The 72,089-nt window shown below is 37.3% G+C and overlaps 1 protein-coding gene and 1 pseudogene across 2 annotated transcripts in view; both read right to left on the bottom strand.

The window, feature by feature from the left end:
- Positions 1-4,618: 4,618 nt before the first annotated feature.
- On the bottom strand, positions 4,619-47,333 carry LOC125411772 (vomeronasal type-2 receptor 116-like). Its single transcript, XM_048452092.3, has 6 exons — positions 47,146-47,333; positions 41,088-41,379; positions 40,004-40,813; positions 24,696-24,923; positions 18,723-18,846; positions 4,619-5,650 (listed from the first exon to the last, which is right to left on the bottom strand). The coding sequence occupies exons 1-6, from the start codon at positions 47,331-47,333 to the stop codon at positions 4,731-4,733; spliced, it is 2,562 nt and encodes an 853-aa protein (XP_048308049.3). The 3' UTR covers positions 4,619-4,730.
- Positions 47,334-70,874: 23,541 nt separating this feature from the next.
- The window catches only part of LOC125411851 (large ribosomal subunit protein eL6 pseudogene), a 14,815-nt pseudogene continuing 13,600 nt past the window's right edge, over positions 70,875-72,089 (bottom strand). Inside the window, exon 3 of the transcript XR_015000573.2 lies at positions 70,875-71,539. The product of XR_015000573.2 is annotated as a large ribosomal subunit protein eL6 pseudogene (transcript). The remainder of the gene's footprint in view (positions 71,540-72,089) is intronic.

Genomic DNA, 72,089 nt, shown 5'->3' on the forward strand with positions numbered 1-72,089 from the left:
ACGAAGAGTCTCTGAATAAAACTACACAGTTTGATATAAGTGTAAGGATAATCTCCTCCTCACATTGTTCTTAGAATCTGCAAATAATATTAGCAGAGACATGATTTCTTTCAGTCTACCAAAATGGCGTTCACCTGCTGAGATTTGTAGAAGTCTACAACTGTCCAAAATATGACAGATGTTACACAGTAGAAATCTGTAAACATGACTATATAACTGGTATCTTCATTGCAGACATAATTAAGGGGAGTTTCATGATTTTGTCCACATAAATGAATCAAACACCCCAAGATCCACTCACAGTGCTATGGCAGATATCCTGTGTTGACCACTTTTCGATTTTTACCTTCATTTCTAAGGATAATAAATGAGTAGCTCCTGCTGGAACACTCTTCTCTCCACATCCAGTGAAACCATCAGATATTCTTTTCTACTCCCATTCCTATATGTCATGTCTTAATGCCCAGAAACACTTTAACTGGAATCCCCAGTGTCCACACCCCTCAGGCCAATAGAAAATGTGTTACCATGCAATACACATCCATCTCACCTTTCTAAAATCAGGAGAAGAAACAGAAATCAAGCTACTTAACACACATCTAACAACGAAAGAAAAAGATATCAACACCTAGAACTGCTATCATTTTCATCCTAGATGCCTAGATACAAGCATAAATAAAAACACAGTCATAATCATCATGGACATTATGTCTCAAGTAGAGCTCAGCAACCATACCACAGCAGTCCCTGGATATTCCAACGTAGTAGAAACATAAAGAAAAAAAAAGGCTTAAAACAGCATTTATGAATATGATAGAATTTCTATTTTTTAATTAAGTCACTGCTTGATCCATTAGCTCTAGCTTCTTATTGGCTAACTCTTACATCTTAATTTAACCCATTTCAAGTAATCTGTGTATTGCCACAAGGCTGTGACTTACTGGGCAAAGTTCTGCATCTGTCTCTCTCCGGTGGAGTTACTTTGTTTCTTATTGATTCGCCCTGCTTTCTCCCAGCATTCAGTTTAGTTTTCCCCACTAGCTCTCTTCTATCCTATTAGGCTAAGTCAGTTTCTTTATTTACCAATGGTAGTCACAGCATATAAAGGGGAATCCTATATCACCTCTCCTTTTCTGTTTAAATAAAAAGGAAAGTTTTAACTTTAACATGGTAAAATTATATATAACAGAACAGTTATCAAGTAAGAATTACAGTTACTATATTTATACATACTTTATCTTTTATCATAACTAAGTAAAACTATAATTATAATTATTCTACAACTCTGTCAAAAACTGAAGAGGGGTATAATATTACTTAAGTAAACAGGAAGTGCATTGTAAACACTCTAGAATTACAGAGACATTTCATTCCCTGGACAGTCACACAAAGTTCTTCTGTATGACAAAATTTCTTAAAGAGGAAATTAAATAAATCCCTTCAAAGCAATACAATGAAACACAAACAAACAAAGGAAGGAAATGAATAAAATAGTTCAAGACATAAATGTGGAAATTAAAACTAAAATAAAAACAAAATGACAGATTTCTAGAATTGAAAAAATTGAATTCAAACACAAACTATAGAGTCAAGTTTTACTATCAGAGTCCGCTATGCAACTCAAACCTTCATAGATCTTGGAAAAGCGATACTCAACTTCATATGAAAATCGGAAAAACAGAATAGTTCAAACAATAATGAACAATGAAAGAACTACAGTTTGTCTTACCCTTCACAATTTCATTAGTATTACAAAATTATAGTAATAAAAATAGTATGGCATTGGCCTAAAAATAGAGAAGCTTATCAATGGAATACACATGAAAGAATAGATATAAATGCGCAGCGCTTTGTATACCTGATCTTCCATTTAAAAAAAAAAACAGAAATACAAAGTGGAATGAGGACAGCATCTTCAACATATGGTAGCGGATAAATTTGAAGTCAACAGGTAGAAAAATGAAAATAAATCCATACTCATCACTCTTCACCAACCTTTTTCAAATTTATAAAAGGCCTCAACAAAAACCTTATACCCTGAATCAGATTGAAGAGAAAGTGGCAATAGCCTTCAACACACTGGAACAGGAGCAGAACTTCTGGGAAAAAAAACATTATTAGTGGAGGGAATAAAAGTAATAATTAATGAACAGGACCACGTGAAACTGAAAATCTCCTCTAAGGAAAGAACCCTATTCTTCAGAAAAAGCAGAAGGCTGCAAATAAGAAAAGACTATTACCAACTTCATTTCTGAAAAAAAGGATTTATTTAGAGTTTCTATTGTTGTGAAGACACACCAGGATTATGGCAACTCTTATAAAGGAAGACATTTAACTGGGGCTGACTTACAAGTTCAGAGGTTTAGTCTATTATCTTCATGGTAGCATGCAGGCAGATATGGTACTAGAGTAAGTAGACATGAGACAACTACATATTGATTTGAAGGCAGCACAACCAACTGTGTCACTGGGCATGCCTTGAACATATATGAAACTTCAAAGCCTAATTCCATTGTATCACATGACCTGAAATGCAAACCATACCTTCTAATAGTACAGCTCCCTATGACAAATCATTCAAACACATGAATTCACAGGAGTCATAACTATTCAAATCACCACATTTCACTGCATGCTGCACTAAACATGTAATCAAATCAAATTGAAAAAAATGTATTTTTCCACATCAAAACTCTCCATTACAGTCTCAGTAATATTTTAAAGTCCAAAGTTTGAAAACTCTTCAGATAGTAATGCACTCTTTTAACAGTAATTTCAAATAAAACCAAAATAGAAATCAAATCACATTCTTCTAGCATAAAACAACTCAGAATAAGCATTACCATTCCAAAGCTGAAAAATGGGTGTATATTGTAGGAATACTGGACTAAAACAAGTAAAAAAGTTAGGTGAGCAAACTCTAAACTCTGCATCTCTCAGCTCTTTCTTCAACACCATATCTGTTTGCATGCTACCATTCATAACATGAAGTGGAATTTCAATTGTATTTTAACAAATAAAGCTTGCCTGAAGATCGGAGAGTGAAATGACCCCACTGGTCAGCCTTAGAGACCAGGTAATGGTAACACACAACTTTAATCATATTAATCACATAGATAAAACAGAAACAGAATGGTTCATGTCTTTAATACCAGTGGTGCACATTTTCAATCTCAGACCATGGACTATAAAATGGGAGGAGACAGCTGTCAATCTCAATCTCTTTCTGTGATTTCTGGAAGCATGATTACCATTTTGGACTGAGATCAAGATAAGAACCATTGACTGGCTGTTTTGCTTTACATGACTTCAAGTTGAACCCCAATTTTTCTCTCTGAGTTTTTATTAATCTTGCTTCAGTGCCATGATGATAATAGACTAAACATCAGAAACTGACAGCTAGTGCCAACTAAATGTTTTACTTTTAAGGAGTAGCTGTGGTAATGGTGTCCCTTCCCAGAAATAGGAACCTTGACATACCTGGTTGGGAAAGAATTTTTCTGTGTACAATTCAGTGGGTGTAATAAATTGTTCTAACAGATAGGGGCAGACATTAAATAATCATCTCAAAATATGAAGAAATGTCTTCTGGAAATCTTCAGTACTTCTTAAACACTTAATATAGAAAAAACATAATGCAACCAATAAATAAAAGAACATATGAAAAATATATGTCCAGAACTAAATCAAAGGAGAAAAACTAAGAGCCTTTCCTCTGGAACACCAAAGAATGGAAGGTGCTTATTCCCATGTAACAAGATTAGGACTCCTTGAATTATTCTAGAGTTGTAAGTCGGTTGAAAAGAATGCATGTCAAATTATCTCTATATGATTTTAAACTTATACATGAAACTTTAAATGTTCCCTGTGAAAACTATTCAATCTGATGAATATGATAAGAAAAGTAGCAGATTGCAAAATCTGTACACAAAGTTAATTGTTCTTCCATAAACCAGAAAGGATCATACTGAGAAATATATGAAAAATTTATTTTCAATGAAAAAAAGAAAGCCAGTGTTCCACTATAGTGCTTTGCAAAATTCAATGTAAAAATTAATTTAATTTCAATTATGGTATTTGGGCTTTTGAGTATGTTATGAAGAGAACATCTGAGTGTAGGGTTTCTTGGAAGCAAGAAGAGAGCATCTGACTTATTGGAGCTATTGTTATAGGTGAGTAGGAATTTTAAGATATGGAGATTGGAACGCAAATTCTCTGACAAAGTTAAACACGGTTTTAAATACTGGGAAGCCTCTCCATCTTTCTGAATATTTATTTCTTTCTATTTATCAAAACATTCCTCTCTCTGCTAAGTTCTACTCCTCTAACTTTCAGTATGAACCAGGATTCTCTTTTCTTTCCCCTCAAGGGGAAAATTAATTTTATCATCTGTAAATATTCATTCACTCTACTACAAACTTTCTCTGTGTTATCTTATATTCAAAGTCACACATTCACACAGATATCTAAAGAATCATTATGAGTTTATTTCAATTTCTATTGTGCATTAAAGAAAGTAAGGAACACATCTCCTATGCACTAATGTTGAAGAATTAAGTCTTATAGGCTGGGTGGAAGATATTAGGTCACAGTGTGCAGAAAAATAGTATAGGTGACACTTCTGGTAATCATCATTACATGAAACAATGAGAGTCATTAGCTAATGGATACATCTTGCACTGTGTAGTAATAGGTGATTCTGAACCAACATTGCAGTTGTTGGTTAAAATTCATGAAATGTGTGCTGAAAATTGTGTCCTCTCCCTTAACTTTTGAACAGAATTTCTCTCTGGTCTTAACAAAATTATGTAGCACTTGGGGACAAAGATGCATCCCAATAGGCCTGCACTGGAAGCCAAGATGGATAAGACCTCCACAACCACCATGACCTTGCCCTTGGTGCTGTGGTAGACTGGGATAAAAGTGACCCAGACACTGCAAAACAAGAGCATACTGAAGGTCAGCAACTTGGCTTCATTGAATGTATCAGGGAGATTTCTAGCCAAGAAAGCCACAAAGAAGCTTGCTAAGGCAAGGGAGCCATGGTATCCCAAGACAGAGTAAAATGCATTCACTGAGCCTTTGTTGCACACAATGATGATTTGGCCATGCTCAGACTGTGCATCATTTTCAATAAAGGGAGGAGAAAATCGCAACCAGATTGCACAGAAAATAATTTGGATGAGGGTAAAGATGGCAATGATATAGTTGGGTGCCCCTGAAACCAGGAAGTACCTCATCCTTCTTCCAGGGACTGTGACTTTGAAAGCCAGCAGCACAGTCACTGTTTTGGCCAGCACAGTAGAAACAGCCACAGTGAATACAACTCCAAATGTGACTTGCTGCATGACATAGGTAGCTAAGTTGGGATGCCCAATGAAGAGTAAGGGACACAGGAAACTAAATATGAGTGAAATGAGCAAGATGTAGCTGAGATTCTGGTTGTTGGCCTTCACAATGGGAGTGTCATGGTGTTTCAGAAAGACCCCAAGAACCACAGTTGTGAATGCAGAGAAGAACAAGGCCGTTAAGGCAAGAACAATCCCCAAGGGTTCTTTGTAGTTCAGAAAGATCACAGCTTTTGGAATGCACTGGTTCTGCTCTCTGTTGGCATACTGGTCTTCTCGACACCTCACACATTTTTCCACATCTGATGGAGAAAGGAAAGCATGATTAGTGAAACTTCAACCATTTGTTGGCAGGATATTTCAATTAAATACGTTGAAGAAATGTTGCAATATTTGCATTTGTGACTGAGGTTGTAGTTGAGGGTTACTGATGGATACTTCAATGCTTCCATTTCATAATACACATTCATTATTATTTTGGTAAAATAAATGAAGCAATCATTATATTTTCTATTTAACTGTGTGTTGATGATGCCATTTGTTATGTATTAGAACATGAACATGTTTTCTATAAATTCTGAATGCTATGGTGAAATGATTTAAACTGGTGAATTGAGAGATATTACAATAATTAACCATCGTATTGTAAAAGTATATTTTTAAAGTATCAGATCCCAGAAATGGATGGAGACTGTGTCTTCTATTGGGACAACCCAGTTAATTAATTTTCTAGTTTGATTTCACCAGCTCAAATACACTGACATATAAAAAAATAAACAGAATCTGTAGCTCCCCTTGGAGTCATCACATGACATGCAAAGACCATGTTCTCAACAAGTAGAAGAATAATTTGCCACAAATAACAGTGGGTAGGGAATGAGAGGCAAAGACAGGAGACAGAGAATGAATGAGAAGGTAAAGCAACAAGAGAGAAGGAAAGGAGCTTTTTGGTCAAATAAGACATAGAACTGCCTCTGGATAGAGGGAGACACATGTGTTTTGGGGAAAATAGTAAATTAAAAAGATAAAGGGGGAACCCCATGTAAGAACGAATCATTTAATTTGTTTGTACAGCTTAATAGCTACATAGGAGATTTTGTTAGCTGGACTTCAATACTTTGATAGCCAGTCTCAGGAGGAGGAAAGTGGCCAAATAAGGGAATATGGCTTGGTGGCTATCTTTCAGAGAATAGTCACCTTGTTTGGGTTTCTGTTACTATGAAGAGAAATCATGACCATGTTAGCTCTTATAAAGGAAAACATTTAATTGTGTATCTTATAGTTTGGAGGTTCAGTCTATTATAATCATGCTGGGACATGCTGGTATACAAGCATTTATGGTGCTGGAGAAGAAACTAAATGTTCCATACCTTTGATCCACAGGTCATGGAAAATAAACTCTCAGTGAATAAGGTCTTTTCATAAGTGAGACCTCAAAGTCTGTCTCCACCATGGCACACCTCTAATAAGACCACACCTACTCCAACAAGGCCACACCTCCTCATAGAGCCAATTACCATTCCTTTTCAAACCATTACTGTAACCTAATGAATCTTAGCAAGGCAAAGGGAATGGGAGAGGAGGGCAGGGTTTGTGAGAGCCATGATTGCCATGTTCCAGTAGGCTTGAGTCACTTAATAATCAGTAAGTTGTATGTGTGCTGTGAATATGTAAATGTAGCAACAGAGTGAATATGTAAATGTAGCAATGAATGTCAAATATAAGAGTGATGGGGTTCATAAGAGGGATGTAGGAGGGTGAGAATGAGAGAAGAAAGTTATACAAATATATTTTTTAGGTTTTAAAATGCAAAATATAACCAAATAAAACAGAAAAATACATCTTCAGTTGGGTCCTCATCGGCAGTACAAATGTTTTATGCCTGAATCCTATTATTAAGAAGCAATAACCTTACCCTGAATGTAGAAACCTCTGAAAGTACTTAGCATTAAAAGGCCCTGACTCTTGGTTATATCACCTTTAAAAAAGGCAAATACCTTCCTCGCTCCCTAATTTCCATCTCTGTGAGACCCAGACTTTGTGAGTGTACTCAGGTGTGGAGAAGGTACTGATATAACATCATGAGCATAGGAAGGTTTATTTTGAGAAACAATATTCCACACAAATTGGGATGTCTACTATGGCAAATTTAAGAAAACATAAAAATATCAAATGTTTTAATTGTGGTACAATAGATCATCTGAAAGGCATTATAGACATGGCATTCCTAGAAATAATGTTTCTTCTGAGACTAACTCTAATAGAAAGCCCTAAACTTCTAGATTATGCATACGATGCATCAAAGGCATACATTGAACTAATAAATGTAGATTAAAAAAGAGACAAACAAGGCAAACAATTAACATTAGTAAACTCTTTGGGGTGCCTCTTGTAGACCCCTGGGTCAGAAATGATTCAGTCATTTCTAGTCACTGAGGAGGACATGCCTCCCCAGAAACTTGAAAATCCAAGGTCTATGGTCAAAAACCATACTGTTCTGAATGATAGAATAACCATGCAAAATACATCAAAAAATCCCAATGAAAAACACAACATGTATATTTTGGCAGACATCTATAAATGATTAAAGACCAAAGCTGAGGGTATGAATAAATAACATTATAATTGAAGGATTATTAGAAATAGATATGGATGTGAACATTAGGACACCAGAATACTGGCATAGGAAGTAGCCACATCAAGAGGCAGATTGTCAATATCTAGAAATTGTAACCCTATCTCAGGTAGAAAACAAAGCAAGAGACAGGTTAAATGCATAGTGTCAGATGGACAGAGAGGACTATTGAGGTTATATGTTACAAATATAGCAGTGAATCTATATGGTCATGATCTGTTACAACAATGGAATACCCAGATTAACATTCCTATAGTTCCACAAATGGACCACAAACCAACTCATGTTTTGGGAAACAATATAATAAGGTATTATAAAAAAAAACAGACACTTACCATTCAGGCACTACAAAAACACAGAACAACCATGATGGTCAATATGGGGGTAATGAAGCTGTAAAGCAAAAGTTATTGAGCCTACAGTTCATGATCCTAGAGAAGCTAAGTGACAAGGTGAACCCTAAGAAAAATATGCATAGATCCACCTGGAAAGGGGAAATAGACAAGACAAGATTGCCTGACAAAATTGGGAGCATAACGGTGTGGGGAGTATAGAGCATGGAAAGGAAAGATTAGAGGAGAAGGGGAGGGGAAAGGAGAAAAGGAGGGAACAGGATACTCAAGATGGAGGAAGGACAGAGACAAGAGCAAGGAAACAGATATTTTGATTGAGGGAGTTATTATGGGGCTAGCAACAAACCCGACACGAGAGAAATTTCCAAGAATCCACAGAGATGACTCCAGTTAAGAACCTAAGTAATAAGGGAGAAAGTGCCTGAACTCTACTTGCTCTATAGTCAGACTAATGAATATCTTAAATGTCACCATGCAACCTTCATCCAGCAACTCATGCAAACAGATAGAAACCACATCAGAGCACTGGACTGATCTCCCAAAGTACAACTGAAGAATGGAGGGAGTAAGAATATGAGCAAAGAGGTCTGAACCATGATGGTTACACGTACAGAAACAGTTTATCTGAGCTAATGAGAGCTCATCAACTCCAACTGGACAGTGAAGGAAACAGCAAAGGTCCAAACTAGTCTCTCGGAAAGTGGGTGACAGTTATATGGCTGTGACTGACTGCAGGGTCACTGGCAATGGCACCAGGATTCATCCCTACTGTTTGTACTGGCTCTTTGGAAACTATTCTCTTTGAATGGATACTTTTCTCAGGCTAGATATAGTGAGGAGGGCCTTGAATCTTCTCTAAAGCAATGTGTCCTACCCTCTCTAAAGAGTGGATGGGAGAGGGATGGAGGATAGGTGGAGGGAAAGGGAAGATGGAAGTGAGTGGGAACTGGGATTGGTGTTTAAAATGAAAAAAAGAGTTTGTTTTCTTTTAAAAATATGAATAAATAATAAAAATAAGTCTAGAAGATGGCAACAGATCTAAGAGCCATTAATAAGATGATTCAGCAAATAAGTTCTCTACAATCTGAAATTTCTTTGCCTTCCCTGGTCTCTTATAGTTGCTGATTTAAAAGATTGTTTCTTCAGTATATTTTTACAAGAAAAAGACAGAGAGACTTTTGCATTCACAGTGACTACTTATAATTATTCTAAACCTGTTAAAAGATATCAATAAAAGATTCGCCCACTGGAAAATTTTAATTGTCTCACCCTGTGAGAATATTTTGCAAGTCAGCCAATGGAAATGATGAGTAAGCAATTTCATGAAACTGTAGTTTACCATTACATGGTTGACATTTTAATATCTGATTAACATATAGATACTCTGGAAACAATGTTTAAAGAAGTAAGTAAAATTTTGCCTTTTGAGGATTACGAATTGGTCCTGAAAAAATACAGAGCCAATTTTATTAATTATTTAGTCTGTAAAATTAGACCCCAAAAGGTACAAATTAGTAGAGATCAACTGCAGACTCTTTTTAATTTTTTTTTGAGGCAGGGTTTCCCTGTGTAATTGCCCTACCTATTCTGGAAATAGCTCTTGTAGAACAGACTGGCCTCAAACTCACAGAAACCTGCCTACCTCTATTTCTTGAATGTGGGATTAGAGCCATGTACCACCACCCCCAACCATGATTGCAGACACTTAATTACATCCAAAATTTGCCAGGAGACAATGTCCACCCTAAGGCCCATTATTGGGATCAAACCTGATGAACTGATTAATTTAAGGAAATTCTTTGATAATGACAAGAACTTAAATAGTCCCAGTGAATTATCAGCTGAATATGAAAGAGAATTGGCTTTGATTGAAGTGAAATGACATGAGGCATCTGTGGACCGTTTGGAGTGAAATTTTATCTGCTTGGTGGTTGTATCACCCTCAAAATGCTCCTGTACAGGAATTTTAATGCATAGGAAAGCTATTATCTTAGAATGAAACATTTTACCACATAAACTGAGGGAAAAAATTAAAAATTTATGTGAAAAAGGTTTCTGAGTTCATTTTAAAGTGAAAACTGAGACTTCATCAATTAGCAGAAATAGACCCAGGAGAAATTGTAGTACCACTCAATAATGATGAAATTGACAATTTATGGAAAGAATGCAAACCCCAGAAAAGAGCTTTTAGAATTTGGGAGAAGGGGAGATTAACAATGACTATCCCAAAAGCAAGAGAATTTGAGATATAAATATAACTAATTGGATCCTTTTTCACATTGTATGGGATACACCAATAACTGGAACCCCTACATTCTATACTGATACAAATAAATCAGCAACAACAAGTTACAAATCAGAAAATTTAAGTAAAATGAAAGAACCCCCTTATTATTCTGTCCAAATCTGAAAATACATGCCACTCTCATGGTACTAAGGAATTTTAAAGTTATTGATTTGCAATATGCAGAAAAATTGTTTTGTATACTGAAACTTCTAAATATTTTGTAGATGATAGAAAATTGACTTCATTATGTATTCAGGTATAAAACATAATCAGGAATAGATATAATCCCGTACACATAACACACATCTGATCCCATATGGGTCTACTAGATCTTCTAGTGCAAGGTAATAGAGAAATCGATTAAATATTTACTGTAAATGTACTGAAGACCTCATAATTTCAAAAAACACTTTATGTATAGAGGAAAGGTTTTAAAAAGAACTTCTCCATCACATAAAAACAAGCCAAGGAAATTAGAAGGAGATGTCCTACTTGTTTATTATATAACCAAAAACCATTAGAAATTAATCCAAAGGGTACTCAACAGAATACAGTCTGGCAAATGGATATACTTCACTTGTAGAATTAGGAAAATTAAAGTTTTCCTCAACACCATTGATATCTCCTCAGATTTTCAATTGGCAACTGCTTTGAGTTAGGAAAAGGCTCATTCAGTGATAACACATTTACTAGAAGTTATGACCATCATGGGTATACCCAAACAAATAAAAGGCAGGAAATAAAAGGCATTAGCATATGACTCTACGAAAATGATTTTTTGCTTATTATAATATGAAGCATATTACCAGTGTAGCAAACAATCCTATTGGTTAGGCAGTTCTAGAAAGAGCAAGTCAAACTATAAAGTTTATGCTAAATAAACAGAAAGGGATAATAAATATACCCAGAAATAAATTGCATAATGCTTTATTAACCTTGAATTTTCTTAATGCTAATGAGACAGGAACAAGAGCTACAGAAAGACTTTCAACAATAGTAAAATCTTCTGAATTAAGCCAGCTAGTATATTTCAAAGGTGTGTTGGCCTCAGAATGGAAACCCAGAGATATACTACATTGGGGAAGAGAGTTTCACTCTTGTTTCTATGGGAGAAGAGAAGTTATGGATACCATCAAAATTAAACAACATTCAATTTAAAAAAGAGAATCCTCTTGATAAAGAGAAATGACAGCTCATCCACAAAGATGACAATCCTACAAGATGTATGAAATCCTCACAGAAATTGGGGCAATTTTTTTTTCTTTGCTTTGCTGAAAAATATAAATTACCTGTCTTTGAGAACTGAAAAAAACCTTGGATATCTAGATGGCTAAAGAAGAAAAGACAAGCTATTCACAGAAAAGCAAAGAAAAATCTGACTTCTTATACCAATATTATCAGCAGGGTAAAATACTCACTACCTAAACATGCATTTCTCCTTACTTCTCAATATAATGGTAGTCCCGACTCAAGAAAAAATTAAACCTGGATTTGGAGTTAGACTGTGACTCTCTCCTTCTCCAAATCCGACAACATTGTTAAAAGAAAAACTCAGACTTTCTGTCTCATATCAGGAGAGCCACTTTTTGAGGGATAGAAGGAAAATAAAAAGTTAGTGACTAAGGTCACCAAAACTCTGTTTTCAAAATTTTTGTTTCTCCACATACCTATTATTGTCTCTATGGTACCTTTTTTGAATATATTTCTATTGAAATTCAAACTTTGCATTTCAATATGAATAACACTTAAGTTTTCCACAGTGAACAATATTGTTTCCTAATCTCTGAAGTTTTCTTTCTGAAGAAGAATGGGGCCTCACAACAATGATTTCACCTGGTTCATATGATGTCATTCAGCTGATAACACCATATAAAGATAGGGTTTGAACTATGCATTGCTCAGAAAAATTTCGAGGTGGATAGCTGAGATAATCCAGAGTAACTGTGTTAACAGGATTTTGGATAAGTCCTCAACTTTCCCTTTATGCATAGACTGAACAAAAAATAATATATCTACCTTTCACAGGACTTGACAATTTACCCAAATTCTTTTCAGAAATCTCCTAAATTACATTTGCCCCCAAAGAGCAGGAAGTAATTTAAGAATACAACACCCACTTTACCAAAAGGTGGGATTTAATGATTTTAGATCATTAAATGGGATATGAATATTTGTCATTCTTTAAATGTTCAGAAATTATTATTGATAATGGTCAGGAAAAAAGCTAAAAAAATGAAAATTAGATTAAAGATTGTTGTTTTGAAAAACAGAGTGGGATATAGATAGGATAGGATAAAATAGTAGATCATTGAGTCTACTCTGAAAATAATGGGAGACTATAGATAATATAAAAAGGTAGATTGCTAAATCTACCTTTAGAAAGTGACTACTTGTTTTATCAGTTATACATTTGATTGAATATTTTATATTGAATACAAGTTTTTTATATTGATGCAAATTTGAGATTTTGTTAAAATATATGGTACATGCATTTTTAATCTTGTTCAAAGCATTGTACCTATACATCATATTTAACATTATAATGTAAATTTCTAGTCTTTGAAAGTTATTATTATCAACTGTTTAGGATAATATGGAGACACAGAGTAAGTAATTAGTCACCTATTATAGTTGAACTTGTAGTCACAGTAGATATGTTTTCATGGTTAAGCAAAGATATATTTTAGATAGACAGGTCATTTGAACACTTCAGAGATCTACGTAATATGGCATTTAAGGTGTTTTAATAACATAGAGTCTTTTAATGACAATGATGCATTTCTACTCCTAGTAGCATGATTCTACTTCAGGAAGATAATCGGCATCAAAGAAACAACACAAGGAGTTTACTTTCTTTGTGAGTAAGTAAGCTATTGGGCTAAAAAATGCCCTTGCCTCAACTGCCGACAGTATGATATCCTAATTGAACAAGTAGGTCCCAAAAGAATGTGATTGCCAAACATTGTTAAGACAAGGATGGACCATCCTTCAGAATGCCCTGCTTCACAGAAACATCTGTCACATATGCATGGCCTGTAGGCTGAAATTAGATGCTCCAACATTGAAGAGTAAATTTGGGAGACTGTCCAGGCAGCCAGCTGTTTCTGTCATTTCTCACATTTTTTGGAAGTCACTTGCTTGCACTTCTCATATCCATATAAAACCTAAGAAAGCTTAAAAAGTAATTCTAGACACAAAAGAACAGTGTTAAGCATGGCTTCTTATATTTTGGTTGTGAGACTATCCTTTAATGGCTGAGCCATCTCTCCATATTCAGACATAAAAAGACCACTAAACGAGATGCATTGTATTTTAAAAGTGTATGTAGGCTTGGGAGAGACAAGAAAAAGAGTAAAGAGATGGTAAATAAAATATAAAAGAGTAAAGAAGTCATAAATCAAAGGAGTAAAGATAATAAAGTAAATATTAAACTTGTAGAAAAAGTAATAGACTAAGAAAAATAAGCCACCTAAAGATGGAAAATACAATCTGGATTATGTATATTGTGGTTTCTTAATTTTTTTGACTGTGAAGGAGCTAAGTACAGAGAGCTATTTCATTGTATGGGCTGCTAAGTTAAAATGACAAGATATAAAGGTATCTTGACTTCCAAAATTGGGACTGAGGACTTGTTGTTTTGGAAAAGAGCGTCTTCTTTTGTTTCCACAGAAGATGAAAGCCTATGAATTTATTCCAGACTAATGTGGTTTGATGGACCAAGAGCCCCGGAAAAGTCACAGTGAACACCCCTAAAAATTACTTCACTCAAAAAAATAAGAAAGCATTTTGGAAAGAACTACACCCAAATTCCTGAAATGCTTGTTATAAATAATTGTTTACATTTCAAGGGGGATATGCTATAGATATTTTCATTGATATGAATCTTTGTCTATTGATGTAAATTTAAGACCAATTTTGTTATATTTATATTTCTGCTCTTGATTTAAGTATTGTTTGTGCAGCTCATTTTAAAATATAATGTATAATTAAGAAATATTGGTTAATATATAATCATCTATAATAGTCAATCTTGTAGTCATGTTAGTTACGTATTCTAGATATATAGAATAAATATATATATATATATTAGATAGGTATTTTTCAGAACTTTCAGAGATCTTCAGAATATGGCATTTAAAATGTTTTAAAAGCGTATGACTTTTCATAACAATGAGACACATCTGTTCCTGACAGCACCAATTAATTCAAGGGAAAGATGAGCATTGAAGAGGCTCCTTATGTAGTTTGCTAGTAATTTGGGCAATAAACTGCTCTTGCCTGAAATGTTTGACTAATAGAACTCACAAAAAATGACTGCTGAACGGCCTAAATGTGAGATAATTCTTCAGGGTTCCTGCATCATGAAAGAGTCTGTCAGACACTCTTTAGGACACAGAAGAAAGTGACTGGCAAACTGCCAATATAGGTGGAACTGTCTTTGAAATTTCCTGTGTCATGGAAAAGTCTTCTAGATATTATGGGCTTGTAGACTTCAGACAGATGCCTAGAAGAATATTGCAAAAAACTTTGTGTGACTGTCAAGGTAATGAGGTGTTTCTGTCATTTCTTTTTTTTTCACAATCTAGGAGTTTAATATAAAGTTAAAGGCACACCTTGTTTAGAAGTTTTAGGTTTTCTAAATAAGTGGAGAGTAAATGAAAAGAAAAATAAATAGATTATTGTTTTAAATTTTCCATGGAATATACACAGCACACACAAACATATCCCCATACCAACACTCTTTCAACACAAACATATACAAAGACACACATACTCATACTCGCTCTACTCACTCAAGACATGCACACACACACACACACACACACACACACACACACACACACACACACCTTACAGATATAGCAAGTTCAGATTATCCCGAAGAGAATTACAGCATCACAACATAAAAATTAAAGAGGAATTTCTGAAGACAATCCAAAAGAAAATAACAAAAAGCACATTACCATACATTGCAAACAAAAGATCAGGTGCACATTATATCAAACTTCTCAGTATGAACCATGGAAGTCAAAGTACAATTGATTTTCCTCTAAAGTTCTCTCCTCTATCACAATGATGCACAGTTTGAACATTGTGCTCTAGTTTAACTGGAAGCCATGAATTTCTTGGTTTTTGTCATTTTTATTTCTGTGTTGCTCAAATTGTTTGTCTTGTGTATTCACACCGTGTTTACTTCATTTTCACCCCACTCGCTTTTCTCCCCAATGACATTTATTGTTTATTCTTTGCCTTTCCCCATTCTAAAGTGTCTCGTTTTTACTTGTTCTATTTCTCTGCCTACACTTTTTCAACTGAATTCATTGTAACATAAGTTTTCTGTATTTTATTTGGAATAAATATGATACACATTAAGAATATCAGAAGAGTATTTTTCATCTACTTTGTTGTCAGATTTGGTAAACGTTTTCCCACACGAAAGCACACATTCAGTTTCCCTATTCTTCTTCAGATATTGAGGCTTTTAGGTTTCTGTATTGGACATTATTAAGTTGTGGAGATTGAAGATTTTAATATCTAACAAAATTGACTTCAAACTAAAATCAATCAGAAGAGATGGAGATGGACGTTTCTGTCATTTCTAGAGTTTTGAAAGTTGCTTAAAATGCACTTCTTGTTGACTTAGGTAATATTAAATCCTTCTGCAGTCTTTGAACAAGTTGACGAACAGATAGTTATAATTATAGTTATCCTTAGCTATGATAAAAGATAGAGTAGATATAAATATTATAACTATAATTTTTGCTTTATAACTATTTTGTTATATGTAGTTTTTCTATGTTAAAGTTAAAACCTTCCTTTTTATTTAAACAGAAAAGGGTAAATGATGTGGAAAGTCCTTCTGTACATGTGTTACATTTATTGATTAATGAATAAAGAATCTGTATTGCCTTGTGATAGGGCAAAGTAGAGCTAGGTGGAGACTTAAGAGAATGCTGGGAGAAAGATGGCAGAGTCAGAGAGACGCCATGTAGCCCCATTGGAGATAGACCCTGGGGGGGCAGAACTTTGCCCAGTAAGCCACAATCACGTGGTGATACACAGATTAATGGAAATGAATTATTTAAGATATGAGCTAGCTAAAAATATGTTTAAGCTATTGGCAAAACAGTATTGCAAATAATATAGTTTCTAAGGAATTATTTTGGGGGTCTGGGCAGCTGGGAATGAAAAAAGCGGCCTCTGCTTATATCACTCAGTTAATACTATTTTCTTCTTGGGTCTCTGAGGGAGTTGAAGACTAGACAGATACAGTTTTCCTTGTTTACCTGATGCAGAAAGCAAGTTATGATAGAAAGTAAATTAGGTACAATACTTTGGACTTGTCAAGATAGGATAGATATGGAGAATGTTTTATAAATTTGTCAAATGCAAATTGACTAGACATTGTTGGCGTATTTGTTATCTGTATATATTGTATATAGTCATTGTACTTATTGTATAAGGTTTTTCTTATATTAGTTATAGCCTTTTTGTTTTAGATAAAAAAGAAAATGCAATGTTACTTTGTTTTTTTTAATAAATAAAGCTTCCCTGAAGGTCAGAAGGGAAAAGATAAACCAGTAGAGGTCATGGAGATGTGGCAAACAACTTCAATTTTGGGATTTGAAAAACATGGGCATATGGATCTCTGCCAGTTCAAGGCCACACTTGGCCTACAAAGATCAAATCATAAACAAATTCAATCCAAGTTCCAAGGAATCACATGCCTTTAATTCCAGCAGTAGAAGGAATATAAAATTGGAGAAGAGAGAAGCTCAACTGCTTAGTCTGCAGTCACCCACACTTGATAGAGGTAAGACTTCTCTTATGGCTTAGCTACTTTGCTTTTCCAATTTTTAGGTTCAACCCCAATATCTATCTCTGTGTTTTTATTCTTTATGCTACAGGATGTCCCCCACATGCACCTGCAATAGTACACACATAACCAGCCATCTCACAAGTATCCATACATTTAAAGAAATAATAAAATATTTTTGTTTAATTTTTGTTGTAAGTACCCTTTACCCTTATATGTTTTTACATTTAAGACAATTTTATTACACTTTTTAAATTAATTTGGAATATGTAGTATGTGTGAGTGCATAGAGATCAGAACACAACATCTATAAGTTGGTAACCACTTCCTACTACATGGTTCATGAGGATGAGCTCATCATCAGTTTTAGTAAGGTTATAGCAAGGGATATAACCTTTGTGCCATCTTACCACCTATAAATGTTCTCTAAGTATTTCCATTATATGGGAGAGAAAAACTATCTATATGCAATTTTTATGTAACTGACTTTAAACAAATTATCATTTGACTAATATTGGCTTTGTAGAAGACAATACCATTTGGACAACTGTAGCTAGTTGCTTTTATGTGAAACATTTTAATCTTCTACTTTAAGACATTATTAACAGTGCTGTATATAAAAATATTGATTGTGTGACTCCATATTTCCTACATCATGTGCCAATATTCATTCACACTTTTCTAGACATTGATCCTTTGAAAATGGTATCTCTGGATATTGCTTGAAGTCTTCTGTCTAATAGGTAACAGTGTCTGATAATTTTCAAGTAATGATTTCCCTTCCTCATTTATCCTACAGAGGAATAAGGTTTGGTTCCTATCACATATATAACTGAGTTCAATGAAGCTGATGTCCTTTTCTGTTCTAAACTGACTCCTGCTTGTATATGGTCTCTGTAAATTTATATAGTGACACATACAGATATACAAATAGAAAGAAATAAATATCATTAAAAATTCACAACAGGAATCAAATCTAAATGTAGTTTCAGAGGAGATTAATCACTATTACAGACCTTATCTAGAATTCACTCCCACTATAGTTTATCAAAAGTGTCTCTCTGAGAAAAATCGCCTACCATGAATTTTCAATATGTCAAATATGTATGTCATGGCATAAGGTGATTACTTAAAATGACATTGCTAATGATTCCAGTCAAATAAAAGTTGGAAAAGTGAAATATTTTACTTCTGCAGTGGCCTTTTAGACCCTGTGATCATCCCAGTGTGTTTGGGAAAGAGTGATCTATATAAAAGATTTGCCTCAGAAGCAAATACTCACTTGTTTCATTAGAAACTTCATTTTGTGGGCAACGGTGGCAATCAAAACAACAGGCTGTCATTACCTCCTGCCAGAATTTTCTGAATCCAGGACCACAATCAGCACTGCACACAGAGAGTGGCATCTGAAGAAAATTAGACACATGTTCGTATCAGGAGTTTTACTTACTTCTTCTATAAGTATATTATATTATGTTCCTCTGTGGGAATATCAATAAGTTTATTTTGTACACAGCAAATGAGTAACCACATTCAACATAATTTGTTTTATAATGCCAAGAATGAAATTGTATGTAAACAAACTGATATAAAGTTGAGTAGCTTTCCAGTACTAGAAATTTAGGAAGAAAAAGGAGTTATTTACTATGGGCAAACACTACAGAGCTTGCAAAATGATTTTTCTACTTAATTTTAATCACCTTGACACAAAGTAAGTTGCAAAGTTAGAGGGAACCTTAACTAAAATAATTCTTTCCAATGATTAAACCTGCTGTCAAATTTTTTTAAGCATTTCATTAATGAATAATTTATGTAGGACTGCATAGCCTACTGTGGGCAGTGCTTTCCCTAGGCAGCTCTGTGTAAGAACTCAACCACAGAGAGCCAGTAAGCAGTGTTCTTTCACACTCTATCCTTTAGCTGTAGTCTCCAGATTCCTGCCTTGTCATCCCTTTACTGTAACCCATGAGCCAAATCAAACCTGCTCCTCAGTTTGACTATGGTTTGTGTATAATCACAGCAAAAGCACTGAAAATTCAGAAAAATGGACATCTGAAAGAGGGGAAATATTTCCTCAAATCTCAGTTAGCACACATGAACTGCAAAAACATCACTGCAAAGCATGTCAAACGTGTAAAAAAAAGAGCTAAATGGGAAGAGCAGAGTGTATTTGTGATGAGGAAGTGCTAAACTGACGTATATTAAGGTGGAAGGTGGAGTATTTCCTGATGTGAACTGATTTACAAAGACGCAAACACTTAGGAAATCTGAATAAAGGTTAAATTATTTTAAAGATAATTGAGAGATTTCTTAAAGTTTAATGATAAAAGTCATTGCATAATCAAATAACCTGGTGATAGAGCTCTATATACAATTTTAGATACCTTCTGATGGTTGGGTAGTCACTTTGCTATCTTTATTCAATATTGAGTTCTATGTCAAAAGAGTGTCTCTTTGGCATGACTCTTTCATGTTCTCCACAATATGATTAACTACAAATCTTCCTTTTTGTTATGGTTTTCTTGAAACAAGGTCTCAAAAAGTTGTGTTGGTTGACATCAACTCTATGTATTGACTACATTAACATAGATCACACAAAGATCTATTTCTCCTGCCTCCTGAATGCTGGAATTAAAGATGCATGCTACCAAAGGGCACACTTCTTCCCTCTGTAAAAATTAATGCTTGCTGTTTCTTTTACCTACTTGCTGAGATATTAAGAATTAATTTCAAGCAGAATAAAGAAAATATCCTTGCCCAATTTCTGCTCATTTCTCTTGATACAGGGATTTTATATGAAACCCTAGCTCACTCAGACTCAATCTGCAGGCCAGACTGGTCACAAACAGACAGTTTTCTATCTCTGGTTCCCAAGAATTTTGCTAAAAGATAATCATGACCTCATACACCTAGCCTCTGTTAGGATTTTATTGAAAGTTCTTTCACTTTCTCTTCCTTTAGTACAATGTTGTCAATATGATTGCCATAGAAAAACTTTTTAATATGATCAGCTTAGAAAAAAATAGTGATTAATAAAAATATTATTAAATCAAGATGTGTTTCTTATACTGTGTTAGAATTTCATTGTTTTTAAATTTTAACTCTAAATCCATGCTGAATTTTCCGAAGAACCTTTTCTGCATATATTTATACAATCATTTAGTCCTTTGCTTTATTTAACTGATTTGCATAAGGTGAACCATCTTTATAATCCTGCAATGATGTTATATTTATCACAGAGTGAGATCTTTCTGTTGTCAAGTTCAGTTACATTTTTCAGTTTTTAGATAAGAATTTATTATCCATGTGCATCAAGTGTTTAGTTTCTTGTTTTTTTTATTATGTTCCAGTTCCTCAAAATCCCTTCCCCCCCATATTTATAGACAAGATCTCTTCATGTTTGTAAGTGAGGCTTATTTTTAGAAGCAAAAATAAATGTTGGTTTTGCAAACTAATTTTGTTTGTGACATATGATTAGAGAGTGTAAAGATAAACATTTGTTTTTGAGAATTGTATGCTAATTATTGTTCATTTTTGTTATTGTAATATTTGATACTTTTCTAACAGTTATTTTTCTGTCTGGTGTTCTAGTGCTGTCTTTGTCTTCGATGACCACATATATTCACCTTACTTTTCAATGTCTACAGGTTCTTCAAGCATCTTCCATAGTACTCTTCATATGGTTATGAATTCCTCTGATTTATATACATAACTGAACATTGGTCTATCCCTGAATTAGTTAGGGTTCTCTAGAGTAACAGAACTTACAGAATGAATCTATCTCTCTCTGTTTCTTTCTTTGTCTCTATGTTTCTCTGTCTCTCTAATTCTCTCCTGTCTCTCACTCTACACACACACACACACACACACACACACACACACAAATACAACTTGTTAGGATGTCTTTAAGACGTGGTCTAATTAATTCAACAACTACTAGGTAAGAATGGTAAATTTAAGAATACGGACGTCTCAGTTGATCTTCAATAAACACATGAGTTCCAAAGATGTAGGTTCTAATGACAGTGAAGGAATGAATTTCCTAGCAAGGTGAGAGTAAGCAAACCAAAACACAAGTTTCCTTTTATTATTTTCTTATATATGCTTCCAGCAGAAGGTATAGCCCATTTTAGAGGATGGTTATAAAGATCACAAGATGGAGATTAACGTTGTGTCTTCCCACCTGACGACGTAGATAAGATATGCGTCTTTTCTCAAATAAAAAGATGTCATTTAAAGGCAAGACTTCTTTTTCCATCTTTCCCTAAGTTTCTGGTTTTGTTTTAGAGACATGGTTTCTCTTTCTAGCCCTGGTTGTCCTCGAACTTGCTCTGTAGAAAAAGTATGGCTTCAAACTCAGAGAGCCATCTTTCTCTGACCGTTTAGTGCTGAGGTTAAAGACATACACCGCCACCACATGATATAAGGCATGTCTTCTTTTTTTAAATTTATTTATTTATTTATTAAAAATTTCCACTTCCTCCCCACCTCCCTTTTCCCTCCCCCTCCCCACTTCCCCCTCCTCACCTCCCCCTCCCTCTCTAGTCTATTGTTTATTATTATTATTATTATTATTATTATTATTATTATTATCTCAAAGATCTCGATCACAAGTTTATCTTCCTACTTTAAGTAAAATAAAAAAATGTTTTACAACTATGTTCTCCACTTTTGGGTTTTTTGTTTGTTTTAGGGGGTTGTTTGTTTGTTTTTATTGAGCTAAGATTTTTCTCCTCTCTATTTCCTTCCTCTCTTCCCCTTCTACTCTCTCCCATGATCCCCTCACTCTCAGTTTACTCAGGAGTTATTATCTTTTTCTATCTTCCATGTAGATTAGACCCATGTATGTCTCTCTTAGGATCCTTTATGCTATCTAGGTTCTCTATTTAGTGAAGTAACCCAGACCCAGGAAGACAAATATAATATGCATTCACTCATAAGTGGCTATTAGACACAAAGCAAAGAAAAACCAGCCTACAATTTACAATCCCAGAGAACATAAATTTTGGGTTTTAATAAATTCCAGATGTAGTCAAATTTTTAAGTATGAAAAGATCTTACGACTTCTTTTCATTATAAAGGATGACTTTGTTAGGTATAGTAATTGTGCTTGTTAATATTGTCTCTGACTGCTTGAATTGCATCACCAATACTCTCCCATTTTAGGAGAGTTCATAAAGGAATCTGCTGTTATCTATAAAGTGCCTCTCTATCAATTGGGTTTCACTCCTGCAGCCTTCAATTTCATGTCATTACCTGTATAATTCAAATTTTAAGTAAAATATGTCATTGGGAAGCTCTTTTCTAATATCATGTGTTCAGTACTTGAAAGATCTATCTCTAGATGACTACATGTCTCACTGTATTTGGGAAACTTACTATTTCATTTTATTGAATATACTTTTGTTGCCTCAGTGAGTCCTTCTCTTCTGTCCATTTCTGTAAATTTAATTCTTTAATTATGTCTCCTTGGTCTGATAAATCTTTCAATTGTCCTTACTTTTATCTTTGTTGTAGTTTAAATTTTCTAGTTCTTCCACATTTTCTTTAAGCCTCGCCATCCTGTATTCAACTTGAATTATTCCCTTAGTGAGAATTCTCACTATAATTTAATCGTATTCATTTTGTCTTTTTTCAAAAATTTAGTTTGAATATTTTTCATTATTTTGTAACTTTTAGAAAGCGTCTGTCACATGCTCACTCATTTCCTTATTGTATGCAAATTTTTGTGATTTCACTGTCTTCTCTTAGAGGTGATTTGTGTGCTCTTAATATTCTGGAATATTGTTATAATAATTTTTTGAATTTCTTTGTTATTATGTCATTGAACATAGTCTCATTTTAGCCGATAACTATAACATATGGAGTTGTGTTGTTTTGATGTCTTTATATTTTTATCCATCTGTTTTTTAAATTCAAATTTGTATATCTGGGAGTAGAACATTGGTTTCAGTGCTCTTAATCTTTTGTTTTGTCCCAATGGATGTTTTTGTAGTATTCAAGTGAGAAGACACTTAGTAAGGGCACACTTGAAAAATTATTGCTGCTCCCTGAATGAATATATAATTCAGTAGCTATACATTAAAATCACATGTCCTTTTCACTAATAACTCTACTTCTCAGTCTGAGAAAGAATATTTCTGTAGGTTTTATACTATCTCAGCTACCTTCAGATTAAGCTTGATGGCTTTCCTGAAGTTAACTCCTTGAAATTTCAAGTTACTTTATAACAGTGAAGTGTGAATTTGATACCTGAAAATCAACCACATGAAAATTCACACTTATAACAATCCTTAGACCTATAATGGAATTAGTCATCTATAAATGTTCATAATTCATCTCTTTTTCTACCAAACCACCTCTCTACACAGGAAACTAGACACACACTTGCTAATTTGAGTGAAACATAAAAAAATTATGGAACCAAGCAATGTTCCTCTAGTGAGCAGTTTCTTTAACAGGATATGTTTCAGCATTGGAGAAATGGCTCAATAACAATTGTCCATGTACAAGGCCCAAGTTTAGTTTTTAGCACCCACTGTGTGCCACTAACCTGTCTCCAATTCCCATGGATCTAAATCACTGTTTTGACCTTGCTATGAGACACACAAACCAGTGTTGTACAGATATATATATAAACAAAGCCACCATATCCACTTAAAAGAAAAAAAGAAAGAAGAAAAAGCAAGAATAAAGCTATAATTCATAGAATATCTTAATTAATCATGCAAATATCATCGTAACATATTGTTAGAGATATTGACAATTTAGAACCCACTGGTAAAAAAGTCTTAAAGCAAATTATATAATAAAAATTAATTATTTAGGTGTGTTTTCTTTGCTCCCACCTTACAATTAGCCTCAGTCTTTCTGTACTTTTATCAAACGTTCAGCAAAAACAAAAAAAAAAGAGGAAAATTACTTTGTAATAATCAGAAAGGTACCATGAGAATATGGTTCACTTTACTGGAGATAATACAGAATAGTGGTAACAATCAGTTTCTTTTTCATACTAAATCCCAGAAACATGTTCTGGAATGATTAAAAATTCACTGTATGCATTTCTAAAATCCTTAAAGATTTAATAAAATGTCAATCAAAAAGTGAAAAGTAGAAACATAAAGTAGGAGGCTAGAGAATGGTTCCTAAAGGTACAATATATTTCTTTACACTAGGTTACAAAGACAGCACAAATGGACTCCTTTAATGGTGTTAATACTTTGTAATGGAATGTGCATAGTTAGGTCAGACCCACCTGTCTACTTCCTGTTGACTGCTCTATCATGTCTTCATATAAATGCAGCTGTTGATTATGTGGAAAATGTGTGCTAAACTCTCCTATCTTCACCTTAAGTCCAAGACCATATGGGAAATTCCAAATCTGGAAAATATCATACTCTTCCTGCAATTTTTCTTTCTGATTCATATTCACTCTCTCCCCAACAGGATTAATGAAGTGGGTCTTCCTCAGAAAGGAATTCAGCTAAAAGAGACACACAATTTTATAGTGTATGAGCCCTTTCTTGAAGTCAGAAAATGCACTCTGATTTTATCTTGAAGTTAATATTATTGAAGGTGTCCAGAGAAGAAATATCAATAATTCAAATGGACTAATAAAATTACCATAATATTCCTAGAATTAAATTTAAGTTTAATTTAATTTTAATTTAATTAAGTTAAATTTAAGTTCAGAGGAAACTACAGAAGAGAAACACAGAAACACAGGCAAATCTGCAGTCACGAAGCACTGATATTAAAAATACAGAGGGAGAGAGAGACAGAGAGACAAGAGAGACAAGAGAGACAGAGAGAGACAGAGGCTCATATCCATATAAACATAAACAATAAAGCTATATACATTTTATATGCTCATGTGTCAAGACACACGCATGTGAAAATAAAGTCGCACACAGGCAGACTTATGCATTCAAATAGATCAAGAGACAATTGAAAAACACATACACAGGCCCAACAAAACATACATGCATACATTCATGAACAAATACAGGGAGACATGCACAGATAGAAATACCCACACAGAGACAGAATTATACTCACATCAAAAGACAGACTGACAGACATACACACACACACACACACACACACACACACACACAGAGAGAGAGAGAGAGAGAGAGAGAGAGAGAGAGAGAGAGAGAGAAACAGAGATATAGATAGGTGTAAGATAAACACAGGTCCCTGGCCAGCAAGTGGTCCAGATCCTATACCAGAAGATCCATCGGTGAGGTGAGTGTGTTCCCGACCGGCTGGCAGATGCCTGGAAAGGGAGCACAGACACCCTTCAACCCTCTAAACTTTCTGGCCATCCAGCAGGGGTTTCTCTCCCTGGCTACTGCCTTCTCTTCCTATCCCATCCCAGTTTGCTCCCAGGCACCCCTTCCCTTCTGTGGGGTCAAAAGATGCCCCAACTCACCCTGTTTTGGGGCTGAGGCACTGGGAACAAATTGGTGAGTGCAACTGGGCAGGAGTTCCTTTGTTTCACTGAGCCTGCACATAGCAAGCCTGCCCTTTTGTCTGCGAGGTCCCTGGCCAACAATTGGCCCTGATCCTGTAACCAGATGATCCTTCAGAGAGCATTTGAAGGAAGAGATGGGCAGGCACCAGTGCAAGAATTCCTCCAAAAATCTGGAAAACAACACGAGAACACCAGAATCCAGCGAAAGTCTACATACAGCAGGAATATTTGAACACCCTAATCCAGAAGAAGTAGAAAACATAGACATTATGAAAGTGATGGAGTCCCTTAAACAGGAGATGAAAAACTCCCTTAAAAAATGGATGAGAAGAATAACAAAAAGTTTGAAGAAATGAATAAATCCCTAAAGATACACTGGCGATGGATAGAGATAGAAACAGAGACCCACATTGGAGCACTGGACTTAGCTCCCAAGGTCCAAAGGAGGAGCAGAAGGAGGGAGAACATGAAGGAAGTCAGGATCACAAGGGGTGCGTCCACCCACTGAGACAGTGGGACTGATCTAATGGGATCTCACCAAGGACAGCTGGACTGGGAGTGTTAGAGCATGTGATCAAAATGGACACTCTGAACATGGCTGAAAATGAAGTCTGAGTGAGAAGCCAAGGACAATGGCACTGGATTTTTATTCTACTGCATGGACTGACTTTGTAGGAGCCTGGTTTGTTTGGATGTTCACCTTTATAGACCTGGATGGAGGTGGAAGAACCTTGGACTTCCCAGAAGGCAGGGAACCCTGACTGCCCTTAGTACTAGAGAGGGAGGAGGAGGTGGAGAGGGGGAGAAGGGGAGGGAGAGGAAAAGGGAGTCAGGGAGGAGGTGGAAATTTTTAATAAATAAAAAATAAATAAATAAAATAAAAATAAATTTTAAAAAAGATACACTGGGAAACCAAGAAAAAACAATCAAACAGATAATGGAAACAGTTCAAGGCTTGAAAACTGAAATGGAGGCAATGAAGAAAACACAAAACGAGGGCCGGCTGGATATGGAAAATTTGGATAAATGAACAGAGACTACATAGACAAGCATAACCAACAGAATACAAGAGATAGAAGAAACAATCTCAGATGCTGAAGAAAATATAGAGAAAATAAACGAACTGATCAAAGAAAACAGCAAATCCAACAAACCTCATCAGAAAACATCCAGGAAGTCTGGGACAAAATAAAAAAACCAAACCTAAGAATGATAGGGATAGAAGAAGGAGAATTACAGCTTAAAGGCTCAGAAAATATATCCAATAAAATTATAGAAGAAAACTTTCCCAACCTAAAGAAGAATATTCCTATGAAGGTTCAAGAAGCATACAGAACATCGAATAGATTGGATCAATAAAAAAAATCCCCTCACCATATAATAATCAAAACACAAAACATAGAGATTAAAGAAAGAATATTAAGAGCTGCAAAAGAAAAGGTCAAGTAACTTATAAAGGTAAACCTATCAGAATTACACCTAACTTCTCTATGGAAACCATGAAAGCCAGAAGGTCTTGGATAGATGTCCTGCAGAAACTAAGAATCCATGGATGCAAGCCGAGACTACTATACCCAGCCAAGCTTTCTTTCACCATTAATGAAGACAGCAAAATATTCCAGGATAAAAACAAATTTAAACAATACGTAGCCACAAATCCAGCCTTACAGAAAGTAATAGAAGGAAAATCACAATCCAAGGAACCCAACAATGCCCACAATAACTCAGACATCTAACAATCCTTCAGCAGCACAGCTCAAAGAAGGGAAACACACAAATTATACCACCAAAAAATAATAATAGTAATAAGCGGAGAAAACAACCACTAGTCATTAATATCACTTAATATCAATGGACTCAATTCACCTATAAAACGGCACAGGCTAAGAGATTGGATGCAAAAACAGGATCCAATATTCTGCTATTTACAAGAAACACACCTCAACCACAAGGACAGACATCTACTCAGAGTAAAGGGTTGGGAAAAGGTTTTTCAATCAAGCGATCCTAAGAAACAAGTGGGTGTGGCTATACTAATATCTAATAAAATCTACTTCAAACTAAAATCAATCAGAAGAGATGGAGATGGACACTTTATACTCATAACAGAACAATTCATCAGGATGAAATCTTAATCTGAATATCTCTGCCCCTAATATAAAAGCACCCACTTGGACTTCTAGCAGAGGACCATCAGTGGGGTGAGTTTGCTTCGGGCCGTGGCAGGGTCCCGGTGAGGAGGAGCTTGGGCGTTCCCCGACCCCATAGACGCCCAGGTCGCCCTGCAGTCCTGGCTACCCCCTCCCGCCTGCCATCCCAGCTCCCATCCAGGTACGAATTCCTTTATTTCTCCCTTCCCCCTGGGGCCATAAAATTTCCCCAGCTCAGCTGCCTTGTGAGCTGGGCCTGGGCTGTAGGCGCAGCCCAGCTCGAGGCAGTTCCTGGGTCTTAAAGGCCTCCCTGAGGACAGGTGGACCAGGTGCCAGCTCAGCCACATTCCTGACCAGCAGGGGCCCTGACTTTTAGCAGAGGGCCATTGGTGGGGTGAGCTTGCTTCGGGTTGTGGCAGGGTCCCGGCGAGGAGGAGCTTGGGCTTTCCCTGACCCCATAGACGCCCAGGTCGCCTTGCAGTGCTGGCTACCCTCTCCCACCTGCCATCCCAGCTCCCATCCAGCAGGGGCCCTGACTTCTAGCAGAGGACCATCAGTGGGGTGAGTTTCCTTCGGGCCCTGGCAGGGTCCCGGCGAGGAGGAGCTTGGGCGTTCCCCGATCCCATAGACGCCCAGGTCGCCCTGCAGTGCTGGCTACCCCCTCCCGCCTGCCATCCCAGCTCCTATCCAGGTACGAATTCCTATATTTCTCCCTTCCCCCTGGGGCCATAAAATTTCCCCAGCTCAGCTGCCTTGCAAGCTGAGCCTGCATTGTAAGTTCATCCCGGAAAGAGGGAGTGCCTGTGCTTCAATAGCCTGCCTGAGGAAAGGTGGGCATTCTGTCAGTGCAGTCCCTGTCCAAGAAGGGAACCTGACCCGGTAACAGAAGTTCCAATAGAGAACATTTGAAGTAAGAGATGGGCAGATGCCAAGGCAAGACCTCATCCAACAATCTGAAAAACAACATGAAAACACCAGATCCCAAGGACCCTACAACAGAAGGACTTGAACACCTTAACCCAGAAGAAGTGGAAAAAAGTGCCATTATGAAAGCAACAGAGTCACTTAAACAGGCTATGAATAACTCCCTTAAAGAATTGGATGAGAAATATAACAAAAAGTTTGAAGAAATGAGTATAGAAATAGATGAGAAATATAACAAAATGTTGGGAGCCGCCAGGATGTCGCCTTGGCGAGATGGTGCCAGCGGTCCTGCAGCCTGGAGGTATACAAATCCTTTGATGCTGCCGCCTTAGGCCGGTGTGCTTGGAGCCTTGTTTTGCATTTCAGAGACTCGGTTTCCTGACCTGTCCTGTGGCCTTGGGCCCTAGCAGAATGGCATCAACCAATCAGCATTCGAACCTCTCACCCTAGAAAAGCGGCTGTCTTTGGGTTTTTCACTCTCTCTCTTCATCCCTTTCCCCATTCCCCCTTTCAATCAAGTGGCTCTAATAAATTATGATTGAGAAGGATTCTAGATTTTGTGGTCGTCCATTCCTGCTGGTCAGGAAGCGCGTCACAACAAAAAGTTTGAAGAAATAAGTAAATCCGTGAATGAGACCCTGAGAAACCAAGAAAAAACAATCAAACAAGTAAAGGAAACAGTTCAAGAATTGAAAACTGAAATGGAGGCAATGAAGAAAACACAAACCGAGAACCGGCTGGATATGGAAAACCTAGGTAAATGAACGGAGACTACAGAATCAAGCATAACCAATAGAATACAAGAGATAGAAGAACGAATCTCAGAATCTGAAGATACCATAGAGAAAATAAATGCTCTGGTCAAAGAAAACGGCAAATCCAACAAATTTTCTTCACAAAACATTCAGGAAATCTGGGACACAATAAAAAAACCAAATCTAAGAATAATAGGGATTGAAGAAGGAGATATAACCAGAGACACAGAGGAAATTCAGAGAATCATTAGATCTTACTATGAAAGTTTATATGCCACAAAGTTGGAAAATGTAAAAGAAATGGACATTTTTTTAGATAAGTACCATATACCAAAGTTGAACCAAGAACAGGTGAACAATCTAAATAGACCTGTTATTCGTGAAGAATTCGAAGCTGTTATCAAAAATCTCCCTACCAAAAAAGCCCAGGACCAGATGGTTTCAATGCAGAATTCTACCAGAACTTCCAGGAAGAGCTAATACCTATACTCCTTAACGTATTCCACAATATAGAAACAGAAGAGTCATTGCCTAACTCCTTTTATGAAGCTACAGTTACCCTAATACCAAAACCACACAAAGACACAACCAAGAAAGAGAATTACAGGCCAATCTCACTCATGAACATCGATGTGAAAATTCTCAATAAAATACTGGCAAACCGAATCCAAGAACACATTAGAAAAATTATCCATTATGATCAAGTCGGCTTCATTTCAGAGATGCAGTGCTGGTTCAACATACGCAAATCTATCAATGTAATCCATCATATAAATAAACTGAAAGAAAAAAACCATATGATCATCTCACTAGATGCTGAAAAAGCATTTGACAAAATTCAACACCCATTTATGATAAAGGTGTTGGAGAGACTGGGGATACAAGGATCATACCTATATATAATAAAAGCAATATACAGCAAGCCGACAGCTAACATCAAACTGAATGGAGAGAAACTCAAAGCCTTTCCACTAAAATCAGGAATGAGACAAGGCTGTCCACTCTCTCCATACCTCTTCAATATAGTGCTTGAAGTTCTAGCAATAGCAATAAGACAACATAAGGAGATCAAGGGGATTCGAATTGGAAAGGATGAAGTTAAACTTTCAGTATTTGCTGACGATATGATAGTTTACATAAGTGACCCCAAAAACTCTACCAAAGAACTCCTACAGCTGATAAACACCTTTAGTAACGTGGCAGGATACAAGATCAACTCCAAAAAATCAGTGGCCCTCCTATACACAAAGGATAAAGAAGCAGAGAGGGAAATCAGAGAAACATCACCTTTCATGATAGCCACAAATAGCATAAAATATCTTGGGGTTACTCTAACAAAGGAAGTGAAAGACCTATTTAACAAGAACTTTAAGTCTTTGAAGAAAGAAATTGAGGAGGATACCAGAAAATGGAAAGACCTCCCCTGTTCTTGGATTGGGAGAATCAACATAGTAAAAATGGCAATTCTACCAAAAGCAATCTATAGATTCAATGCAATCCCCATCAAAATCCCATCAAACTTCTTCACAGACCTTGAGAGAACAATAATCAAGTTTATATGGAAAAACAAAAAACCCAGGATAGCCAAAACAATCTTATACAATAAAAGAACTTCTGGAGGCATTACCATCCCTGACTTCAAACTCTATTATAGAGCTACAGTATTGAAAACAGCTTGGTATTGGCATAAGAACAGAGAAGTCGACCTATGGAATTGAATAGAAGACCCAGATATTAACCCACAAACTTATGAACACCTAATTTTCAACAAGGGAGCTGAAGATATACAATGGAAGAAGGAAAGCATCTTTAAGAAATAGTGCTGGCATAACTGGATGTCAACCTGTAAAAAAATGAAAGTAGATCCATATCTATCACCATGCACAAAAATCAAGTCCAAATGGATTAAAGACATCAACATTAATCCGTCCACTTTGAACCCGATAGAAGAGAAAGTGGGAAGTAGTCTACAAGATATAGGCACAGGAGGCCTATTCCTAAGTAGGACCCCAGTAGCACAGACAATAAGAGAAACAATGAAAAAATGGGATCTACTTAAACTGAGAAGCTTCTGTAAAGCAAAGGACATTGTCAGTAGGACAAAAAGGCTACCTTCTGATTGAGAGAAGATCTTCACCAACCCCTCATCAGACAAAGGTCTGATCTCCAAAATATACAAAGAACTCAAGAAACTAGACACTAAAACTCTAATTAACCCAATTAAAAAATGGGGTACTGAACTTAACAGAGAATTCACAACAGATGAACTTCGAATGGCCAGAAGACACTTAAGGTCATGCTCAACCTCCTTAGCGATCAGGGAAATGCAAATCAAAACCACTTTGAGATACCATCTTACACCTCTCAGAATAGCTAAAGTCAAAAACACCAACGATAGCCTATGCTGGAGAGGATGTGGAATGAGGGGAACACTCATCCATTGTTGGTGGGAATGCAAACTCGTGCAGCCACTGTAGAAATCAGTGTGGCGGTTTCTCAGAAAACTGGGAGTCAACCTCCCTCAGGACCCAGCAATTCCACTCTTGGGAATATACCCTAGAGATTCCCTAACATACTACAAAAGCATTTGTTCTACTATGTTCATAGCAGCACTATTTGTAATAGCCAGAACCTGGAAACAGCCTAGGTGCCCCTCAATAGAAGAATGGTTTAAAAAAGGTGTGGAATATATACACATTAGAGTTTTACTCAGCGGTAAAAAACAATGACATCTTGAATTTTGCATGCAAATGGATGGAAATAGAAAACGCTTTACTGAGTGAGGTAAGCCAGACCCAAAAAGAGGGACACGGTATGTATTCACTCATAAGTGGATTCTAACCATAATTAAAGGTCTTTGAGCCTATTATTCGTGATCCTAGAGAAGCTAAATAAGAAGATGAACCTGATGAAGATTATTTAGCTATCTGCCAGGAGGTAGGAAATAGACAAGAGTCCCAGGTAACCTCGGGTGCATTGCGGGGGGGGGTGGGAGGGTTGATGGAAGGGGAGAAGGTTAGAGAGAAGGGAGTAGGAGAGGATTGGGGAAAGCTCGGTGGCCTGGGATTGGAGGGGGGGAGGGAGGAAGGATGAATATAGGATCAGGGAAGAATATATTTCAACTAAGGGCGTCATTTTAGGGTTTACAGGAGACTTGATTATATATAGGATCCCAGGTCCAAGGAGAGATCCCCCAGATTGTTCTCTGGACAGAGGAGAGGGTGCCTGAATCGGCTGTGGCCCATAACCATACTGATGTATATTTTGCTTATCACCATAGATCCTTCATCTGGCGAAGGACGGCGATATAGACGGAGACCCACATTGGAGCTCCGAACTGAGCCCCCCAAGGTCCAAATGAGGAGCAGAAGGAGGAAGAACATGAAAAACGAAATCAGGACTGCGAGGGATGCTTTCACCCACTGATACAAGGGAACGGATCTAATGAGAGTTTACCAAGGGCAGTTGGACTGGGACTGAACGAGGACGTGATCTAACCAGATTCTCGGAATTTGGCCGGATTCTCTGAATGTGGCTGGCCCGAAGTCTTTCTGAAAAGCCATTGACTATGATACTGGGACCTATTTCCTCTGCATATATTGGATTTTGGGGATCCAGTCTGTTTGGATACTCACCTTCCTGGACCTGGAGGGAGCGGGGAGGAACTTGAACTTCCCACAGGGCAGGAAACCCTGACTGCCCTAAGGGACGAAGAGGGAGGAGGAGAGGGAGTGGGGGGAGTGGGAGGGTGTTGGGAAGAGGGGCGGAAATGGAAATTTTTATAATTTAATAAAATTTACTTTAAAAAAAAACACCCACTTATGTAAAAGAAACATTACTAGAACTCAAGGCACACATCAAACCCCACACACTAATCGTAGGGGACTTCAACACTCCTCTCTCACCAATGGACAGATCAATCTGAGAGAAACCTAACAAGAGAAATAAGAGAACTAATGGAAGTAATGAATCAAATGGACTTAACAGGCATCTATAGAACATTCCACCCCAATAGAATATACCTTCTTCTCAGCGTCTCTGGAACCTTCTTGAAAATTGATCACATACTCGGTAACAAAGCAAACTTCCACTGATACAAAAAAAAAATTAATAACCACCTGTGTCTTATCAGATCACCATGAAATAAAGTTAGAATTTAACAATAATTCTAACCCCAGATAGCCTACAAACTCATGGAAGCTGAACAGTCAACTACTGAACCACCCACGGGTCAGGGAAGAAAGAAATTAAAGTCTTCCTTGAATTCAACGAAAATGAAGGCACAACATATTCAAACCTATGGACACTATGAAAGCAGTGCTAAGTGGAAAGTTCATAGCTCTAAGTGCTCACATTAAAAAAAATGGAGAAAACTCACATTAGAGACTTAACAGCACAGCTGAAAGCTCGAGGGGAAAAAAAAGAAGCAGACTCACCCAGGAGGAGTAGAATACTGGAAATAATCAAACTGAGGGCTGAAATCAACAAAATAGAAACACAGAGAACAATCCAAAGAATCAATGAAACAAAGAGCTGGTTCTTTGAGAAAGTCAACTAGATTTACAAACCTTTATGGAAACTAATCAAACGGCAGAGAAATAAGACGCAAATTAACAAGATCAGAAGTGAAAAGGGAGACATAACAACAGACACGGAGGAAATTCAGAGATTCATTAGGTTTTACTACAAAAGCTTATATGCAACAAAGATGGAAAATGTAAAAGAAATGGACATTTTTTAGATAAATACCATTTGTCAAAATTAAATCAAGACCAGGTGAATACTTTGAATAGACCTATAAATCGTGAGGAAAGAGAAGTTGTCATAAAAAACCTCTCAAACAAAAAAAGCCCAGGACAAGAAGGCTTTAATGCAGAATTTTATCAGAACTTCCAAGAAGAGCTGATACCTATACTCCTTAATGTGTTTCACATAATAGAAACAGAAGAGTCATTGCCAAACACTTTTTATGAAGCTACAGTCAACTTGATTCCAAAACCACACAAAGACCCAACCAAGAAAGAGAATTACAGACCAATCTCACTCATGAACATCGATGCAAAAATTCTCTATAAAATTCTGGCAAACAGAATCCAAGAACACATCAAAAAATTTATTCATTATGATCAAGTAGACTTCATCCCAGAGATGCAGGGCTGGTTCAACATACAAAAATCTATCAATGTAATCCATCATATAAATAAACTGAAAGAAAAAAACCATATGATCATTTCATTAGATGCTGAAAAAGCATTTGACAAAATTTAACACCCCTTTGTGATAAAGGTCTTGGAGAGGTTATGGATACAAGAATCATATCTGAATATAGTAAAAGCAATATATAGGAAGCCATCAGCTAATATCAAATTAAATGGAGAGAAACACAAAGCCATTTCACTAAAATCAGGAACAAGATAAGGCTGTCCACTCCCACCATATCTCTTCAACTTAGTGCTTGAAGTTCTAGCAATAGCAGTAAGACAACATAAGGAGATCAAGGGGATTCGAATTGGAAAGGAAGAAGTCAAATTTTCATTATTTGCAGATGATAGGATTGTGTATATTAGTGACCTCAAAAACTCTACCAAAGAATTCCTACAGCTGATAAATACCTACAGTGATATCGCAGGTTACACGATCAACTCAAAAAAATCAGTAGCCCTAAGGGAGCCATTTTACGGTTTGCAAGAGACTTGATTCTGGAGGGGTTCCCAGTAAAAATTAAATAAAAAAATTTAAAAAAATAAAAAAATTGAAAAAAAATTAAAAAAAATAATTAGAAAAGAAAACGCTTTACTGAGTCAGGTAAGCCAGACCCAAAAAGAGGAATATGGTATGTATTCACTCATAAGTGGATTCTAGCCATAATTAAAGGTCTTTGAGCCTATTATTCGTGATCCTAGCGAAGCTGGATAGGAGGGTGAACCTGAAGAAAATTCAGGTAGTTTTCCTCCTGGAGACTGGAAGTAGACAAGAGTCCCAGGTAACCTCGGGTGCATGGGGGGGTGGGGTGTGAGGGTTGTTGGAAGGGGAGAGGGTTAGAGAGAAGGGAGTAGGGGAGGAATGGGGAATGCTCAGGGGACTGGGGGGGGGGGGAAGGCTAGATATGGGATCAGGGAAGAATATACCTCAACTAAGGGAGTCAGTTTAGGGTTTACTAGAGACTTGATTATAAATGGGATCCCAGGTCCAAGGAGAGATCCTCAGATTGTTCTCTGGACAGAGGAATGGGTGCCTGAACCGGTCTAGGCCCATAACCATACTGATGAATATTTTGCTTATCACCATAGATCTTTCATCTGGCGATGGATGGAGATGGAGACGGAGACCCACATTGGAACACTGGACTTAACTCCCTAGGTCCAAACGAGAAGCAGAAGGAAAGAGAACGTGAGCAAGGAAGGCAAGACCAGAGGGAACCTTCATCCAACGATGGATGGCGATACAGGCGGAGACCCACATTGGAGCACCGGACTGAGTCCCCAAAGGTCCAAATGAGGAGCAGAAGGAGGAAGAACATGAAAAAGGAAATCAAGACCGCGAGGGGTGCGATCACCCACTGATACAAGGGGACTGATCTAATGAGAGTTCACCAAGGCCAGTTGTCTGGGACTGAGCGAGCACGTGATCCAGCCAGATTCTCTGAATGAGACCGGATTCTCTGAATGTGGCTGGCCCGGAGTCTTTCTGAAAAGCCATTGACAATGACACTGGGACTTGTTTCCTCTATATATACTGGATTTTGGGGATCCAGTCTGTTTGGATACTCACCTTCCTGGACCTGGAGGGAGGGGGGGAGGAGCTTGAACTACCCACAGGGCAGAAGACCCTGACTGCTCTTGGGGATGGAGAGGGAGGAGAGGAGGGAGTGGGGGGAGTGGGAGGGTGTTGGGAGGAGGGGCGGAAATGGAGACTTTTGTATTTTAATAAACTTTGGAAAAAAAATCAGTAGCCCTCCTATACACAAAGGATAAAGAAGCAGAGAAGAAAATCAGAGAATCTTCACCTTTTACGATAACCACAAATACCATAAAGTATCTTGGAGTAACTCTAACCAAGGAAGTGTGAGATCTATTTGACAAGAACTTCAGTCATTGAAGAGGACACCAGAAAATGGAAGGATCTCCCATGATATTGGAATGGTAGGATCAACATAGTAAAAATGGCAATTCTACCAAAGGCAACCTATGAATTCCAGTGCAATCACCATCAAAATCCCAACAAAATTCTTCACAGACCTTGAGAGAACAATAGTCAACTTTATATGGAAAATAAAAAAGTCCAGAGTAGCCAAAACAATTCGATGCAATAAAGGAACTGCCGTAGGCATTACCATCCCTGACTTCAAACTCTATTACAGAGCTACAGTAATGAAAATAGCTTGGTATTTGCATAAAAACAGAGAAATTGACCAATGGAATCGAATCGAAGACCCAGATTTTAACCCACAAACCTACGAACACCTGATATTTGACAAGGGAGCTAAATGTATACATCTTCTACAAATGGTGCTGGCATAACTGAATGTCAACCTGTAGAAGAATGAATTAATATAGAACCATATCTATCACCATGCACAAAACTCAAGTCCAAATGGATTAAAGACCTCAATATGAATCTGACCACATTGAACCTGATAGAAGAGAAAGTGGGAAGTGGACTGCAACAAATGGGCACAAGAGACCACTTCATACATATAACCACAGTAGCACAGACAATAAGAGCAACATTGAATAAATGGGACCTCCTAAAACTGAGAAGCTTCTGTAAAGCAAAGGACACAGTCATAGAGACAAAAAAGCATTCTACTGACTGGGAGAAGATCTTCACCAACCCCTCATCAGGCAAAGGTCTGATCTCCAAAATTATAAAGAACTCAAGAAACTAAACATTAAAATTCTAATTAACCCAATTGAAAAATGAGGCACTGAATTGAACAGAGAATTCTCAACAGAAGTTTAAATGGCCAAGAAACACTTAAGGTCATGCTCAACTTTCTTAGTGATCAGGGAAATGCAAATCAAAACAACTTTGAGAAACCATCTTACATCTGTCAGAATGGCTAAAATCAAAAACACCAATGATAGCCTTTGCTGGAAAGGATGTGGAGTGAGGGGAACACTCATCCATTGTTGGTGGGAATGCAAACATGTGCAAACACTTTGGAAATCAGTGTGGCAGTTTCTCACGCAATTTGGAATCAACCTACTTCAGGATCCAGCAATACCACTCTTGAGAATATACCCAAAAGATGCCCAATCATACTACAAAAGCATTTGTTCAACTATGTTCATAGCAGCATTATTTGTAATAGCCAAAATTGGAAACAACCTAGCCCCTCAATGGAAGAACTGATAAAAGAAAAGTGTGGAATATATATATATATATATATATATATATATATATATATATATATATATATATATATATACATTAGAGATTAGAGTACCACTCATTGGTAAAAAACAATGACATCTTGAAATTTTCATGCAAATGGATGGAAATAGAAAACACTATAATGAGTGAGATAACCCAGACCCAAAAACATGGATATATTATGTACTCAATCATTTGTGAACTTTAGCCATAAACCAAGGTCATTAAGCCTATAGTTCATGAGCCCAGAGAAGCCAAATAACAAGGTGAACCCAAAGACAAATATATATAGATCTTTCTGAAAATTGGAGGTAAACAAGATTGCAGGGCAAAAGTTGTGAGCATGAAGGGGCAGGTGTGGGTGTGAGGTCGAGGGAAGAGGGTGAGAGGGAGAGGGAAGGGAGAAGGGAAGGACTGGCAACAGCTTGGGGGAGTGGGAGGGTGGAGATGGAAGAAGGGCAGATATATGAGCAGGGAAAAAGATACCTACATTAAGAGATCCTTTTTAGGGTTGGCAAGAGGCTTGACTCTAGAGGGGATCCCAAGTTTCCACAGGGATGTCCCCAGCTAGGTCCTTGGACAGCAGAGGAGAGGGTGCCTGAACTGCCCTTGCCCCACTATCACACTGATGATTATCTTTAATATCACCATAGAATCTTCATCTGGCAGCAGATGGAGATAGAGACAGAGACCCTCATCAGAGCAACGGACTGAGCTCCAAAGGCCCATTTGAAAGGCAGAAGGAGGGAGAAGTGAGCAAGGAAGTCAGGACCGCAAGGTGTTGGTCTACCAACTAAGGTAGTGTGCCTGTTCTAATGGGAGCTCACCAAACCCAGCTGGACCGGATCTGAATGAGAATGTGATCAAACCAGACTCTCTGATTGTGGCTGACAATGGGGGCTGACTTAGAAGCCATTGATAAAGGCACTGGGACTTGTTTTTACACCATGTTCTGGCTTGTTAGGACCCTAGTCTATATGGATGCATAGCTCCCTAGGCCTGGATGTAGTGGGTAGGGCCTTGGACTTCTCACAGGGCAAGGTTCCCTGCCCTCTCTCAAGCAGGGAGGGAGAGGGAGGAGGAGGTATGTGGGAGTGGGAGGAGAGAAGGACGTGCAAATAATTGAATGGAAAAATAAAATTAAATAAAAAATAAAAATTATAAAAAGAAAAAAAAGAAAAGCACAACAGACAGATATACACAGGACAATAGTCACAGGAACAAATACCTATCCTGAAAGATATTGACACCAGACAAACTTATGCTTAGTTCTACAGACAGACAGCTAGATATTCAGATAGAAACAAACACATATATACACAGCAAAACTGATACACACACAGTTACACAGAAACATACAAGCATACACTCATACCCAATGAGAATCATTCATTCACAACATGGATACACATGTATGTCCTACCTGAAAATTACCATATTTGCTACATAATTACTCTCACTCAGAATGTGAAATGAGGGCCCCAGAGCCTAAACTGGGAATGAAGCAATTGAGAACAATTGTGAAAAATATCTAATATGCTGATTACCACATATTTGGCATAAATGAACAAGAATTCATCTTTTCATGATGGATGGGATTAATGATGAAGAACTGTTATATTTATAATATTAGAACAGGTGTGATAAAATTCAATTGCTCTGTAACAAAATCAATCTTCTTCTCTGATAAATTGAGTCCTCTACTTTATTGCTTTGCATTATAATGTATACCTTATACCTTTACATCTTTACCATTACAAAATTCCAATAATCTTTCTATTTTATAAAATATTTTCTAATCCAGGGAATTGGGGTGTTTGACAGATGTTTAAAGAATATGACATTAATGACATCAAATTTCATCTGAAAGAAGAAACACTACCTTCAAGCAGTGACCATAATATTCTTTCCCATTATCCATTGGTTGGTTGTATACTTGAAGAATCATCTCATGAAGGGCATGGGCCACAGTATATACAGCATTATATATGTCATAACAGTTATCGCTAAAGGCCATGTCTAAAGTCTGTACCTTTAGCCATTGCACTGAGGTATTGGATACACAATTCTTCAGGGTCTTACATTTAAAAGCAGAGACTTCACAATTTAACTTCATCCACTCCAGTCTTGCCAGGTATTCATTTGAGTATTTGATAGGGTTCAATGTCTGGACAAAACTTTTAAAATGAGAAATTTCAGCATGATGGTGTGCAAAAGCTAGTGTCCCATAGGTTGAGTTAAGTGTAAAGTCTGCCTTAATTGTAGTTACATCCCACTGTGAGGTAGCGATCCATAGTCTCTGTATACCTAGAGATTTCCACCTTCTAAAGCCCACAGCTAGAGCACTGTCTGTGTCACCATAAATGATAACTACATTTGTGGATGATGTTATGATTTGATTATAATACACTTTAGCTCTTGACAAGTATAAATGCATCTCGACTGGGATCATATTCAAAAAGGCAAAGCATATTTTGTTTTTTTCCATCTCTCTTCTCAAATGTGAGAGAAATTGGGTACCCTGATCATTGTCTGAGATGGCCAGTCCAATCCAGTTCCAGTTAAAGTGAAGCATCAAAGAGACCATGCCCAAGGCTAGTGATGTGCCCTTGGGAGCCATCTGATACAGAAAGGGAAACTGTTCACGATTGCTCAGGAGGGGATGGAAAGGTCCATAGGTAAGCTGAAGTAGCTAGGACACAGGGAGCAGTGTGAGGTAGCATGTACTCACAAGAACTGGAAAACACATTCAGCAAAGAGTTTTGTAAAAATACCTTACCTGTTACTTCTTTCCTCATCTCAATTTGAAAAAAGGAAATGAACCCCCAACAAGTCTCTGAATAGTAACTTTAACTACATTGTTTAACAAAACATGAAGCTAGTATCCTCCTCACAATCTTCTTTTCTTCTAGGAATTGTAACAACAGATACAATATTTCTTGCAAACCCACAACACAAAATCTTACCTGTTGAGATATGTAGAGATTTATGACTGTCCCAGACACCGCAGATGCTGCCCAGTTTGGTCCTGTAAGCAACACTATACATGTAGTATCTTCCATACAGATATAATTAGGAAGGATATCATTATTGTTTTTTTCAGAAAAATGCAAGCGACTGTGTAATTGTGACATATTCTTACAACCACCTTCTGGGAATTGAAGTACTAATGATGTATTTGGTAAAAGATCAGGGTTCCTGTTGACTTCATCGATGGAAAAAGTTAAGGCCAATGCAAACTGGATGTTTTCAGTTGGTCTGTAAATGGGTATAGTGATTAGTGTGGACAGAGATCTACAGATGATGCTGAGTAGTCAATAGAAGGAATATCCTGAACTGGACAGTATTCAAAACCAACCTCAAATACTGAAACAAATGACCTATGCTATGATATTGGAATGAAATAAGAACCTGGAAAAACCTAGGAAAGAAAATTAAAAATTCCCCCCATGAATATAAGTGTAAAATATTCAATAAAGTATTTGCAAACTGTATCAAGAATATAACCAAAAATTACAACTAAAATCAGTACCAAGTCAAGGCTGACCACTCTCTCGATATTTATTCAATATAGTATTTGAAGCTTTAGCAAGAGCAGTCAGAATGCCAAAGGAAATCTAGATGTTACAAATTGAAAATTAAGAATTTAAGGTATAGCTATTTGCAGAAGATATGATAGCATATATAAATGATTCCAGAAATACTAGCACAGGACTGCTACAGCTTGTCCATACCTAATGTGGTTGTGTACAAAATTATCTAAAAATATCAGTATTCCTCCTACACAAAAATAGTCATTAGACTCAGAAAAATTCAGTTGAACAATAGTCTTTATGATAGCCAGAAATAATGCAAAAATGTTTCAGGGATAATCTAGAAAGTAAAAGACTTTTAAGCTGTATGATGTTTGGATTTTATTCAAAATATCAAATTACTTTCAGTGCTCCAAGATTGACAAAAAGGTTGAGTTTAGACAGAGGGCATAGCAGGCTCTCTCTACCCATGAGTTGAAGTCTTCCTCAGGATCTCATATTCTGGCTGCTGCCCCAAGACATATAGAACTACACACTAAAACACATTTACATACACCCACACCCACCCCCATACACACACACACACACACACACACACACACACACATTCTTACAAACAAAAATACATACAAAGAGAAATACATACAAAATACAGCCACATAGTCATTGATACATACACACACATATATCAGAAGACAAACAAATAAACATACTGGCACACATAGACAGAGAGATATATAAATCGCAAAAGACATACAGAAAGAGAAACACAAAACACTTATACTGGCCCACAAACACATGTATATTCTCAGACAAATATACATAGACAGAAATACAGAAATACAAACAACCACAAAGGGAGATAATGACGTGAACAAACTTATTCACACATACAAAGACATACCAAGAGACACACATACCCAGATATACATATGTACAAGCACATACACAGACATATGAAGAACAAACATATAGACACATGGAGACACACGCACTGACAAATAAACACAGGTAGATAGAAATAAAACAAGCATCTAAAGAGAAAGACATTGGCATATGGCAAACTTAAGCTTATTTTCACTACTTCAGACAGAATGATATGAAGCTAGACAAAATATTATATGTCAACACAAATACAGACACTGATACAAAGAAACTCACAAACATACATCCATACACAATGAGAAGCCTCCATTCACATAAATGAATATACATGCATGTACTGAACTGAATCACAGCACAATTTGTTCTGTGATTATTTTCAGAGTTATAAGTGAGGTCCATATATATGATTATCACATATGTGACAATTAACAAATGAGTGCTCATCTTCTCAACATGGAGAGAATTAATGACATTATCATTCATGTGTTTGGTGTTAGGATAGAGTGATAATATTCAAGTGTTTTGTAACATAATTCATGATTTTCATTGACAAATAGTTTCTTCCATTCCATTGCCTTTACCTTAAAGATTTATACCAAACTCTAAACTTTTTTAGTAAGACAAAAGCTCAAAAATCTTTCATTTTGGTGAATATTTCTTAAAATACTAGATTTAGGCATCTGAGAGCATCTTAAGCACTATGACATTGATGATACCAAATGTGATCCAATAGAAGAAACACTACCATCAAGCAGTTGATACCAGGCAGTTTTCTATTGTAAATTGGCTGATTGCCTTCGTGTTGAAGAAGAACCTCATGCAACACATAGGCCATAGCATACACAGCATTGTATACATCATAACTGACCTCCCAAAAGACCATGTCAAAAGTCTGTACCATTTAGCATTCTAATGGGATATTGAATGAGCAGTTCTTCAATGCCTTACACATAGAGACCAAAAATTCAGCGTTAAACTTCATTTACTATGCCTTACTAGGTATTCATCTGAGATGGGTATCTGAGATGGGTCAATGCCTGGAAGAATATCTGAAAGCCTGAAATCTCATCAGGGTGGTGTGAAAATCTAGAGTCCCAAGGGATGAGTCAAGCGTGAAATATCTCTTGTACTGACATCCCTCTGTGAGGTGGTGACCCAATTTCTCTGCATACCTAGTGATTTCCAACTTTCTAAAGCAATAATCTAGATTACTATCTGTTTCACCGTAAATGGTAATCTTTTGTGGATGATATGAGGACTTGGTTATAATGCACCTTGGGCCTTGACATGTATAAATGTATGGTGACTGGGATCATACTGACTAAATCAAAGTAGACTACATAGTTCCCATATCTATTCTTAATTGTGACAGAAATTGAGTACCTTCTTCACTGTCTAATACGGCCAGCTCAATATCAGCTCCAATTTAAGTAGCCCATCAAAGAGATCATGGACAGAGATAGAGATGTATCTTTTGGACCATCTGATACAGATATAGAAATTGACCATGATCACTCATGATAGGACCAAAGGGTCCATTGGTATGCTGAATAACCTAGGAAACATGGAGCAGCATGTGGTACCATGCATTCCTAAGAACTTAAAAACACTATTCTGACAAGTGTTCTAGAAAATTTTCTTACCTGTTACTTTTATCCTCATCTCTCTATCACACAAGGAAAAGCAGAAGCCTCATCAAGTGTCTGAATAGTACCCTTAAACTGCACCGTGTGACATAACTGTGAGGCCATTCTGCTTCTCACACTCTTCATAGCATCTCAGAATGTTACAAATGAAAACACCCAAATGACTCAGATTGATTTAGAGGGAGATGACTAAATCAATTATGAAAAATGTTGCCCAGAAAGGTCCTATATGCACCAAATTACACCTGAACCAATCATTTCAGAAAATTAGGGAAAGTTTCATGGCTTTGTTAAGAAAATATCAGTGAGACTGTGTTATTTTGACACTGTATTACACTGACCCTGCTAATAATAATTCAAATATGAGAGATATATTTGGTAAAAGATCATGGTTCCTGCCGACATCATCAATGCAAAAAGCCAAGGCCAGAGCAAACTGGTAGTTTGTAGTTGGTGCACTATAAAAGTGTTCTTTATGAACAGAGATGTACAGATGATCATTTGAAGTCAGAACAAGGATTATCCTATAGTGGACACTATTCCCAACCTCCTTCAGTGATTGAAACAAATGTCTTGTATTGTGATGGTGAGATGACAGAAGTTGTTGGAAGCTTGCAAAAGCTTTAAAATTTCATGAGAGTGCATCTCCCATGAATACGATGAACTATTTGCATCTTTCCCTGTGAGAGCTGTCCACTTCCGGTTTCTGAGTGCTTGCTCAGAAGGCAAAAGATTGACCAAACGGTAAATCTGATAATATTTTCTTTTTGAACTTATTGAATAATATAAATAATACATGTGATGTGTTAGCTATGATTCTGTTATTTTTTTATCAAACAAACTGATCTGGATAAGATATTCAAAGAATTAATGGAGAGTGTACAGTAGTCTTTCTGCAGCAACATTTGGCTCCTGAACTTGTAATTCATTATATGTGATGGGAAACATAGTTAGAATATTCCCTCCTGTACTTTCTCATCTTGTTATTTTTTTCTCTCTGTTTTATATACTGCAGGCAAAAGAAAGAGGCTTTAAAAAGATTTATTTTTTAATAAATTTAAGTACCAGAGTACACTTGGTAAATACATGCATCTGTGTATATGGACATGAAAAATATTCATTTATGCCATATGAGAGTAATGGATTCCATGGTTTTGAATAACTCTTGACTTTAGATGGGACTGACCTCAAATGTGCAGTGATACACTGCTTCATTTTACAGATTCAGAGATTAAGATTAAGAATGTATTCCAGTAATGTGCACCTATTTTTTGTTTATACGGGTGTCTTCAATGCAATAATATTTGATATATCTGACCAACATAAATTGTAGAGAGCCTCATTAGTCTACATTTCCAATTACAAACCTACAACATGAGCATGCATTTGAGAATTTGGTGCATCTGGCAATTGCAGTGAGATTTTTTTTGTGCCACTATTACATTTTTGTGAAATAAAAAAGTTTAAGTGTATAATATATGGAAAATATTTATGAATTTTGATAATACAAATGGTTAACCAGCTAGTAGTGAACAATATCATCTTGTGTTTATGTTTAAGGGAGTAATAATAACACCTATGTCTTCATAAAATTAAATATTATCTGACAGATAAACATTAAACTCAAACATATGCTTTCATTCTGAATGATTCACTCAAAGTTAAATAAAATCAATTTCCCAATTAGAAATTTTACCACTATGGTATCTTTATGTATAAGTATAGATATTTTAAAAAATTAAAATAAATATAGATATTTACTTGTACATTTTAAAATAAAAAATCTTTGAATATTCTTTAATACCATATGGAAATGTCATTGTCATTGAAATTTCCAGTAACATTCAACAGGAATTTGAGAACATAACTTATGAAACTCAAACACTAACTCCTGCACACTAAGCATTAAGAAACATCAATGTCCTGAGCTGTTAGAGTGGGATAGTGATCTAACATGCTATTTCAAAATACCTATCAACAGTTCACAAAATTAAAATGTGTAGCTATGATTAGTAAAATTATTGAAAGAGAAACATAAAGTGGTAAATATGAGAGAATGTCAGAGAATAAATAGTTTATACATAAAGACAAGAGATATGTGCTTCTTAATAATGCCAAAGATGAGCTAACAGGTAACTGTTTTCAAGTGTTGCCAGGTATCACATGTCACGGCTTTCACTCAGACAAGTGGCAAGGAAAGTAAGCAGTCACCACTATTAGCAAGAGCCTAATATTTCAAATAAAGCAAACACATCATTTATACTCTGTATATTCCTTCTTTACTCTAAATAGAGAATGAAGAAGCATACTTAGAAAATAAAGGCCAATGGTCACACATGTATATAAGTGAAGTATAGAGAAACCAGAACACATAAGAAGTTCACAGAGGGCAGGTCTCCTACTATGATTCTTTATGCAGCATTAGAAGACACAGTGTGACCATATGCAGAGCATCTGAGAGAGTAAATGAACATCTATTTATAAAACCTCAGGAGCTATGGGTGCCACAAGTATTAATAGTTCTGGCATATGCATTTGAAGCTGCATGGTGACCAAAGGGTCATCACAGATTCTACTTGACAGCAATTTATTGCACCCATTTATTATGACACTTATTGAGAAGTATGGGGTTTCTTTTGACAACATATCACTGAGTACTCTTCTGCAGAACCTGTCAAAAGGAAGGCTATCTGTGATGGAAGAAGTTATAGAGATTCATTTTCACTTAGTTTCCTGCCTTATAAATAGAAGGAAAACTGGAAGAATAAGAGAACAGTACCTGGACAAATTAGAAGTAAAAAATAGCATTGGGTCTCTAAAAGAATTGGGGGGAGGTTAATTGGTATGCAGATTGGAATAAAAGAACAAAAGAGTTAAAGCATTGCTCTGATTCTCATCTTCTGGTATTTCCCATGAAATATTCATTATGACATTTACATCAAAAGTACAAGGAAACTTACTGCATATTCAGAATGTTTTTGAAGTAATCTCTCTCCACAGGCCACTGAACACTTGTAAGCATGAAGGTACAATCTTTCACCAAGTCTTCATCTTTGTCATTATTCTGCTCCATTCTCCAAAAGCACGTGGACCTAGGCATAAGAAGTGGAATATTCAGGAGAAAGAAGAGGAAAATCAAAGTGAACATCTTTGTTCTCCTCAGAGCCTGGGCAGTGTGTGTAGTGAAGTGCTATTCAGATCAGCACATTATAATCTCACCTGCTTTTATTTCTGAAGTCAAAGGAGAAGCTAATTGTTCACTCATGTTTCCCTTTTTCCTAAGTGGTTTTTCACCTCTGGAAGAATTTTGGACATTTTCTTCCCTGAAGCTCTGCACCTGATGCCCATGTTATTAAATTTGGTTGATAAGTATATATGAGAACAGTTAATGTAGTTTCTTGACATCATTCATATTTGTGAAAATTAAGGCTCCTTGGAGGATGCCATTTTCAGAAAATTTGGTCCCAGGACTTCCTGGGCATTCTGTTTATGTTTTACATTAATGCCTTAGAAATGATGTCAGTAGATTTTATTTGATGATCCACATTGAGACTTGCAACAGTGATTCAGGAAGGACTCATAAAATAGGAATTTCTGGTTACACACTGAAAGTTCTTTCACAAAGTCCCTGTTTTGGAAAAACATCTGCATGTTGAGAGCAAATGAGTTCCACACAGTATACCCAGTGTGGAGTATACTACAACAGTGATAATTACAGAATATTTAAAACAAATTCTGTGCTTCCATTATCTTGAGAACCAATAATCAGGCCAAATTCCAATTTTTCCTGAATCCTGCTGTTCTGCAACCATCCAGATCATCACCACAGAATTGGAGAAGATATGAAAAGATAAAAATTTATCAAATGGTCATGGGTCACTAGGATTAATATAGTAAAAATTTCCAGCTTATAGAAAGCAATCTATATATTTATTTCAATCCCCATCAAATATACTACACAATTATTTCCAGATCTATGGAGAAAATTTTTCAGTTTTACTGTAAACACAAAAAAAACCCAGAATATCTAAAAATAATACTGAAAATAGAAGCGGAGTAGCAGGTCTCACCATTTATAATTTTAAGACATACTACAATGCTATAGTAATAAAAAGCTCATAGTATTGGCATATAAACCAAAAAGTTGATCAAAGGAATAAAATTGAAGATACTTATAAGTCCAGACACCTTTGGACACCTGACCTTCAATAAGGAATTCAGAAATACACTCTGGAATAAATTCAGCATCTTCAACAAATAGGGTAATTGAACTGGATATTTGTATATAGACAAATGCATATAGAGCCATCTTCATCACCCTTTGCAGACTCTATTTTAAATAGATTAAAGAATTATTTTATTAATTTATTAAAGAGTTAATTTTTAGTTAATTTTATTAATTTATTAAGAAATTAATAAAACCAGATACACTAAACATCATAGAAGATAATGGGGTATAGCTTTGAACTCAATGACATTGGAGATGACTTTTGAACAGAGTAACGATGCAGCAAGTACTAAGATCAATAATTCATAAGTGAAACCTTAGGAGACTATAAAGTTTCTCTAAGGTAAATAACACTGTCATTTAGACAGAATAATAGTTAACAGAATGAGTGAAAGGTTTATCAATGTCATACCTAACAGAAACTAACATACAGCGTATAAAAAGACGTAAAGTAAAATCCTTACTAACCTACAGACTATGCCTCCCAGAAATTCAGACAGAATACCTGCAGACCTACAGTTCTCCCTCTTTCTCCTAGATCCGTCCCCCAAGTCTCAGCCTCAGCTTCGCAGCAGAACTCCTGTGGCAGTCTCCACAGCCCCACTGTATTGACTTCCCATGGATTCCATAGATCTTTCTCTACTAACCTCCCTCTAACCACCCATTTTTCTATCACAGAGCCCATCTCCAGCAGGCACATAGAGCTTACCCACAAGCCACTCCTTCTAGGAAACTAACCAGGCTTAGCACAATTCTTTTCTCTTCCTCTGTTCCTACAGAACCAATATCCCTATATCTTAAACAACTCTGCAGCAGAACAATCCTGAAGCTTGCTCTCTAAACTGAAAAACAACAAGAAAGCCAGCCAGGATAATATGTCTCCACTAGTGCTCAGTAACCCTGTCCCTACAGTCCCTGAAAGTTCCAACATAGCTGAAGTCACAAACAAAACCCTAAAATGTCCTTTATGAGATTTTTAAAGGTGAAACTTCTAAATCTTTTAAAGAAATCAAGGAAAAGCATGGTTAGGAACCAGAAGCTGAATGACTCAGAAAGCTAGGATAGAACCAAACCCAACTGACAAAAAAAAAAATCAATGAATTGATTTCTAATTCATGTATACTGCATTGGCACAACATCATCACCTGAGTCCAACCCAGCTTATCCATTTGTACCAAGAGAAAAGAAATAATAGGCAGCCAGATGGTAAGGGCCTAAATCCTGGCACTTAGAAGGCAGTGGTATGTTGATCTCTGTGAGTTCAAGGTCAGCCTGGTCTACAAGAGCCAGTTCCATGAGAGTGAAGGCTGTTACACGGAGAAACCCTGTCTCAAAAACCAAAAAGAAAAAAGAGGGGGGGGGAGGAAGGAAGGATGATAAGAAATTGCAGGTAGAGCAAGTAAAGAATTGATAAAGACAGAGACAAAGGGTAGAATCAGGAGGGCAATCTAGTTAAGACACAATTTGCCCACATTTGCCTATCATAGGCTTTGTATACCACCATCCAAAGAGGAGGAGAAAAACAAAAGACCATTTACCTAAATGGAAGGAACAAGCAAAGTGATCATCTTCTCAAATACACAAAACTTCAATTAGCCAAACCTTAGGTCAAAACCTACTGTTAATAGGCATACCCTGGGAAAAACCTCCTGTAAATGACCTTGAACACATAAGAATAGGCTTGAAATCGCTGCACTATTGTCAAGGTGTAAGGAATACACATCTGTGGACTAAGACATATTCTTCTTTCTTACTTTCTTTCTCTCTTTTAATTTGTTTTGGTTTTTTCACTTTTTTTTTTTGGTCCAATGTCTTTATTAGTAAAATCTACATCATTTGCTGGGAGAGGTGGTGCAGTGCTTTAATCTTAGCCCTTGGAAGCTATGGATCTCTTTGAGTTTAAGGCCAGCCAGGTCTACAGAATGAGGGCCAGGGCAGCCAGAGATACACAGAAAAACTCTATCACAAAAACAAAAACTAAAAAACAAACCAAACCAAACCAAAAACAACAACAACAACAAAAACAAAAACGAACCCTGCATCATTTAAAAGAAAACAGCAAACAATCACTCCATCCTTACTTTCAGAAAATCAAGACTGGAAGTTGTTTACTTGTTTTACTTAACCTTGCTACCTTGACACTAAGACTTTGACAAAGCACCTCGTGAATATTACAGACCAGTATCCCATTGTCACTAACAGCGTTAATAAATTATACAAGTTGAATACATTAACAACTGGAAAAAAAAACAATGCTAATGAGTTAATGGGGATTGTATTTGTCCATGAAAACAGGGTCGATTTAGCATACCACAGCCATTTAACATATCTTACTAAAATAAGGCATGTGACCATCTCTACAAAGAAATAGAATGCTCCAATGTTTGTAACATGAGGGCCAGCTTGTTGGGGTTTCTGTCCCGCCCAGTACCCCAACAAGCCAGCAAGTCCCAAGGAAAATCACACGGAGTCTATATCAGGTTATAAACTGATTGGTCCATTAGGTCAGGCTTCTTGTTAACTCTTATAACTTATATTAACCCATTATTCTCATCTATGTTAGCCATAATGGCTCAGTACCTTTTTCAGCGGGGGCAGCTTACATGTTGCTTCTTCAGTGATCTGCGCAGGAGTGACAAGGGAGGTTCTGCTTCCAGAATACTCCCAGTCTCTTTGCTCCACCCCTACTTCCTGTCTGGCTTTCCTGCCTATACTGCCTGCCTGGCCAATCAGCGTTTTATTAAAATATGATTGACAGAATACAGATAATTCTCCCACACCATTTCCCTCTCTCTTTTTTTTAAACAAAGGCAAATACCCATAGTCCATTTGTTGGGAATGTGGGCGTAGTATTTCAGGCTACTTCCTGCTGGTTGGGGACGCTGACAGTCTTATGGGGACCTAAAGAAAACTTAGAGTTATAATCAAGTCATGACTGGAGTATCCTGTGAGTCTCAATCATCTCAGGCGGCAGTCTTGAATCTGTTCTGGATGTAGAATTCAGACATCTGGGCCATCTGTTCCTGTCGGAGATTTCTCAGGTGGCCTCCCTTGGTCAAAGGTGATTATTCTTAACTCTGAATAAATCCAGAGTCTCTCGTTTTCTGTGGAAACAAAAGCAAAATCTCTTCTCCAAAGTAACATACCTTTTGACTTCAGTTTTGAAGCCAAGGTATTTTCAAAATTCCTATCTTGGGTTAGTTCAGCAGCATTTATAAACAAAAGTCTTTTAGCAGTTGTTGCTCCTTCCTCAGCATTCAAACAATTCAAAGAGAGCATAATAACATACAGTATCAAGATTCTCTTTGTATTTTTCATCTTTGTGTGGCTTTACTTTAACCTCTATTTTTTTTTATTTTTACTTTTACTTTTTGAGACAGGTTCTCTGTATATCTATGAAGTTGCACTGAAATTACTAGAAATGGATGAGCTGTTCATCATCATGGGAAAGAATAGAAATGAAAAACCCATGGTTTACCCCAAATTTAAATAAAATCTGTCTTACTTCTGCCTAACTCTGCAATATGGCAAAATCTTTAATTTTAAGATTTTTAATCTCATTTATTATCTGGCAATATAAATCATTAAATAATGGACATCTGGAATAGACATGAGTCTCAAGTTGTCATGCTAAGAATCAAATGTTTTATAAAAGTATAATACCTAGAAACAGGAAAACAATCACTGATTGATTGGGACCATTGAAAAACCCATCTGAAGTGTGAAGTTAGAAATTACTGAGAGTGACAGAATTGTATCTTTAGTGACATGGTGATGAAAAGGTGTCCATTATGTCAAAACCCACAGATATGTGTGCTTAAAATGAATACAATTTGTCTTAGTCAAATTATGCAAAAATACTTATTTGAAAGGGAAAGCACATTGCTTTTATAGTATGGAATTTACAAACTTATAATCACTTAACTTAATATCAACTTACACTTCAAAGTCACAACTATTTCTTTTTTTAAAATTTACTTATTTATCTATTTATAAGAATTTCCACTTCCTCCCCTCCTGCCAATACCCTCCGGCTCCCCCCCATTTCCTCTCCTTCTCCCTCTCCAGTCCCAAGAGCAGTCAGTGTTTCCCGCCCTGTGGGAAGTCCAAGTTCCTCCCCCCACCCTCCAGGTCCAGGAAGGTGAGCATCCAAACAGACCAGGATCCCAAAAAGCCAGTACATGCAGACGAAACAAGACCCAGTGCCATTATCAATGGCTTCTCAGTCAGCCCCCAAGTCAGCCACGTTCAGAGAATCCGGTTTGATCACATGCTCATTCAGTCCCAGTTCAGCAGGCCTTGGTGAGCTCTCATTAGATCAGTCCCCTTGTATCAGTGGGTGAACGCACCCCTCGCGGTCCTGACTTCCTTGTTCATGTTCTCCCTCCTTCTGCTCCTCATTTGGACCTTGGGGGCTCAGTCCAGTGCTCCAATGTGGGTCTCTGTCTCAATCACCATCCATCGTCGGATGAAGGTTCCCTCTGATCTTGCCTTCCTTGCTCACATTTTCCCTCCTTCTGCTTCTCATTTGGACCTAGGGAGTTAAGTCCTGTGTTCCAATGTGGGTTTCTGTCTCTATCTCCATCCATCGCTGGATGAAGGTTCTATTGTGATATGCAAGATATTCATCAGTGTGACTATGGTATAAGGCCAGTTCAGGCACCCACTCCTCTGCTGCCCAGGGAACAATCTGGGAACCTCTCCTTGGACCTGGGAACCCCTCTAGTATCAAGTCTCTTGCAAACCCTAAAATGGCTCCCTTAGTTGAGATATATACTTCCCTGCTCCCATATCCATCCTTCCTCCTTCCCCCCATCCCATTCCCCCAAGCTATCCCCCATCCTCCCCTTCTCTCTTTTCTCTAAACATCTCCCCTTATTTCCACCCTCCACCCCCGTGCAACCAAGTTTGCCTGACAATCTTGACTACTTCCAATATCCAGGAGGATAATTATATGATTTTCTTCAGGTTCGCCTTCTTATTTAGCTTCTCTAGAATCACGAATTATAGGCTAAAAACCTTTAATTATGGCTAGAATCCACTTATGAGTGAGTACATACCATATTCCTCTTTTTCGGTCTGGGTTACCTCACTCAGTAAAGCGTTTCTGTTTCCATATGCAAAATTCAGATGTCATTGTTTTTTACCGCTGAGTAAAACTCTAATGTGTATATGTTCCACACCTTCTTTAACCATTCTTCTATTGAGGGGCACCTAGGTTGTTTCCAGGTTCTGGCTATTACAAATAGTGCTGCTATGAACATAGTAGAACAAATACTTTTGTAGTATGATAGGGCGTCTCTTGGGTATATTCCCAAGAGTGGAATTGCTGGGTCCTGAGGGAGGTTGACTCCCAGTTTCCTGAGAAACCGCCACACTGATTTCCACAGTGGCTGCACAAGTTTGCATTCCCACCAACAATAGATGAGTGTTCCCCTCACTCCACATCCTCTCCAGCATAGGCTATCATTGGTGTTTTTGAGTTTAGCTATTCTGACAGGTGTAAGATGGTATCTCAAGGTGGTTTTGATTTGCATTTCCCTGATCGCTAAGGAGGTTGAGCATGACCTTAAGTGTCTTTTGGCCATTCAAAGTTCTTCTGCTGAGAATTCTCTGTTCAGTTCAGTACTCCATTTTTTAATTGGGTTAATTAGAGTTTTAGTGTCTAGTTTCTTGAGTTCTTTGTATATTTTGGAGATCAGACCTTTGTCTGATGAGGGGTTTGTGAAGATCGCCTCCCATTCGGAAGGTAGCCTTTTTGTCTTACTAACAGTGTCCTTTGCTTTAATTAACCCATTTCTATTAATCTGTGTATTGCCATGTGACAGTGGCTTACTGGTTAATGTTCCCAGCATCTGTCTCAGGTGGCTCCATCACTTCTCTCTGACTCCACCATTCTTTCTCCCAGCATTCAGTTCTGTCTTTCCCACCTACCTAAGTTCTGCCCTGCTATAGATCCAAAGCAGTTTTTTTATTCATTAATGGTAACCAAAGCATATAGAGGGAAATTACACATCAAAGAGGCAAACAAGAAAACCCATTATCGTTGAGAAACTCCTTGAGGGGCCTCTCAAAGGCCCCCAGGTCAAACATGATCCATTCATTTCTTGTCATTTTGGAGGACATGCCTCCACAAAAAAAATAAGAAATCCACTGCCTGCCCAAAGAAACTGTACTGCTCTGTTATAATAGCCATGGAGGATGAATCAAAAAATCCAACAGAAAATAGAAAACTTATGTTTTTACAGACTTCTATAAATGGGAGTATGAATAAATAACATTTTAATGGAAGGATTAATAGACATATCTGCAGATATAAGTATTATTATTTTTAGAATCCTGGCATCCGAATTAGCCTCTTCAGGATGCAGATATTCAATTCTTAGGAATTGAAACCCTGTCTCAGGTAAAACAAAGCATGAGATGGGTTGAATGATAGGGCCAGAAATACATAAAGGCTGAAGCTATATGTGGCTAATATAGAAGTAAATCTATGGAGTCATGATCTGTTACAACAATTGAATACCTAGATAAACATTTCTGCAGTCTCAGAAACAAACCATAAACCACCTCATATTTCTGAGAAAGATATTATAAGGTAGAATAAAAAAGACACTGACAATTCAGGCTATACAAAACACAGAACAACTGATGAACTTTCAGAGGTACCCAACCTTTAAAATGGTTAACTAAAAAACCTATATAGTTTATGAAGTGGTCTTTACCAATAGAGAAACTGAAGGCATTAAGACAGCTGGTACAGAAGTAACTAGATTCTCAGCCTATTGAATTCAACCAGTCCTTGGAATTCTCCTGTATTTGTTGTTTAAAAAGAAATCTGGGAAATGGAGAATGACAACAGATCTAAGAGCTGTTAGTAAGGTGTTTCAACCAATAGGCCCTCTATAATCTGGAATTCCTTCACCTTCTCTATTACCTAAAGTTTGGCCTCTTATAGATATTGATTTTAAAAAATTGTTTCTTCACTATATCATTTGAAGAAAGATACAGAAAAAAATTTGCCATCATAGTGCTTACTTATAATAATTCTCAGCCTGCTAAAAAGCATCAGTGCAAGATTTTCTCACAGGAAATTTTAAATAGCTTCTCCCTGTGTCAATATTTTGTAAGTCAGCCAAAAGAAATGATATGTAAACAATTTGCTGTTGATTGAGTTTTCTATTCTGCCCAGTTCCTACAGTAGTTAAGTCCCAAAAAATCACACAGAGGTCTACAGTAGTTATAAACTGATTGACCCATTAGCTCAGACTTCTTATTAACTAATTCTTGTAACTTACATTAACCCATAATTCTTTTATGAGGTATGTGGCTTGATACATTTTTCGGTAAAGCAGACACATCTTGCTTCCACTGAGGCTGGGTTATGACTGCCAATTGAAATGTCCCTCTTCCCAGAATTCTCATCGCCCTGCCTCTACTTCCTGCAAGGTTTCCCCACCTATACTTCCTGCCTGGTTACAGGCCAATCAGATTTTAATTAAAAATAATACAAGTGACAAGATAAAAGACCATTGCCCCACAGCACTTCCCCCTCCTTAAAAAAAAAACAAGAACTCTGATTCTAACATCCTTTGTTTAGCTTTTCTACTGACCATTGTCCATAACAACTTGTAACCAACATTCTAAACAAAGCAAAATATTCATAGTACAGTCATATTTTGGGAATGTAGGCATAGTTTTCCAGGCTATTTCCTGTTGACTGGGGGCATTGATAATTTTACAGGGACAGAAAGAAAATTTAGAATTCTGTTCAAATTTTGACTGGAAAATTATATGAGGCTTGATCATCTCAGGCAGCAGTCTTGAATCTGTTCTGGATGTAGAACTCAGACATCTAGGCCATCCGCTCCTAATGGAAATTTCTCAGGGCATCTTCCTTGATCAAACCTGATTTTTCTTAACCCATAATGAATGCACAGCTTCTCATTTCCTGTGGAAACAAAAGCAAAACCTCTTCTCCAAAGTAACATACCTTTTGACTTCAATTTTGAAGTCAAAGTATTTACAAAATACCTATCTTGGATTAATTCAGAAACATTTATAAACAAATATCTTTCAGCAGCTGTTGCTCCTTCCTCAGCATTCAAACAATTCAAAGAAAACCTATAGCATATTGGTTTATAGACTCTCTGTGTATTTTTCATCTTTATATGGCTTTATTTTCAACTCAACCTTTTTGTTTGTTTGTTTTTTGAGAGACAGGGTTTCTCTGTGTACCTTTTTCCTGGAACTCACTCTGTAGACCAGGCTGTCCTTGAACTCACAGAGATCCACCTGCCTCTGACTCCCAAGTGTTGGGATTAAAAGTGTGTGCCACCACACCCAACTACTCTTTTTTTGTTTTATATATTAAGGACATTTATCCATTTTCTTTTTTCTCCCAAGCCTATATATATTTTTAAACACACTCTAGACTGTTTAGAAGTTTTCCTCATCTGAATCTGTCTTTACTGTATATCTCTCTTTTTCTGACCACATGAGTCTTTAATTCGCTAAGTGAAATGGCTAGAATTAAAGCCGTGGTTTTGACATCTGGATCCAGCCCATTCTTTAGCTTTCTAAGATTCCAGCCTCATGGTGGAGGTACTGGCTGGAGCCATGTTTATTGCCACAACTCTATGGCATTTCAAGGTCCCTGCCACCACCAAAAAACATGCAGTCAGCTTTTCATCAACACTATTTAAGTGTTTATGGCAGGACCTATTAAAAGAGCTGCAGGTGTCACAGCTAGAGCTAAGTCAGGAAGCCTCTCTTAAATGAGAGCACTTGCCTCTAGCAAACAGAGCCCACCTGAGAAAGTGTTTCTCTAAAAAAGCGATGCTCCCCATCCCAGCCTTTATCCAGGAGAGAGTGAACTTCTAGCAGACTCCCATTGGAGGAGGGGTGAGTTTTCTCCTGGCCAGAGGGTTTCCCCTAGGAGGAATTCAGCCTTTCCCCACCCCCCTCGACAATCTGGTCACCAGGCAGAGGCGACTCCTCCCTGCGGAGCTCTCCTGAATCCACTCCCAGCCTTTATCCAGCTCAATCACATTCCTGGCCAGCAAGAGAGAGTGAACTTCTAGCAGACTTCCATTGGAGGAGTGGTGAGATTTCTCCTGGCCAGAGGGCTTCTGCTAGGAGGAATTCAGCCTTTCCCCGCCCCCCTCGACAATCTGGTCACCAGGCAGAGGCGACTCCTCCCTGCGGAGCTCTCCTGAATCCCCTCCCAGCCTTTATCCAGGAGAGAGTGAACTTCTAGCAGACTCCCATTGGAGGAGGGGTGAGTTTTCTCCTGGCCAGAGGGCTTCCTCTAGGAGGAATTCAGCCTTTCCCCGCCCCCCTCGACAATCTGGTCACCAGCCAGAGGCGACTCCTCCCTGCGGAGCTCTCCTGAATCCTGTCCCAGCCTTTATCCAGGTACACCTTCCTCTCTTCCCCCCTTCCCTCTGGGGCCACAAGATCTCCCCAGAGCAACTCCCTTGCTCGCTGGGCCTGGGTTGTGAGTGCAACCTGGTAGTAGGGAGTGCCTGTGTTTCAATAGACTGCCTGAGGAAAGGTAGGCCTTCTGTCAGTGAATTCCCTGCCCAACAAGGGAACCTGACCTGGTACTAGAAGATCCAGTAGAGAGCATTTGAAGGAAGAGATGGGCAGACGCCAAGGCAAGAACTCCTCCACCATTCTAAAAAGCAACATGAAAACACCAGAACCCAATGACCCTACAATAGAAGGACTTGAACCTCTTAATTCAGAAGAAGCGGGAAAAAATGCCCTTATGAAAGCAATAGAGTCCCTTAAACAGGATATGAATAACTCCCTTAAAGAACTGGATGAGAAGTATAACAAAAAGATTGAAGAAATGAGTAAAGAAATGGATGAAAAATATAAAAAAAACATCGAAGAAATGAGTAAATCCATGAATGATATACTGGGAAACCAAGAAAAAACAATCAAACAGGTAATGGAAACAGTTCAAGAATTGAAAACTGAAATGGAGGCAATGAAGAAAACACAAAACGAGGGCCGGCTGGATATGGAAAATCTAGGTAAACGAACAGAGACCACAGAATCAAGCATAACCAACAGGATACAAGAGATGGAAGAACGAATCTCAGAGTCTGAAGATACCATAGAGAAAATAAATGCTCTGATCAAAGAAAACAGCAAATCCAACAAATTCTCATCACAAAACATTCAAGAAATCTGGGACACAATAAAAAAAAACCAAATCTAAGAATAATAGGGATTGAAGAAGGAGAAGAACTGCAGATCAAAGGCCCAGAAAATATATTCAACAAAATTATAGAAGAAAACTTTCCCAATCTAAAGAATGATATCCCTATGAAGGTTCAAGAAGCATACAGAACACCGAATAGGCTTGATCAAAAAAAAACATCCCCTCGCCATATAATAATCAAAACACAAAACATACAGATTAAAGAAAGAATATTAAGAGCTGCAAAGGAAAAAGGGCAAGTAACTTATAAAGGTAAACCTATCAGACTTACACCGGACTTCTCTATGGAAACCATGAAAGCCAGAAGGTCCTGGATAGAGGTACTGCAGAAACTAAGAGACCATGGATGCAAGCCGAGACTAATATACCCAGCCAAGCTATCATTCACTATCAATGGAGAAAACAAAATATTCCAGGATAAGAACAAATTTAAACAATTCGCAGCCACAAACCCAGCCTTACAGAAAGTAATAGAAGGAAAATCGCAACCCAAGGAGTTCAACATTGCCAGCACTGCTTACAATAATTCAGACATCTAGCGACCCTTCACGAGCTTAACTCAAAGAAGGGACACATACAAACTCTATTAATCAAACAAACAAAAAGTAATAATAACCGGAGTCAACAACCACTGGTCATTAATATCACTTAATATTAATGGACTCAATTCACCTATAAAAAGGCACAGACTAAGAGATTGGATACGAAAATAGGATCCAACATTCTGCTGTTTACAAGAAACACACCTCAACCACAAAGACAGACACCTACTCAGAGTAAAGGGATGGGAAAAGGTTTTTCAAGCAAACGGACCTAAGAAACAAGCAGGTGTGGCCATTCTAATCTCCAACAAAATTGACTTCAAACTAAAATCAATCAGAAGAGATGGAGATGGACATTTTATACTTATAACAGGAACAATTCATCAGGAGGAAGTCTCAATCCTGAATATCTACGCCCCTAATATAAAGCCTCCTACTTATGTAAAAGAAACACTTCTAGAACTCAAGGCAGTCATCAAACCACACACACTAATAGTAGGAGACTTCAAAACTCCTCTCTCACCAATGGACAGGTCAATCAGACAGAAACCTAACAAAGAAATAAGAGAATTATTGGAGGTATTGAATCAAATGGACTTAACAGACATCTATAGAACATTCCACCCAAATAGGAAAGAATATACCTTCTTCTCTGCAGCTCATGGAACCTTCTCGAAAATTGACCACATACTGGGTAACAAAGCAAACTTCCACAGATACAAAAAAATATTAGTAACCACCTGTGTCTTGTCAGACCACCATGGATTAAAGTTAGAATTCAAGAACAGTGCTACCCCCAGGAAGCCATCAAATTCGTGGAAGTTGAACAGTCAACTACTGAATCACCCCTGGGTCAAGGAAGAAATAAAGAAAGAAATTAAAGTCTTCCTTGAATTTAATGAAAATAAAGACAAAACATACTCAAACCTATGGGACACTATGAAAGCAGTGCTAAGAGGAAAGTTCATAGCACTAAGTGCCCAATTAAAGAAAACGGAGAAAGCACACATTGGAGACTTAACAGCACACTTGAAAGCTCTCGAAAAAAAAAGAAGCTGATTCACCCAGGAGGAGTAGAAGACTGGAAATAATCAAACTGAGGGCTGAAATCAACAAAATAGAAACACAGAAAACAATCCAAAGAATCAATGAATCAAAAAGCTGGTTCTTGGAGAAAATCAACAAGATCGACAAACCCCTATCCAAATTAATCAAACGGCAGAGAGAGAACATGCAAATTAATAAGATCAGAAATGAAAAGGGGGACATAACCACAGACACAGAGGAAATCCAGAGAATCATTAGATCTTACTACGAAAATTTATATGCCACAAAGTTGGAAAATGTAAAAGAAATGGACATTTTTTTAGATAAGTGCCATATACCAAAGTTGAACCAAGAACAGGTGAGCAATCTAAATAGACCTGTCAGTCGTGAAGAATTAGAAGCTGTTATTAAAAATCTCCCTACCAAAAAAGCCCAGGACCAGATGGTTTCAATGCAGAATTCTACCGGAACTTCCAGGAAGAGCTAATACCTATACTCCTTAATGTATTTCACAACATAGAAACAGAAGAATCACTGCCAAACTCTTTTTATGAAGCTACAGTTACCCTGATACCAAAACCACACAAAGACACAACCAGGAAAGAGAATTACAGACCAATATCACTCATGAACATTGACGCAAAAATTCTCAATAAAATACTGGCAAACCGAATCCAAGAATACATTAGAAAAATTATCCATTATGATCAAGTGGGCTTCATCCCAGAGATGCAGGGTTGGTTCAACATACACAAATCTATCAATGTAATTCATCATATAAATAAACTGAAAGATAAAAACCATATGATCATTGCATTGGATGCTGAAAAAGTATTTGACAAAATTCAACACCCATTTATGATAAAGGTGTTGGAGAGACTAGGGATACAAGAATCATACCTAAATATAATAAAAGCAATATACAGCAAGCCGTCAGCTAACATCAAATTCAATGGAGAGAAACTCAAAGCCTTTCCACTAAAATCAGGAACACGACAAGGCTGTCCACTCTCACCATTCCTCTTCAATATAGTGCTTGAAGTTCTAGCAATAAGACAATAAGACAACATAAGGGGATCAAGGTGATTCGAATTGGAAAAGATGAAGTTAAACTTTCGTTATTTGCAGACGATATGATAGTGTACATCAGCACCCCCAAAAACTCTACCAAAGAACTCCTACAGTTGATAAATACCTTTAGTAATGTGGCAGGATACAAAATCAACTCCAAAAAATCAGTAGCCCTCCTTTACACAAAGGATAAAGAAGCAGAGAGGGAAATCAGAGAAACATCACCTTTCATGATAGCCACAAATAGCATAAAATATCTTGGGGTTACTCTAACCAAGGAAGTGAAAGACCTATTTGACAAGAACTTTAAGTCTTTGAAGAAAGAAATTGAGGAGGATACCAGAAAATGGAAAGACCTTCCCTGCTCTTGGATTGGGAGAATCAACATAGTAAAAATGGCAATTCTACCAAAAGCAATCTATAGATTCAATGCAATCCCCATCAAAATCCCATCAAACTTCTTCACAGACCTTGAGAGAACAATAATCAAGTTTATATGGCAAAACAAAAAACCCAGGATAGCCAAAACAATCTTATACAATAAAGGAACCTCTGCAGGCATTACCATCCCTGACTTCAAACTCTATTACAGAGCTACAGTATTGAAAACAGTTTGGTATTGGCATAACAACAGAGAAGTCGACCTGTGGAATCGAATAGAAGACCCGGGTATTAACCCACAAACTTATGAACACCTGATTTTTGACAAGGGAGCTAAAGCTATACAATGGAAGAAAGATAGCATCTTTAACAAATGGTGCTGGCATAACTGGATGTCAACCTGTAGAAGAATGAAAATAGATCCATATCTATCACCATGCACAAAACTCAGGTTCAAATGGATAAAAGACATCAACATTAATCCGACCACTTTGAACCTGATAGAAGAGAAAGTGGGAAGTAGTCTACAAGATATAGGCACAGGAGAACACTTCCTAAGCAGAACCCCAGGAGCGCAGACAATAAGAGAAGCAATAAATAAATGGGACCTCCTGAAACTGAGAAGATTCTGTAAAGCAAAGGACACTGTCAGTAAGACAAAAAGGCTACCTTCTGACTGGGAAAAGATCTTCACAAACCCTTCAACAGATAAAGGTCTGATCTCCAAAATATACAAAGAACTCAAGAAACTAGACACTAAAACTCTAATTAACCCAATTAAAAAATGGGGTACTGAACTTAACAGAGAATTCACAACAGATGAACTTCGAATGGCCAGAAGACACTTAAGGTCATGCTCAACCTCCTTAGCGATCAGGGAAATGCAAATCAAAACCACTTTGAGATACTATATTACACCTGTTAGAATAGCTAAAGTCAAAAACACCAATGATAGCCTATGCTGGAGAGGATGTGGGGTGAGGGGAACACTCATCCATTGTTGGTGGGACTGCAAACTTGTGCAGCCACTGTGGAAATCAGTGTGGCGGTTTCTCAGGAAACTGGGAGTCAACCTCCCTCAGGACCCAGCAATTCCACTCTTGGGAATATACCCTAAAGATTCCCTAACATACTACAAAAGCATTTGTTCTACTATGTTCATAGCAGCACTATTTGTAATAGCCAGAACCTGGAAACAGCCTAGGTGCCCCACAATAGAAGAATGGTTAAAAAAGGTGTGGAACATATACACATTAGAGTTTTACTCAGCGGTAAAAAACAATGACATCTTGAATTTTGCATGCAAATGGATGGAAATAGAAAACGCTTTACTGAGTGAGGTAAGCCAGACCCAAAAAGAGGAACACGGTATGTATTCACTCATAAGTGGATTCTAACCATAATTAAAGGTCTTTGAGCCTATTATTCGTGATCCTAGAGAAGGTAAATAAGAAGATGAACCTGATGAAGATTATTTAGCTATCCACCAGGAGGTAGGAAATAGACAAGAGTCCCGGAGCCTTTTTGAAAAGCCATTGACAATGACACTGGGACTTGCTTCCTCTGCATATACTGGATTTTGGCGCTCCAGTCTTTTGGACTCTCACCTTCCCTGGACCTGGAGGGAGGGGGGAGGAACTTGAACTTCCCACAGGGCAGGAAACCCTGACTGCTCTAGGGGATGGAGAGGGAGGAGGAGAGGGAGTGGGGGGAGTGGGAGGGTGTTGGGAGGAGGGGCTGAAATGGAAACTTTTATAATTTAATAAAAAAATAAAAAATAAAAAAAGCTATGCTTAACACTGTTATTTTGTGTCTAGAATTATTTTCCAAGCTCTCTAAAGTTTTATGTGGATATAGTTATCCACACATTGGGCACTATTCTGTTGACTGAGTTTTCTGTCCTTCACTGTTCTTCCCATCATTAAGTCCCAAAATAATTACACAGAGGTCTATATTAGTTATAAACTGATTGACCCATTAGCTCAGACTTCTTATTAACTAATTCTTATAACTTACATTAGCCCATAATTTTTTTATGAGTTGGCCACATGGGTTGGTACCATTTTGACGAGGCAGTCACATGTTGCTTCTTCTGAGGCTGGGTCACAACTGCTGACTGAAACTTCCTCTTCCCAGAATTCTCATTACCTCACTTCTACTTCCACCTTGTCATGTTGTCTATACTTTCTGCTTGGCTACAGTCTAATCAGTGTTTTTTTTAAAAAATAATACAAGTGACAGGATAAAAGACTATTGTCCCACATCATAAAGGTAAGATGCTCCTCAGGGTTCCTGCTACATAAAAGAGTCTGCTGGACATTCTTCAGGACACAGAAGAAAGTGACTGGCAAACTGCCAGTATAGGCAGAAGTCTGAAATCTCCTGCTTCATGAAAAAGTCTGCTGGATACTATGGGCCTGTAGGCTCAAGATGTACCCCAACGGTACAGAAGAACTATGGGTTACTGTCCTTGCAGTGAGATGTCTCTGTCAATTCTAGAATTTTGGAAGTTGCTTACAATGTCATTCTTGTTTACTTAGGTAATATTATATCCTTCTGGAGTCTTTGATGGAGTTCAAGAATAGATAGATAGTTGTCACTATAGTTTTCCTTAGTTATGACAAAACAAAAAGTAGCTATAAATATTGTAACTATAATTCTTGCTTGATACCTATTATATGTAATTTTACTATATTAAAGTTAAAGCCTTCCTTTTTGTTTAAACAGAAAAGGGAAAATGGTGTAGGAGGTCCTTCTGTCTATGTGTTGCTTTTTTTGGTTAATAAAAAAGAACTGGCTTGGCCTATTGCATGAAAGGAGGAAGGTGGAGTCAGAGAGATGCCATGGATTTGCTGCCAGAGATAGACATGCTAAAACTTTTCTGGTAGGCCACAGCCTCATAGTAATGCACAGATTAATAGAAGTGGGTTAAATTAATATGTAAGATGTAGCCAATAATAAGCTAAAACTAATGGGCCAAGCAGTGATATAATTAATACAGTGTCTGTGTAATTATTTGGAGTCTAAGCTAGCTGGGCCGCCAGAAACTACAGGCAATGTCCATCTCCTATAGATCTCTAAAGAAACTGGCAAGTTCTGAAATCTCTTTTCCTCAGTCTATGTAAATAGGCATGGGTGTGCATGGAGAATTATAGGCAGCAATCAGGAAAACATCTAGGAAGAAATGGCTAAACAGTATAGTATATATGGTAGTTCTACTTCTAGTTTTTTGAGAAAATTCTAGACTGTTTTCCAAAGTTGCTATTCGGAAATACGCTCCCACAAACAGTGGATAATACTGTTCCTTTCCACACATTCATGTCAGAAATTTTTTCTTCTGGTGATGGCCATTCTGACAGTATATTAAGCTCCCTGATAGTTGTGTATACAGAACTTTTTGTCGACATGCCTTGAAAAATACCCAAGCTAACTTCATACCCTTAGCAGAAAACGTGAGTGTATAAGCATATCTGGTGCCTATTGGCTTCAAAGACCTCCAGGCAGCTGCATTGGAAATTCCAAAGGAAATGGACAAATATCCTGATTCATACTACTTACCAAAATTATACCAACATGAAATAAATAAACTGATAATTAAGGAACAACATCAAGGCTGTAATAAAATGCATGAACCTTCATTCAAAAATTAAAAGAAAGAAAGAAAGAATAGAAAAAATCACAGAAGATTAATTCATCATAGAATTCTGTAAAAACTTCAGAGAAAAACTGATACTGAAACTATTTAAAGTAATTCTTGATATGAAAAGAAAGTGAGTAATCTAGACCCTTAATGAAGCTCATATTACTTGATTTCACACCAGATAAAGACACAAAAATGAAAGTAAAGACATATATAGTCATTTTGATTTTTATTAATTTTTTTATTTCACATGATATAACTCAGTGTCACGCATTCTCATCCCCTGAATTCCTACAATCCTGGACCATTTTCTAAAGCCGCAGGGCGATTGGTAATGAAAAGTCCCCAGACAATCTTAATACAAAATATACAGCTTTAATAAACAGGAGTAAGACTTACACCAGCTTACACCAGAATCCAAACGATCCATCCCAACGCAGGAGCCAGGCGAGAGCTAGTGGGAGCGCACTTGCAGGTTTATAGGCAATCTTTAGCCTAAGGGCGACACACCCCACAAACAGAAAGTGATTGGCTGAACTCCCCTATCATCTCTCCTTTTTTCTAAAATAAGACAGAACCAAACCAAATACAACTATATACAATAGAAGCAAATAATAAATATAAAGTTACAAACAACAAACAATGTTAAGCAAGAAACATATAACAAAAGTTTTACTAAACATTCTATTTCAGGGAGTCTAGATAATGTAGATGGTAACTACAACTATCTAATCTTCAACTCCATCAAAGATCTGAGAAGGAAAATAATTTTACTCAAGCAGCCCGGAAGTACAAGTGGGAAACTTCTGAAATGTGCAACGAATGGAAGAGACAACTGAATACCTGGGCAATCACCCAAAGTCTCGTATGCAATGTTGAGTCAACCAACTTTGGTTAAGGCCTGATGTAACTGACATGCCATTTTTCAAAGGCAAGAAACCTTTTAGGACTCTCTCGCCCTGTCTTGGCAAGATAAGACAATCCTGCTTTTATCCATTTACGGATATTCTGTAATTCTGTCAGTGGTTGAGGTATGGGCTTTTTCTTTGCCCAAAGGCCAGTTCTGCCAGAAAGAAGACAAGCTCCATGTGGAGTGTCTTTGGTGCTCAACATTCTCTCGGGAGTAGAGCAGTGATGCCAGGAGCGATTGTGTCTCACTACTATAGAACTATGAGTTAGATTAAAGGCCATTTTCCACAGCTCTTCGAAGAGGTTGAAGATTATACTCTCTATACTAAGTATGTTCTCTATGCACCTAAATAACCTTATGAGCCTAAATATAAATATAATAAACATATATGACTATGGATTTCTAACTAACTTGAAGACTAAGAGAATGAACAACTGTGCAATGAGTGAGGACAATGACCTCCAAATGTAAACAATGTATATCATTACATAAATATTTTAATCAGAGGTAGGAATGTAAATATATGTATATAATAATGCAAATAGAGGTAGAAGCATGCTCACATACAATATTCAATAAATCAATGTACAAAAATCAACACCAATACAATTTTCTAAAAACAATAACTCACAAATACCAATATATTATTATCCCATCACCAATCAATCCCTCTTTTTTTGATAAACACCCCTGAGTTTATAAAATACCTCCCCCATTCCCTCATCCCTATATCAGTTATAACCAATCCCTAAATGATGTCCCTAAACCTGAGGGCAAATTCTACTGGGAGAGGGGACGTCATCCTCTAAAATTGCTTCCAGCTGTCATGGGGGCGACGTTACTCTTAGGGGGTCCTGTGAAAATAAATGATGGTAAAATTCCCATATAAACATTTGGTGTGAGAGAGTTGTAAATAGTCTCCGAGTAGTTGGAGGAGGTCTGGCCAGAGTGTTGTCAAATATAAATAGTCTCTGAGTAGTTTGAGGAGGTCTGGCCAGAGTGTTGTCAAATATTGTGCATCATCCAAAACTGTTTTGTGTAGCTGGTACCAAAAAACAGGTCTAAAAAATAGCGCTATCAACATTATGACGTCATAGTAACCAGGTGAAGTTGGTGTTGTGGGGCCCCGTCTTCATCCTAGAAGCTTTAAAGATTACTGCAGGAAAATGTATTGTTTGTCATGGGAAAGTTAAACATTATCTACGAAGACATATACAGACATATATATATATATATATATATATATATATTAATAAAGATAGAAACAGATGTGGGGAAAGGCAAAGAAAATTTATCAATTATAGTTATTCTGTCCCGTATCTTGGCTCTTGACATGAGACAGAAACTCTGGGATATCTCTTATCAATAGGCTTGGAAATGAAGAGGGATACAGATAAAATAAAGATAGAAACAGATGTGGGGAAAGGCAAAGAAAATTTATCAATTATAGTTATTCTGTCCCGTATCTTGGCTCTTGACATGAGACAGAAACTCTGGGATATCTCTTATCAATAGGCTTGGAAATGAAGAGGGACTGAGCCATTGTCCAACTCCAAAATCAGCTCTACATATTTATAAATAAATGCACATTAGTACATATTTAAAAAATGATAATATTTACCTAAACTATTTGGATTCATTGTTGATCCTCTTTGGGTCATAGGTGGTTTCTATATTCAATTATCTAGGGTCTCTTGGATCCTTTGAAAATGAGCGTTCTCCTGTGGAGACAAAAAGAGAACCCTGCCCCCAACCTATATATTTCTCTTACCTTTGATGTGATTATTATCCTTGTAAGTGAGTTATCATTTATCTCTTCCAAGAGGCTTCTCCTCTTCAAACCGAACCTTTATTAATTTTGATGGTATCCACAATTTTTCCTCTCCTGTGGAAACAAGAGCAAAACCCCTTCCCCAAGGTAGCACATTTCCTGGTTTCCACTGTAAGGTCAGCACATCCTTGAAATAAATTGGTTGATTTAATTCAGCAGACTTTTCCAATATCCAATATCATTCTGCAGCCGTTGTCCCCTTCTCATTAGCATTGAGAAAATTCAAGGTTAATAAAGCACTATGTAACCTATTCCTGGGGGTATTTTCCACCCCTTTCTGTTTGTTCAACATATCTTTTATAGTTCGATTTGATCTTTCTATAACTGCTTAACCTGTAGCATTGTATGGTATACCTGTAACATGCTTAATATCATAATAAGCAAAAAATCGTTTCATTATCCTAGAAACATAAGCGAACCATTATCCGTCTTTATCTGTGTAGGTATACCCATGATGGCCATAACTTCTAATAAATGAGTGATTACTGAATCAGCTTTTTCTGAGCTTAAAGCAGTTGCCCATTGGAAACCAGAGTACATGTCAATGGTGTGATGTACATATTTTAATTTGCCAAATTCTGGAAAGTGAAACACATCCATCTGCCAAATTTCATTCCTTTTAATACCCTTTGGATTAGTCCCTGCAGGCAATGGTGTTTGGTTATAAGAAGAGCAAGTAGGGCATTTCTTTACAATCTCCTTAGCTTGTTGCCATGTAATAGAAAACTCTTTTTTCAAGTCTTTGCAATTGACATGATGTTTTTTATGAAATTCAGATGCCTGCAGCACACTACCAATCAATAATTGATCAATATCTGCATTACCTTGTGCTAGAGGACCTGGCAGACCCGTATGGGACCGGATATGCATTATATACATAGGGCAGAGCACTTAAGCTAGGAACTGGCTAGTCAGGGTAAAGGCCGTGGGGCCGCCGACGGACCCCAGGTGATGTGCACGCTCAGGCTGCTAGGCCTGCACCACGAGGGGTGGGGAAAAGGCCCATGTTCGGGCGCCAGATGAAACCGCAGGGAGATTGGTAATGAAAAGTCCCCAGACTATCTTAATACAAAATATACAGCTTTAATAAACAGGAGTAAGACTTAACACCAGCTTACACCAGAATCCAAATGATCCATCCCAATGCAGGAGCCAGGCAAGAGCTAGCGGGAGCTCGCTTGCAGGTTTATAGGCAAGCTTTAGCCTAAGGTCAACACGCCCCACAAACAGAAAGTGATTAGCTGAACTCCCCTATTAATTTTCTAATGATTCTCTCTCTCTCTCTCTCTCTCTCTCTCTCTCTCTCTCTCTCTCTCTCTCTCTTTCTCTCTATCTATCTTTCCCCACCTGTTTCTATGTGTCCTTCCCTACCTCTCTCTGTCTCTCTCATGTTCATTTCTATTCAATTTTTTTTTTGGTCCACCAAGATTAACTAGGGTCATCTGTGAGAATGTGGGTTTTGAGCTGTGTGTTATGGAAGCACAAAACAATTCCACACCAGCTAAGAATTGTGGATAACAAAAAGGGTAATTTATTTGAGGGGAAAAACTTACAGATCACCATACCAAACAACAGTCCTCTCATCACAAACAGGAAACAGAGAGTCTGCCAGCTGGAACAGGAGCTGGAAGCAAGAAAGAGAAAGCACACAATTCCCACTGCTTTTTAAAGTATAAAGGACCACAACCCAGTGGTCTAGTATCTTAAAGGCTATTGACTGACAGAACAGAATGTGTTCCCACAGCACCTCCCCTTTTTCTTTAAATAGGAGAGTTTCAAACCCAATAAAACTATGTACACTCGGTACAGATATCAAGTATAATTAGAATTATATCCAGTGTAAACAATATTAAGCAAGGAACATATGCTAAATGTTTTAATAAACATTCTATCCTATTGAGTCCAAGTCTTATATAATAAATGGCTTGGCTAGATCATAGGAGTACAGTAGCTATGACTATCCAATCTTCAACCCCATCAAAGACCTGAGAAGAGAGATAATATTACTTGAGCAGGCAAGAAGTACAATCAAGTAGCTACCAAAGCGAGCAATATATAATGGAGACAATTAGCTATCTAAGAAAACTCTCATTTTGCAATGTTGAAGCAACCAACTTTGGCTAAGGCCTGGTGTAACTAACAGACCATTTTCAGAGGCAGGAAATTTTTCAAAACCCTGCCTTGGCAATATTTGACAGTCCTGCTTATCCATCTCCAGATACTATTTAACTTGTCTGTGGTTGAGGCATTGTCAGTTCCTTGCCCAAAGGCCAGTTTTGTCAAGAAGAAAACAAGCTCCAAGTGGAGTGTCTTTGGTGCTCAACATTCTCTAGGGAATAGATTGGTGCTGTCAGAAGCAATAACGTCCCATGTCAACAGAACCTTAAGTTATTTAAATGTCATGTTCCACAGATCCTTGAAGTGATCGTAGAATACCTATCTAGACAGAATACAGTCTCTATTTATCTAAAGAACCTCATTGATCTAACTGTATGTACAAAAAACATGAACAACTATTGACCTATTATAATATGAAAATATACCCTAAAAGCTATATCAATATATAAAATGTCCTAAACTGAGGTAGAAGTATGCATATATACAATATAACAAAATAACTTTGTATATATGTGCAAATAATATAAACAAAAGTAAAAAATATAATTTGAACTTGTATCAATATACAAAAACTATACCAATGTAAATAGCCATAAATAATACCTCACAAGTATTCACTCTATTACCCACTATTACTATTCCTCCCTTTTTTGACACATGAAGCTGTTTAATTAGGTTGTTAGCAAGTTAGGAAACCAGTTTGTGAGGATATATCCCATTCGTCAGAGAGAACTGAGAGCACAGGTAGCCCTGCAGTTGAAGAACAGCTTTGATCTTTAGCAGAATCTGTGAGTTCACGGTTTTATGATCAGCCTTGCGCTGCTCTGTAATCTCATATTTCTCCTCTGTGTCAAAGATCTCGCCCTCCTGGTGCCTGGACTACCCATCTGCTTTTTCTTGAAGTAAGCATCAGTCAGGTGGTTGAGGATTTTAACAGTGCTGATATCAACTTTTGTAGAGGTGGCGATGATAAACTTCTGATGTGTTCTTCTCAGATGAAGTTTGTTGAGGGCAAGAGGTCCTGTCACAAGCAGTTTACTGTCACAATGGTTTACCACTACCCAGTTGCTTTAGGAAAACCCCTCCCTTGTTCCTGTGGCGCCTGGTGAGGATGATGAGGACAATCCCAGGAGTGATCTGGCACGCAGGCATCTCACGTGCTGACTGAAGGGCTTTTTGCCATGGCTCAGCAGCTTCCGAGGCACATCTTCAGTAATATAATACCTGGGAATTTTTTGAAGCTTAACCACCGGGTACCACCATTCTTACAATTATCAACTCGTTTTGTGACAGTAGCAAGGACCTTTTCCTTTTTCTTCTTCTTTTCAACCTTGGTTTTTCCAGCTACGTAAGCCCAGGCACCCTATAGGTTCAGCAGAAAAGATACAACAAAGACAGTGAATTCCCTTCTCCTAAAATCCATCCATAGCCACAGTTGAAAGGTAAAGGGTCAGGCCCTGTGAGCCTCTCCCCTTCCTAGACTGATTGTGGCTAGGGCTGGTCTTGAGTGAGGCTAGTGCAGGTGAATACAGTTGCTTTGGGTTACTGATTACTATAGTTGTGTGGAGTCTGGAGAACGGCATGTCACGGCCATGTACGTTTTTCCATTCTTATTGCCTCCCCACATCCTTTTCCTCAATATTCCCATAGCCGTAGATGGCATGGTACAGCTTATTTTTTAAGACTGTTACAATATACATTGCTTATTTTCTTCATCAGGAACAACAATGAGTTTCTGCATTTACCACTGCATATTTTAAAAACTAAATTTTCTATGTTTTATCTAAAAACACCTTTTAATTGGATTTTGGAAAACAAAGATTCTTGAGAGCCAGCAAAATGGCAATGCCACCATGTAGCAGTTAAAGCACATGTTGAATTCAGCACTGGGCTGTTAATGGA

This window comes from Myodes glareolus, chromosome 1 (genome assembly GCF_982192425.1).
Source record: "Myodes glareolus chromosome 1, mMyoGla1.1, whole genome shotgun sequence".
Classification (NCBI taxonomy): Eukaryota; Metazoa; Chordata; class Mammalia; order Rodentia; family Cricetidae; genus Myodes; species Myodes glareolus.

Excerpts from the sequence above, each read along its gene's own strand:
- LOC125411772 (XM_048452092.3), bottom strand. The coding sequence starts at position 47,333 with ATGTTCACTTTGATTTTCCTCTTCTTTCTCCTGAATATTCCACTTCTT. Across the intron at positions 41,380-47,145 it reads AAAAACATTCTGAATATGCA|ACCAACTGAAAACATCCAGT; the intron begins GTAAGTTTCCTT and ends ACCCATTTACAG. Across the intron at positions 24,924-40,003 it reads ATTATGGTCACTGCTTGAAG|CTGAATTCCTTTCTGAGGAA; the intron begins GTAGTGTTTCTT and ends TGTCTCTTTTAG.